The sequence below is a fragment of the Amblyomma maculatum genome, chromosome 10, assembly GCF_055883805.1.
Source record: "Amblyomma maculatum isolate TAMU_Amacu chromosome 10, ASM5588380v1, whole genome shotgun sequence".
NCBI lineage: Eukaryota > Metazoa > Arthropoda > Arachnida > Ixodida > Ixodidae > Amblyomma > Amblyomma maculatum.
In genome coordinates this window covers 80,676,264-80,748,352 of record NC_139353.1, presented here as the reverse complement: position 1 = coordinate 80,748,352, position 72,089 = coordinate 80,676,264, and the positions used below count along the sequence as shown (strand labels likewise).

The 72,089-nt window shown below is 46.8% G+C and overlaps 1 long non-coding RNA gene and 1 other non-coding gene across 2 annotated transcripts; one reads left to right on the top strand and one right to left on the bottom strand.

The window, feature by feature from the left end:
• The first annotated feature begins 18,039 nt into the window (after positions 1-18,039).
• On the top strand, positions 18,040-18,112 carry TRNAT-CGU (transfer RNA threonine (anticodon CGU)). Its single transcript has one exon. It is a non-coding gene; the product is annotated as a tRNA-Thr (tRNA).
• Positions 18,113-34,163: 16,051 nt separating this feature from the next.
• On the bottom strand, positions 34,164-68,953 carry LOC146176854 (uncharacterized). Its single transcript, XR_014701225.1, has 4 exons — positions 68,789-68,953; positions 56,460-56,519; positions 51,452-51,619; positions 34,164-34,244 (listed from the first exon to the last, which is right to left on the bottom strand). It is a non-coding gene; the product is annotated as an uncharacterized LOC146176854 (long non-coding RNA).
• Positions 68,954-72,089: the final 3,136 nt, after the last annotated feature.

The following is a 72,089-nucleotide window of genomic DNA, read 5'->3' as shown; positions in this document are numbered from 1 at the left end:
AGTTTAGGATTCAACTTTCGCTACAGAACCTCTCTTAAACGGAAACGCGCTTTGATCTCCGCGACACCGTTCAGATTGTTCACCCGCAAAAGGCAAGGAATGTGTGCATAATAAAAATTATTCTTGCTTCCGGTAGTATAGCTTCTGTAAAACTTTCTCATTTTTCCAAGCGTGATAAGTCGGAACATGATAGCCACAAATACGCCTCGCATTCGGGAGGTACGGGGTTCGATCCCCAGTACCGCCGGGTACCCACCGGTTTCCAATGGGTACAAAATTTCCCCCGGCCTGATGCTCGGCTCTTCTGGGATGAAATGCTTGGGAAAAGGGGCCATGAACCAAAATGTTGGTTCAAGAAAAAAAAAGGGCCACATAATGGGCTGTTGCCGCGCAAAGCGGACTTATTGTTGTCCGATGGTGGAACGAATCACTGCCACATCGGAGCAACTATTTGGGAGCAACTAGTCACTAGAGAAATAAGCCGAAAGTCAGTAACCTTTCACGAAGTTCTTATACGAAATTAAAGTTGGTCACCGCAGGCGGATAAAATGGTGAAGCGCTACAATGCTTTTAGATACCAGCATCGGAGCACTTCTACATGTTCGAAAGGGTACTGAAAGGAATATTTTAACTAAGCCTCCTTTTCACTAAGTCAGAATCACATTCAAGCCAAATAAATGTTGAAACAATTATGATTCTTTTGGTTTACTAGAGATATTTCTATATTCTCTAGCAATAATGATGTACGTAAAATCATAATTCAGCTGACATTGCTGGAATAAAGGTTTTATTGTAACAGTGAGGCTGAGCAAATATATTTAAATATTCTGTATAGCTGCCTCAGCTTTTAAATAAAATGGTTGCCGATGAAATTGTCCTTATATTTAGCGGGCGTTTATGCTATATGTAACTATGGGTTTGTAAAGAAACGCGACGTGCTCAGCGAAACCAACACCGAGCTGTTCAGACTCTCCTATTCATGTGTGCAGTATTGCTTTGCAATTTTATTTTAGTTACTCGGGACCAATTCGCTTTTTTGTTTTTATGGGCTTCAGGAGTAGTGTGTCAACTCGCAAAGCTACAGAATGTCTCCGGAAATGCTGGCTTCGTTCATTTCATCAAAGTGAAAAATATGGAGCATTCTATATTTGCGTTCAAATGTACTATCACGTAATCCACTAATAAAAGAAATCCCTAGGGAAGTGTGCGCACAAAGCTTCATCTGAAAAAGCGCTGCACAGACTATCAATACTTATATATGACGCGCTTCTTACGATATTGAAGTAACGCTGCTTTCATCTGAAAGCTGTGTGTGCTGCGTGTGTTATGGTTTACGGACAGTTTTCTTATGTTAAAGCTAGTTTAATGGAAGCAGCTTTGCTAGCGAGGTTTCCAGACGCCATACAAGATTTCATTCACAATTTTTCCCTTAATCCAACAAACACTAGATGATTAGGCATAATTATTAACACGTAATAACAATTACTAACGTATTTATTAACTTCGAGAAAAGAAATATACTGCAGTCTATGACAAGAGACATTTAACTGCCCTGAGCTTATTTCTCTTAGCTAGGACATCCCGTATTGTGTAAATATTTCGTCACTTTCTATTTTGAAATTTTGTACATCATGGCACTATGACTCGGCAACTCTAAATAAAAGGGCACTTAGAGCTATCGCGAATGCTTCAGCACGTCTTGTGACTGCGTTCTTGGCATTGTGAGGAATTTGGTACAAGCATCTCTATCATGTGATCACATGACATGGTCGAGATGACACTAGCTGCCAGCTCGAATAGCTCCTTTTAGATTGAACCATTTTTGATCCTGAGTAAGACATGCCGCTACGCCAAATAGGATCTTTCGCTCAGACAGACAAATACTGGGCTTTATATATATAATGGGAAACCTTCACGCAATGTAGCTGACATCTATAGGCTACTGAGCGCATATCCGCAGCTGCCATGCTATTGGTTTCCTATTCCTCACGTAGAGCGGAGGCAACCTGGGTCCATGCGTTAGCGCCTCCCTCGAAGAGGCGCGAACATCTCGAACTCGGCACATGGCTGCGTTGTCTTCTCCATGCGGCCACATGCGTGCTGCTTGTCCGAAGTAATTTTTGTCGAGTCTGATGTAAAAGTACTACGATTTGCAATTGTGGCCATATTTCGGAGTGAGTGATGGCGTCGCGGTACACTTTGAATGGCGGCGCTTGTGTACTCTCCATATTTTAACGTAATAGCCTTGAAAGCCTCGTTTACAGAAAATATGAGGTCGTCGGCCGCCGCCGGCATTGCGAGCGAAAAATCACAAATGTGACGCTCGCAGGTGGTAGCTGGCAACTCGAATGGCGGAGCACTAATTGGAAGTTGAGTTGCCTGACATTGAGTTTAGCAGGAGATCCCAAACGCGGGCCTCTCCTTTTATATCGGTTGGTTATATGGGATTCAGCTTACCAGGACCGTTTTGCATTCTCGTTGCCCCTTGCCACTTTGGCACATTCATACGGCTTGGTTAAAGCAGAGTTTTCTATATGGGCTGATAGCCTAGGCTGTTGTGTCACACAATGAAAGGCGGGTCTGAAGTGTGCGCCATAACCTTTGTATTATTCTTTATGAGGAATACGTTGACACGCAATGCAAAGCGTTGCATGACGGGTTCTAAGTTACGTTGTCATATCGTGTCATTTTGTCTTCTTGCAGATGCCAATACCCTTTCCGTACAGGTTGCAAGGACATGGTGGGATACTCCACAAAGACCCAAATAAAATTACTACCAATACAGTCAATCACTGTGTGGAGTAATGAGTGGCAGAGTGTTTTATTATTTTGTAGACATTCTTGGTATCTTTAGAACAGGATCCGATTCGTATTTTATATCCGCGAGGACACGACGTTTTTATAGAACGGTGCTAACATTTTGGTTTGCTTCCTAGACGAAAATTATTAAAGTAAAGACCGTTTCTGAATGATTTATTCACCGGGGCATTTGCTTTTGGTGACCTAGGTCACGTAGGATGTCTCAGAATTGAGTATATATCATTCAGCTTAAGGTTTTAAACTCAATGGGATGGCCTTCTTGTTAGAGGTAGGGATACTCATAAGCAACCGAGAAGATATTTTCAAGGTTGTTCATAATTTTTGTGGAGTGGCGAGTTTTCAGATGGGGGGTGCAATTGTCCCGTGTTGTGATTTCCACCTCGCTCCACTACATGAAAGCAGGCGCCTGAGACTGATATGCCAGCTCCTTTCACTTAAACATGTCATTTCAATTTGTGACATCACAAATCTCGCCGACCAATGAGAGGCCCGGTGACTTTCATTCACTATAAAGAATCGCCTGTGTAGCCACTACACCTGCAACCCATAATGTTCTGGCCTTTTTGGCTGCCACCTAGCACTTATGAGGTGTACAACGGTCCCTGTGTTTTTCCCCTGTCAACGACCACCTTTTTAACGTGCTTTAACAGAGAAATTAACAAAACTACCGGTTAATAATATTCTGAGAATGTGGAGGAGAATAAACATCGAAAAATTTCTCAATACAAATTGGGGTGTTTATGGTCATGAAACTCGCGGTGAGCTATTTGGTAAGACGTTGTAGAGCGCTCGGAACACTTAATAAAAAAGAAATTTAGAGCAAGGTTAGAAACATATACCGCAAAAAGCTAAGCTGAAATAAACCGTGCTTTCACAAGTCTATCTCGGTTTAACCTTATTCTAAACGCTGGTAAGTTTTATACTTGCTCTGTATAATACATTTCACTCTGGAGCTGCGAACGGCAACTAAGCAAGGTACGGAGAGCGCTCTCTGCGATCTAAATTTCTTTATTGCTTGGCCCCGACGCGGAGTTGTTAGTAGATAGATTGCTGAGCCCAAAGCTTAAGGGTCGAATCCTGCACTACGGCGCCTATCATTACCCCAGTTGATTTGGGTCATAAAACACCAAACCAAACATCTTTTGTTGCAATTGCGAATAGTCAATCCTTCTCTACTCTTTGTCGCCTATTCATTATGGTTTAACCAATTTGCTATTGCTTGCTTTTAAATACTTGCGCTCTGAGCTTATATTGCACACTCCATGATTCGCTTTTTTCTGGTCAAAAGCGTTTAGTGGAAAGAAATCCCAATATAAAAATGAACCTTTAATTTCCCCCTACTTAAGGAGCCTGAAAGTTGTGGCAAAAGGCTGGGAGCACGTATGCTACTCAACAGTGGTTCCATTTAAAAGAAACTGAATAACACATATCGTTCGATGTTTTAAGGAGAGCTGAATAACCTATTAAAGGGTCACTGCACAATGCGCAGTGCTTCTGACTTCGTTGGTTATTTTATTCAAGCTGTAAACAGCACCGTTCAATAATCGATTTTTTTGCAGAAAGACAGCTGTCCCCATCATCACCTTGGAAAGTGCGTCAAAAGAGAGTGCGCCTGTCTTCGACCGGTACCCTCGACTACAAAACCGCCACCTAAAAAAGAGGAAGGGTAGATGACAAAGACCTCTCGAGTTTTCCGCAAGTATTGTGCTTGAGGTACTGGCTGTGTTTTCTCGTATTTGCAGAAGTAGTCTAAGCATACTGAGAATACTGCTAATACATTTTATGATTTCATGCTCACAAGTCCATCTCATATAAGATATGATGCCACAGGTATGAGGGCTATTTCGCAAAATACGGGCAATTATACATGGATTCGATGTACATAAGCGGGCAATAAATATATTCCTTGTATTTTAACAGAGCAAATTGTAATTTACAACTATGCAATGTCATCAATCCTATTTACGGTCTTTTCCCGCATAAAAGTAAGAATTACCTGATATACTTCGAGTGATGTTCTGTATTTATTTTCATAACATTTACATTCATACTGCAGTTGTGAGAGACCAGGTAGCTTAGCAAAAGAAGAAATCAAGATTTATATAATACAAAGCAAGAATTATGGGTAAAGTTTTTAGAAAAACAACACACTGGTCAAATAAAACTGAGCTAAATGGCACATAAAAGAGCCTCAAAACAAATGCAGATTATTCTTCGTAAGAAGGCATGCGATGACAGATTTTATTTTTTGTTCTCGATTAATTTTAAGTGCACGAAATATATTTTGTACCTTCATGCAGGTAATTCGGTTTTAAATTTAGCAACTTTGCATACAATATCGTGTTTTGGTTGGCCCACAACTTTTCAAAATTTATATTGTAATACTAACTACTAGAAGAATCATTGCTTATCTTTTGCAATTCCTTATATGTAGTATATTTCCTATTATTTAAGGCATAACCAATACAGCGTTCATCATCCTTTCTCTTATGCAGTTCTCTATAACACAATATGTAGCTATTCTTAACCACTGTATACAAATGATCCGCCGTTAGGAATACCTATTGGGCTATCCTTGGTCCGCACTATATGCTTTGAGCACTACAACTTGCGTAGTCTGTTGGAAGATAGCAGTAATAAATGAGTGCCAGAAAGGGTAATGCGCTTCAAACAAATTGCGTGGTAGACGCCGGCTGCACCTTTCGCAAGTTTCTCCTTCCAGTATGCAACGAAATTAAACAGATTCATTTCTGCTATAGACGCTATTCACTCTAAGAATAAGCGGCCGAGAGGTGTGGCAACCCTTTGCGCTGCGGCAGCTGTCATGACCTTGCACGTTGCGAAGCTAAAACTTTTTCAAAATAAGGGCTCAGAAACGTCTGAGGCTATCTGCCACATATTTCGATCATTTTGTCTTCAGATACGAGCAAATATTACGGTTACTCTACGGCTAATGTTACAAAGGCAGTCACAGAACAATGTTACTGACCGACCACGTACGGTCATTATCCGATCGCCACACTTGTTCAAGAGTCACCGCAACTGCGAACACCTGCGCTGATTCTGATTACTCTACTGGTTGCAGGAGAAAGCGACCTTACCGCATATTGATCAAACCACATCGACACGTCACACGATTTTTACACGTGTGAGCCTTACAAAACAGCCTACCTTTCCGCGCACAACAATGCACTGATGACAAAATCACACTCGTTCAAGGTAGCACATTCAGCTCCTCCTTGATCACACACATCGCATATTATAAAAACAATTAATTCGGCTGCAGGAGGCGATGAGTGCGATGTAGACATGACTTCAAGCTAATGACGCATACATATCAATAGTACTACCGATAGTATATTTATACTCTACCGATAGAACGAGTCATAGTGCTATCGGTAGTAAATGTTGTAGTCCTATCAATAGGACCGAATTAACAACTCGAACGCATTGCAGCATATACCCTGCTTCCCTGAGTGTGCGGTATTGTGTTGGTGATAACTTTGACAGGACTCTACACTATCGTAGTCAGCGCGTCACCGAGACCTGCAAATGCAAATCCGTGTTGAAAACGTATTAGCTCCAATGACTTGTTTCCGGTAATGGTTGTAAACGCGCAGAAAAAAAAAAGGCGGCTAGCCAGCTCGCAGTCATTTAGAATTACACTTCGGTGGGTATGCCTTATGCGATTAGCCCTCTGCAGTACAGCTGCTCCTTTCAAAACAGCATCAACAACCTGTATTGCCAGGTCAGCTTGCACAGTAAGTTCAGCGTTGTCGAGGGTAGGAAAAGATGTGCTACCTTTTATAATTCTGAAACTTTTGAAAGTGTCCCACAGCGCCGCTTCCTGAAGAGGTTAAAAAGGAATGGCGAACTTCACCAACATCGATACCAGCAACGGTATTATCAGCAGCTAAACAAATAATTCCAGATACGAGAAGGCTGAAGTGGAAGAGTCTTTGTATGCTTCTAATTATTCAGGAGTATGCTTGGCTGCAGAAGACAACAATGTTCCAGTGTTCATTTTAGCAAAACGGAAGCTGCAAAACAAGTGCAGAACTGCATTTCTTCCAATTTATACTATTTTGAGATTTATAAATGAAAATGTCAAGAACCAAATTTGTTGTGAAAGAGTGAAAGGTTACTTTTGAGTAATTATTTATTGATAGACACAATACGCAATTTTTGCGGAAACAAATGATTCATTTATTTCGCCATATAATGTTCCATAAATTACAGAAAAGAATTATAGATAATAACAGATATTTGTTAATATTGTTACGGAGCACAGTATGGAGACGACGACGACAACGTGCTGATGTGAAGTAGGGAAGAAGACGACGCTCAGGCCTAGCTTACTTCGTTTTGTGGTGTGCGGTGTGTCGTGTGCGTCTAACAGTGAACTAGCGTTTGCCACTGTGTACTTTTCCTTAACATTAGGTGGAGGATTGCTGCAAGTACGTAAGTCGCCAAACCTGGATCTCCGTAGTGGCCGCCAGATTGGTGCTATCACTATGCCATCCGACGCGACACCTTCAGCAGCACCATCCGCTCCCACCGTCCTCATGACGCAGCCTCGCGATCTAGGTACATTTTGCGGCACCGACCACGCTCGCCATGTACGAGCGGGTCAGCAAGCACAACCGTTGGGACGCGACCCTCATGCTCGCCAACGTAATCTTCTATCTGGAAGGCACGGCGCGCGTCTGGTTCGAGACGCATGAAGACGATATCACATCGTGGGAGATGTGCAAGGAAAAGCTTCGAGACCTATTTGGCAAGCCGATCGGACGCAAGCTTGGCGCACAAAAAGACCTCGCATCCCGTGCCCAGTCTTCGACGGAATCGTACTTGTCTTATATTCAAGACATTCTAGCCCTATGCCGAAAAATGGACAGCGCCATGTCCGAATTAGACAAGGTGGGCATTGCATACGATGTTTATAATCTGCTGCTTTGCAAATATTGCCCGACGGTCGACTCAGTTATCCAAGTTTGCCGCCAGTTTGAACAACCAAAACACCGCCGTATTACTCACCGATTCGAACGCTTGCCAAACACAGCTGCTACGTCCTCGTGCGAAAATCGTCCAACCTTACAGCAGCCATCTCATCCCTCCAACTTGACCAGGATTGTTCGTCGCGAGATAGAAGCTACGACACCCCTTGTGTTCGCTCCTCAGTCAGCGGATGCTACTATAGCCTTAATTCAATCTGTCGTTCGCCAGGAGTTCGCAAATGTGGGCCTCAACGCGAACGTTGGCCTCAACTCCGGCCAACCTTCCGCACAGCCTTCGCTACAACCTAATGTTGCAGTCGTAGCTGCTGCGGCTCCTACCACGCCCTTTCAGACGCGGTACCGCTACCGCTACCGCAACCCGGACGAATGGCGAACCTCGGATAACCGACCCATCTGCTTCAACTGCTCACGTGTCGGCCACATTTCTCGCCATTGTCGCAGCCGTTGGGTTCCGCCCCCTCGACCTCACTACTATTCTGATCGCAGCGCCGACTATGTTCCACACACAACCTATGTCCGGGATACGCGCACTCGTGACTTTAACACGCCAGCCCCGCGCATGTCCAGCCGCTCACCGTCTCTTCAGACCCGGTGGTGCCGCTCGCCCCAATCTCGCCGTTCCTCATCTCCCCACTTCTCCAGCTCTCATCCGGAAAACTAACCAATGCAGCTCCCAAAGGTGACGCTGCATTGACGACCCGGCCCGAAAATCTGCGGACCCTCGCTCATCGCCGCAACCTTCTAGACATCAATGTGGATGGTGCCCTTGTTACTGCCCACATTGACACTGGTGCCAAAATTTCAGTTCTCAGCTCATCCTTTCGCCGCCGTCTCAAAAAGGTTGTCATACCCGCCGCTTCATCCGCTGTTCGTGTTGCCGATTGAAGCGTCGCTGCCGTCGTGGGACTGTACACTGCGCACGTGAGTATTTCCGGTCGCACTACCCCTGTCTTCTTCACTGTTATCGACCGCTTCCCTAGCGACGTGATCCTCAGCATCGACTTTTTAACGGCCCATTCTGCCCTTATTAATTGCTCAACTGGTTTTCTTCGCTTAGACCTGCCCTACTGCTCCGAAAACACCGTTGTCAAGCCTCGCCTCTGATCCGCCGAATTTGTTCGTCTACCACCCGAAGCTGCTATTTATGTCCCGCTGGCCCCAATCCCCATAGAGTTTCTTACTCTTACATAGAGGGAAAGCAGTGCTGCCGTCTATGGGCGTTTACACGGAGTTTCCAGACGGCCAGTTCAGCCACCATGGGCGCTCAAAGCATCATGGGCCGGTGAGCTACCGAGTGCAGAACTACAACTTTTGGCCAAAACTAATGCAAAGATAAACGTTGTTCTACCGTAAATAATGCCCTAAGATTGAATATTGTGACTATAAATTATAAAAAGAGAGAGAAACAGAATGCCAGTGTGAGATTTATCCAATATAAGCAATGGCCCTTTCTCCTATTGGCTTAGTTTTGAGCAGCACACATACCAATATTTCGCACTTAATAGACAAACTTTGAAATAGAAAAAATGTTATGAAAATATTTATCGTTGTGCCATCACTTAAGGAAGTTTTTAGTGGCATTTCGGGAAACATAAACCATTTATTGGCGACGTCTGCTTTTGCGCCTTCAATACTATGGCTTTCGCGGTCTATGTACGCACCTTCAGATGATGATGATAACAAAAAAAAACATTGCAGTAACGCAACTCCACGTACTCGAGAAAAACCGACTGTCCCGCAACAAGTAGCACACCGGCCCATGATTCTAAGCGCGCCCATGGTGGCTGAAGTGAAGCGCCCTCAGCTTTCCCTCTAGTTAGTGTAAGGAACTGTATGCCAATCCCCGCAGTTCCTTACGGCACATACGTCACTTGTCCAATTACCGATGTTGTTCTCCGTCACAACGTCATACTCGCTCATACCGTCGTGTCTGTCACTGCTAACCGCACCTATCTTCCTGTATTGAACTTCAGCCGTTCGAATCAAGTTTTACCCCATGGTATCGCACTCGCTGATCTGTTTCCTTTGGCGGACTGCGAAGTTGCTGCTCTAACCCCTCAGCATCTGTCGGAGCCGTATATATCGGCTTCTTCTCATTCGAACCTCTTTACAGGCATGATAGCCGCGGATCTGCCAGATGACCAAGCCAGTGCTCTCTCCGACCTTTTGCTGTCGTACAGTGATATATTTGATTTCGGGGACCGACCATTGGGCCAAACATCCGTTGTGACCCATCAATCAATACGGGTGACGCCAATCCCATCCACAGACAGCCTTATCGTGTTTCCCTTACTGAGCGGCATGTTATACAGAAAAAAGCTGACATGATGCTGGCGCAAAACATTATTGAGCCTTCCTGCAGTCCCTGGGCGTCTCCTGTCGTATTGGTCAAACAGAAAGACCAAAGGTGAAGATTTTGTGTCGACTATGGCCACCTTAATCAAATAACAAAGAAGGATATTTACCCTTTTCCGCGAATTGATGAGGCGTTTGACTGCTTGCATGGTGCCAGCTATTTTTCTTCCATCGACATGCGTACAGGCTACTGGCAAACTGCTCTCAACGAACGGGATCGCGAGAAAATCGCATTTGTCACCCCCGACGGATTTTATCAATTCAAGGTGATGCCATTTGGACTCTAACGCTCCTGCGACATTCGAGCGCATGATGGACTCTCTCCTCCGTGGCTTCAAGTGGACATGTTTACGCTACTTAGATGACGTCGTAGTTTTCTCTTCCACGTTCGCAACCCACCTTGATCGACTTTCTACAGTCCTGTCCGTTTTTCCCCGCGCCGGTCTTCAACTGAACGCAAAAAAAATGCAGCTTTGGTAGGCACCAAATCAAAGTCCTGGGTCATTTGGTTGATGCAAATGGTGTGCAGCCCGACCCTGACAAGGTTCGAGCCGTGCGCGAGTTCCCTACCCCGCGTAGCTCGTGACGTGCGAAGCTTCCTTGGCCTTTGCTCCTACTTCCGCCGCTTCATTCGGAACTTCGCAGACATCGCTCGTTCGCTTACCTCTCTTCTGAAGAAAAACGTACCTTTCACATGGGGTTGTGACCAAGCCTATGCCTTCACGACACTTATTTCCGCCCTCATTACACCACCTGTTCTTGCGCACTTCGATCCTTCTGCACCTACCGAACTGCGCACCGACGCTAGCGGCCATGGTATTGGTGCTATCCTTGCCCAGTCACAGCATGGTTCCTCCCGCGTCATTGCTTATGGTAGCCGCCTGCTTTCGACCTCTGAGCGCAATTATTCAATTACAGAGCGAGAATGCCTTGCACTTGTTTGGGCGCTGACCAAATTGCGCCCTTATTTGTTTGGGCGGTCCTTCTGTGTAGTGACTGATCATCATGCTTTGTGTTGGCTGTCCTCACTTAAGGACCCCACTGGCCGCTTAGATCACTGGGCCTTACGAATACAAGAGTATCAATTTACTGTGTTTTACAAGTCCGGCCACTTACACCAAGACGCTGACTGCCTGTCCCGCCATCCAGTAGATCCTCCCGATTTGTCCGAACATACTGCTGACGACAACGTTTCGTCCATCTCGGACTTTATCAATATCGGCTCCGAACAGCATCGTGATCCTGCCCTGCAACCAATTATCGACCAGCTGCGCAACATCCCCGATCCTTCCGCCAGCATGTTTATACACCATAACGCGACATTACACAGACGCAATATGCGTCCAGATGGCGCGGACCTTTTACTGGTCGTTCTGGCTCATCTGCGCTCTAGTGTCCTCGCCAAACTTCACGACGTTCCTACAGCAGGACACTTGGGAGTATCACGCACGTATGACTGTGTGCGACGCAGATTTTTCTGGCCTGGTCTCTACCGCTCTGTCCGTCGCTACGTCGCCGCTTGTGAGCTGTGTCAGCGCCGTAAGACACCCTCGCTTCAACCTAGTGGGCCCCTGCAACCAATACCAGTGCCGACTGAGCCGTTTCCTCGTGTGGGCCTCGATCTTCTTGGGCCTTTTCCGACATTGACTTTTGGAAAGAAATGGACTGCTGTGGCGACTGATTATACCACCCGATATGCTGTAACCAGGGTTATCCATACCAGCTGATCCTCCGACATTGCCGACTTTCTTCTGCATGATGTCATCTTGATTCATGGCGCTCCACGTCAACTGCTCACAGATCGTGGCCGTTGTTTCCTTTCTCAAGGGGTTCATGACCTTCTCCGCTCATGCGCTACTCGTCACCAGTTCACCACGGCCTACCATCCGCAAACGAACGGTCTCACTGAGCGCCTCAATCACATACTGACCGACATGCTGACTATGTATGTGTCCGATCACTATCGTGACTGGGACGTCTCCTTACCTTTCGTCACGTTCGCCTATAACTCTTCATGCCATGATACTGCAGGATACTCTCCCTTTTATCTACTCTTCGGCCGGGACCCTTTACTCCCATTCGACACCTTGCTGCCTCTTGACAACTAGCTCTTCCTGCAGCTACGCTTCAGATGCCATCGCCCGCGCTGATGCCACCCGCCACATTGCTCGAGAGCGTCTTGGAGCGTATCAGCGCTCTAAAAAACGTCGTTATGACCTTCATCACCGACACGTCCACTATCCTCCTGGTTCCCTCGTACTCCTTTGGCACCCGGCTCGCCGTGTAGGTATGTGTGAGAAACTTTTGCCTCGTTACGTGGGCCCTTACTCCGTCTTGCGGCAAGTCACCGATGTCACCTATGAGATCGCCCCTTTACAGCCCAAGAGTCCTTCCACAACCCCTCATCCAGAACTCGCGCATGTCGCCCGTCTAAAACCATATCATTTTAGTTCTCCTGCGTAGGACGCACCGGAACGGTGCCTCTTCGGCGCTGGGAGTAGTGTTACGGAGCACAGTATGGAGACGATGACGACGTGCTGATGTGAAGTAGGGAAGAAGACGACGCTCAGGCCTAGCTGACTTTGTTCTGTGGTGTGCGGTGTGTCGTGTGCGCCTAACAGTGAACTAGCGTTTACCACTGTGTACTTTAACTTAACAATATTATGGCAATATCGGTAGCCGAAAATTGTATAATTATACTCACTATTGTTTGTGATATTACCGACTATACCATCGGTAGTAACATAATCCAAACTATTTTCGATGTGCTTTCGATAGCACTACCGATCGCACTATCAATATTACTATTGATAGCTCCCATAGTAATTTCAATAGTTTATAGATAGTAGTACTATCATTAGTTTTTACACTATCCATATCTTCAAGAAACCTATTCATACTTTTAAGAGTGGAAATCCCGCACCAGTGGGCAAAACCAATCTGGAATCGATGGGAACCGTTTAACCGCACAACTCAACACTCAACGCCGTCTTCGTCCACACAACCAGACATTTCATTCTTCACTTGCGGAATGCCAGCATGGTACACCACATAACATTGCCCCCACTGCAGAAGCACAGTACCGGTGCGTTCTAGGTAAACGAAACAGGGCGTGAATACGGCTTGAGTCGTGTCACATGCACAGTGACAGAAGCTCGTGGTGCAGATGACTTCGGCTTCAGAGGTTCGATTTCGTACGTAACGTCGGCGACTCGGCGCAAGATACGGTAGGGGCCTGTGTAACGTGGTAGTAATTTTTCACACACGACCACCCAGCGGGATGGGAGCCAGAACAAAACGAGAGAGCCTGTGGCACCGTTCACATCGCGGTGGCGACTGTTATAACGAGATTGCTGGGAGCCTTGGGAGGCAAAGAGCTTGTCGCAAGCAATGGGGCATTAGCGCGGGAGATGGAATCACGAGAATAATAGTGGCGGCGTCAGTAGTGGGTAGCGATGTATCAAAGGGGAGTAATGGGTGTCGGCCAAAGAGGAGATAAAAGGGAGAGTAGCCAGCGGTAAAATGATGAGAACAGTTATAGGCGAATGTTGCAAAACATAGATTAATGTTCCAAGCACGGTGGTCGCCGGAGACATTTATTGGTAACATATCTGTGAGCGTACGCTCGAGGGGTTCATTGAAGCCATTGGTCTGAGCATGGTAGGCGATGGTAAATTTGTAGCTGACGGTGTACATACGAAGTAGCTCGTCAACCACTCCGGAGAGGAAGCAGCGACCACAATCCATGAGTATTTCACGATGGGCAGCGTGTTGCATTATCATGTCGTGGAGGAGGAAATCAGCGATATCTGTAGCGTAGCTAGTCGGGATCCCGTGGGTAATTTGGCGTAACGTTTAACATAGTCGCATAGTCGGTAGCTACGGCGATCCATTTGTTGCCCGAGGCACAGACCGGGAATGGTCCAAGCAAATCAACACCAAAACGAAAAAACAGGTAGTTCGGGATGGAGATCGGTTGCAGGTGTGCAGATGGCAATACAGATGGCTTTTTCCGATGCTGGCACAGTCACATGCGGCCACATAATGCTGGAATGAGCGAGAGACCCGCCCAGTAAAAACGTCGGCGCACGCTGTCATACGTGCGAGACGCGCCAAGATTTTCAGCGGTGGGATCATTATGAAATTGTTCCAATATGCAGGAGCGCAGATGTTTCGGAACGAATCAGAAAGTATATTGCGGTGGTATAGTGCGTCGCCTTGGAGTACGAACATGGCGAGGGCAGGATTAGACTGACCCGTAGTCAGACGGTCAATGATATACCGGAGAGAAGAGTCCAAGAGCTGTTCGTCGGATATGTGGAGACAGGCCGATAAAGACAAGACGCATGCATCAATGTCACAGATTTTAGAGCTGAGAGGATAGACAGGGTGTCAAGGGCAAGTAGTCTGCATTTCGGGGAAGTGGACCAGACTTATAATTCACGGAATAGGTGTATTCTTGCAACGTTAACGCCCAGCGTCAAAATCGTGCAGTAGGGTCCTTGAGTGAAAAAAGCCAGCACAAGGCATGGTGGCCCATGATAACAGTAAGGGGTCACCAAAATAAATAAGGATGGATTTTGGCAATAGTCGAATCAAGAGCTAGGCACTCCCTTGCTGTGAGAGTAATTTTTTTTTCTACCCTAGATAGTATGCTGCTGGCATACAATCACTGGTGCGGCCGAGATGTCGCTGAGCGAGGATAGCTCCAATGCCGTGACTACTTGCGTCAGTGTAATTCGATAGGGGCCGAAGGGTTGAAATGGGCCAGGACGGGTGGATTGGTGAGAGCAGCGATAAATTCGGAAAAAGCTGCAGCTTGGTCAGAGCCCCAAGAGAAATGTGCATCTTCTTTCAGTAGGGCGATCAAAGGCTGCGAAGTTCTGGACGAAACGATTAAAATACGAACCCAAGCCGAGAAAACTTCAAACATCACTAGATGAACGTGGCGTGGGAAAAGTACGAACGGCGCTAATCTTATCGGGGTCAGGCTGAACACCGTCAGTATTCCCCAAGTGGCCAAGAACTGATTTCCCGATGGCCGAAACCACATTTTTTGGAGTTGAGTTGAAGGCCGGCGCGGCGGAGTAGTTCGAGAATGGTAGAAAGGGGAGAGATGTGACTGTCAAAAGTGGACGAGAAAACAATGACCCCGTTTAAATAAACACAGAGAAGTCATCCACTTGAAGCGGCGCAGCATCGAGTATATCATCCGTTCTAAAGTTGTAGGGGCGATACATAGGCCAAACCTTATCACTTTAAATTGGCAAAGCCCGTCAGTAGTGATAAATGCTGTTTATTCGCGGTCTCGTTCATTGACGGAGATTTGCCAGTAGCCAGAGCGAAGGTGGATGGCGGAAAAGTAGCTGGCTCCATGTAAGCAATCAAGTGCATTGTCGATGCATCTCCGAGCTTTCTTCTGTACTAGCACGAGACAGATGACGGCCAGGGACTGTTTGAAGGCTCAGTGATGTCATTGACCAACATCCTGTCGACTTCATGTTGAGTCACCTGGCACTCAGAAAGAAAGACACGGTACGGTTGCTTGTGAATAAGAGCAGCATCGCCGTTGTCGATGCGGTGGGCTACAACAGACGTTTGGACAAGAGTTCGGATACCAAAATCAATTATGTCGCTGTATGAAAGCAACAGCTTGTAAATCGGTTCGACAGAATTGGGTTGCAAGTCGGCCGCAGTTATCACTGTTCAAAGAAGACGACACAGGAGCGGTGGGGGCTATGCGGGGTGCATAGGGAGGGTCGAGAGTTACAGCTGAAACTTCACAGTCGTTAAGCGGCGAAAGTTCAGCTAATAAAAATCCGTCGGGGAGGACTTGGGTCGACAAACTGAAGTTGAGGACTGGGAGAGTGGTGTGATTCTGAGATACGTGTACGATGAGATGTGGGAAGATGACGAGACGCTGCAGGGCATCTGTAATGGGGCACGCAAGGTATTCTCCATCGGGCACGGGTGGGAAAGGGCACATGGAATGTGCACTACAGTTTTATGAGGGAGGTGGGAATATTTTGCTGAGCGGAGACGGAGGTGGCGTGGAGAGGTCTTTAGATCAGATGGAAGGTCCAGGCGTAGAATGCCGGTTGAGCAGTCAAGGGCTGTGTGCGCGGTCAAGAAGTCAAGGCCAAGGATCAGGTCATGTCTGCTTATATATATATATATATATGTATAGCAGACAAATGAAAAAGAAATGAGGGTCTCGTTAATAAACCATATAAAGGAACGAACAGTCTGCAATTGCAAGGCAAATGGCTTTTTTATATTTATACTGTTGACATTTACATTAATGTGTCTTATGGTGATTATTAGAATAAGAGCATTAGATGCAAAGCGGAAGGAAACCCAAATATACATATATATATATGTATATATATATATATATATATATATATATATATATATATATATATATATATATATATATATATATATATATGCAGATCAATCAAGGGGAAATGAGGGTGCTCGTTATAATACATGAAGGAAAGAAGCCAACAGTCGGCGAGGCCAAGGAAAGCGTTGGGGATGGTATGTTTATGTCATTTTTTTTTTTTACTGTTTACTTCGATAACCACAGAAATTAGTAATGTAATCTGTTTAGGGGAAAGATAATTAGACACAAAGTAGAAGAAAAAACAACGTGCCGATGGTGGGATCCGAACCCACGACCTCCGAATAACGCGTCCGGTGCTCTACCAACTGAGCTACATCGGCCGCTGTCCCCCCTGCTACTTTCTTGGGTATTTATGTTGTCTGTATACGAACTTTGAGAGTGTTCACCAGCGCCACCCTCAGCCATAGCGGCGGACGTGGGACGTCCTTTGTTACCGCCAGCGTCACGTAGAACGTGATCAAGAGCGAGGGCGAAAGCTGTGCTAGAACCCTCTTACGCTACCTATGGCTTCAAGACTGCCAGAACCGAGACCCCCGTAAGCTACAAGCAGATCAATCAAGGGGAAATGAGGGTGCTCGTTATAATACATGAAGGAAAGAAGCCAACAGTCGGCGAGGCCAAGGAAAGCGTTGGGGATGGTATGTTTATGTCATTTTTTTTTTAATGTTTACTTCGATAACCACAGAAATTAGTAATGTAATCTGTTTAGGGGAAAGATAATTAGACACAAAGTAGAAGAAAAAACAACGTGCCGATGGTGGGATCCGAACCCACGACCTCCGAATAACGCGTCTGATCACGTTCTACGTGACGCTGGCGGTAACAAAGGACGTCCCACGTCCGCCGCTATGGCTGAGGGTGGCGCTGGTGAACACTCTCAAAGTTCGTATACAGACAACATAAATACCCAAGAAAGTAGCAGGGGGGACAGCGGCCGATGTAGCTCAGTTGGTAGAGCACCGGACGCGTTATTCGGAGGTCGTGGGTTCGGATCCCACCATCGGCACGTTGTTTTTTCTTCTACTTTGTGTCTAATTATCTTTCCCCTAAACAGATTACATTACTAATTTCTGTGGTTATCGAAGTAAACATTAAAAAAAAAAAATGACATAAACATACCATCCCCAACGCTTTCCTTGGCCTCGCCGGCTGTTGGCTTCTTTTCTTCATGTATTATAACGAGCACCCTCATTTCCCCTTGATTGATCTGCTTGTAGCTTACGGGGGTCTCGGTTCTGGCAGTCTTGAAGCCATAGGTAGCGTAAGAGGGTTCTAGCACAGCTTTCGCCCTCGCTCTTGATCACGTTCTACGTGACGCTGGCGGTAACAAAGGACGTCCCACGTCCGCCGCTATGGCTGAGGGTGGCGCTGGTGAACACTCTCAAAGTTCGTATACAGACAACATAAATACCCAAGAAAGTAGCAGGGGGGACAGCGGCCGATGTAGCTCAGTTGGTAGAGCACCGGACGCGTTATTCGGAGGTCGTGGGTTCGAATCCCACCATCGGCACGTTGTTTTTTCTTCTACTTTGTGTCTAATTATCTTTCCCCTAAACAGATTACATTACTAATTTCTGTGGTTATCGAAGTAAACATTAAAAAAAAAATGACATAAACATACCATCCCCAACGCTTTCCTTGGCCTCGCCGACTGTTGGCTTCTTTCCTTCATATATATATATATATATATATATATATATATATATATATATATATATATTGTAGTGTGGTAATTTTCGTCTTCATAGCCACTGCCATGGATCGCGTGCTGGCGCGCTCGAGGACGAAGAAGTTGGTCGCTGCCTTGCTGATTCGCCACGCCTGACGCTCCGCTGCGAGTTCCTCCTGAGCGGCTATACCCATCAGAATAAACACACCCCTACAATTGGTGCAGGTGCTGCTGGGTACATTCCCATCCATCCTGGAACTTAGAAGCCGCACATTGATCTCTGCTTCCACCATGCCGGACGAGACCACCTCGACATCGGCGCCCATACCAACTCCGGTACTGTGTTCTGGCGTTCTACGGCAGCGTGATCCATGCCTCTTCAGTGGCACGGCTGACCAAGACGTCGACGACTGGTTGTCGGCGTATGAACGTGTCAGCAGTTATAACAGATGGGACGGCACTATCAAGCTAAGTAGCGTAATCTTTTACCTGACCGACGTGGCGAACCTCTGGTTTCGCAACCATGAGGCAGACCTGCCATCTTGGTCTGCATTTAAAATGAATTTTGCGGAAGTATTTGGCCGGCCTGCATTTCGCAAGCTCCGAGCAGAACAGCGCTTGCGTGAGCGCACTCAGCATGCCGAAGAGTCATTCACAAGTTATATAGAGGACATCGTTGACCTGTGCAAACATGTCGACCCACTAATGTCCGAAGCGGCTAAGATCGGACACATCTTGAAAGGTATCTCCGAGGACGCGTGTCAGATGCTCTGGGTGAAAACTCCTGCCTCCATCAGTGACGTGATTAAGCTTTGCCAGAGCTACGACAAGCTTCGAAAGCAGCGAGCTTCTACCCCGCGGTCCGGTGTTAGAGACGATGCCATCTCTACACTAGCACTGAGTGGTTCTACTTTATCAGAGGACAGCCCTTTGATTCAACAGATCAAAGCCTTAGTTCGCGAAGAGGTAGCCCGCCAGCTATTCCTGGTCCCTCAATTACAAGACACTAGTCGCCTTGTTCCTGACATGGCTCCACCCTTGGCCCCTACCATACGGCGTGTCGTGCAAGACCACATCGCTGATGCCCTTCCGCCTAGCCCCGTGCTCCCGCCCAGCCCCGTGCTGCCGCTCAGCCCCGTGCTGCCGCCCAGCCCTGTGCAGGCGCACGTAATTGCACCATTGACGTACGCCCAAGTTGCAGCCAGGACGCTAATGCCAACCGCACCTGTTTCCTACCAGGCCGCCCCTTCCAACCATCCTTCGCCTTTGCCAGGGTCGGTGTTCCATGTCCCTATTCCAAGGGTACGCCAACGCCCTACGAACCCGTGGCGCACCGCAGATAACCGGCCAATCTGCTACTCTTGCGGGCTGTCGGGCCATGTAGCCCGTCTTTGCCGCCAACGCCTTCCACCTTATCGCTCTGACCCCTGGAACTACTCGGACGACGCCGACCAGCCCTCGCCGAGAACTCAACCCGGTTCCGACTTCGCTTCTCGGGACAATCAAACCTATACCTCTCGCCGATCATCTTCCCCTCGTCGCCGTTCACCATCACCGCTTCCCCGACGTTCTACCGGCGCTGTTGAGGGAAACTAACAGTCGCAGTTCCGGGGCAAGAACTGCGCTTGGTTCGAACTTTTCAAGTCTCCATCTTCTCCCGCTAACGTAATACAAGTGTTCGTCGATGGTCTCGCAATACTCGCTCTTGTTGACACGGGCGCTGCCATATCCGTCATCAGTGAATCTCTTTGCCGTCGTCTTCGCAAGGTGACCACCGCACTACCCCACTTTTCGCTTCGCACCGCTTCATCCCAGCGCATTCATCCCTCAGCAGCGTGCACGGCCCGTGTTCTCATCGAAGACGTCTTTTACACCATCCACTTTATTGTACTGGCCCACTGCTCACACGACATCATCCTGGGCTACGATTTCCTTTCCACTCATCGTGCCGTTATTGACGGCGCCCGCTCGGAAGTTGCCTTTTTTCCTGTGTGTGATACTGTCTTGTGTGACGTCCCTACCCGGTCTGTAAAACTCCTTGTCGCCAATGACACAGGCATTCCTCCATTTTCTGCTGCCCTCGTTCCACTCTTCTGTGAAAGTGTTACTACTTCGACAGTCTTCTTCACACCGTCCGATGCCGCTTCACGCCATGCGTGCCTCCTGCTTCCATTTGCTGTTCTCATGTTCGAAGAAGGTCTTAGTGCAATGTATGTATCGAATCCATTTTCGTGCCCATCCGTCCTGCTACGCGGCGAGTGTCTCGGTCATATTGAAGAACTCTATCCTGCGCGTGTAAGTACTCTTCCTGCCACGCCTACATCATTAGAAGTTAATGTTCTCAGCTCTTGCGATATAGCGACCGCTTCGACACTACCAGATGTTCTTCAACAAGCTATTCAAGCAGATCTTCCACCCGCTCAACGCGATCAAATCTCTGCCCTTCTACGTAGCTTCACTTCTGCCTTCGACCTTCCTCACACTGCTCTGGGTCGCACGTCTCTCGTTACGCACACAATCGACACTGGTACAAACGCACCTTTACGACAGCGTCCTTACCGCGTGTCGGCCTCTGAGCGCCAAGTCATTGCTGATAACGTGGACGATATGCTTCGCCGGGCCGTCATACAGCCATCAAACAGTCCATGGGCTTTTCCGGTTGTTTCGGTCACCAAGAAAGATGGTTCCATCCGGTTTTGCGTCGATTACCGTAGGCTAAACAAGAACCCGCGCAAAGACGTCTATCCTCTGCTACGAATCGACGACGCCTTGGACTGTTTACAGAGAGCCGAGTATTTCTCCTCTTTGGATTTGCGCTCTGGCTTCTGGCAGGTGCTGGTGGCTGACGATGACCGCTCGAAAACTGCCTTTATAACACCCGATGGCTTATACGAGTTCAACGTTATGCCCTTTGGCCTTTGCAATGCCCCGGCTACTTTCGAGCGCCTGATGGACACTGCTCTTCATGGACTCAAGTGGCAGACCTGTCTTTGTTATCTGGACGACATCGTAGTTTTTTCTACCGACTTTTCTTCTTACCTTATCCGCCTAAAGGATGTCCTCACGTGTCTCGCCGAAGCTGGGCTTCAGTTGAATTTGAAGAAGTGCCACTTTGCCGCTAGAAAACTCACAATTTTAGGCCACATAGTTTCTAAGGACGGCATTCTTCCCGACCCCACCAAACTTCGCGCAGTTGCAGAGTTTCCGAAGCCAACCTGCCTGAAGCAGCTCCGGAGCTTTATCAGCCTCTGCTCCTACTTTCGACGTTTCATCTTGAACTTCGCCTCTATCATCGCTCCTCTGACCCAGCTCCTTGAGGGCAGCTCCGACCTTTCAGCCTGGACTCCGGCCTGCGATAAAGCCTTCGACACTTAACGCCGTCTTTTGGTTTCGAATCCCATTCTACACCACTTTGATCCGACTGCGCCTACGAAGATTCACACTGACGCCAGCGGTATTGGGCTTGGTGACGTCCTTACCCAACGTAAGCCTGGTTACAGCGAGTATGTTGTGATATACACCAGCCGAACATTGACGAAAAAAGAGTCCAATTATTCAGCCACAGAAAGGAAATGTTTGGCCATTATTTGGGCCATCGGAAAATTTCGTCTCTATATGTATAGCCGACCGTTTTATGTTGTGACCGATCACCCCGCTTTGTGCTGGCTGGCCTCTCTGAAAGACCAATCCGGTCGCCTTGCTCGCTGGGCTCTCCGTCTCCAGGAGTATGACATCCATGTCATTTATCGATCAGGTCTGAAGCATAGGACGCGGGGTGCTCTTTCCCGCTCGCCATTGCCTAGTGATACCTCGTCTGAGCACGTCTGTGCTTACGATTTGTCGACTCTTTCCACTGTCGACATGGTTGCCGAGCAGTGAAATGACGCGTGGACCAGTGCACTTTTGCATTTTCTTTCAAGTCCTACTCCCCGTCATTCATCCAAAGCGCTCGTCCGGCAAACCCACCACTTCTCCATTCGTGACGTTCTTCTCTATCGCCGCAATTATTTGCTTGATGGACGGAAGTGGCTTCTAGTCATCCCGCGCCATCTCCGCGCTGACATTTGTGCTGCGTACCATGGTGACCCACAGTGTGCCCACGGTGGCGTATTGAAAACCTACACGCGCCTACGTCTGCGATTTTGTTGGCGTGGAATGTACCGCTTTGTACGACATTTCGTGCGCACTTGCGAATCTTGCCAACGCCGAAAAATTCCACAGAATTCCCGTTTCGTTGCAGCCGTTACCCTGCCCTGCTCATCCGTTTCACCGTGTTGGCATAGATCTCTATGGCCCTCTTCCTACTACTTCCACTGGAAACCGGTGGATTATCGTGGCAGTAGACCATCTTACTCGCTACACTTAAACATCACCGTTACCCTCTGCCTCCGTAAGAGACGTTGCTTTGTTCCTTCTCAACAACTTGATTCTTCGCCACGGGACTCCGCAGGAACTGCTCAGTGACCGCAAACGCGTTTTCTTGTCCGAAGCTCTTGAGGCACTACTGAAAGAATGCCGCATCATTCACCGCACCGCAACTTCTTACCATCCTCAGACGAATGGCCTGACAGAGTGCTTCGACCGTACTTTGAGTGACATGCTGGCCATGTACGTCAACGACGCTCATTCCAACTGGGACCAAGTTCTTCCCTTCGTAACCTACGCATACAATACTGCGATACAGATCACCACTGGATTCTCTCCCTTCTTTCTTCTTTACGGACGCGAGCCAACCTGTACAATGGACGCGCTCTTTCCCTACCGCCCTGATGTCTCTGAATTGATGCCACTCTCGGACGCCGCCAGTACGCACAAGAATGCTGTTAACGTCGCCCAAGGGTGGACCACCCCCTTAGCCTATAGAATATTTCAAAATTGCTGTCGGGACACGGACCCCGCGTGCCGATATCTCGTCTGGGCTCCTAGCCACCAGGGTCTTGCAGGGAACGAGGCAGCTGACGCAGCCGTCCGCGCGCTTTCTCTCCGGGCGGTTTCCTCGGGACTCGAATCGGCTGAGGACATCGATTCCAATCCGACACACATTCAAAGATATTGTAATTTTTTATCAAAACGCGCATCGCAAATGCCGTAACCTCTGCAAAGGGTTAGGAAAAGCGAACGAGAGGCTGCTCCTGCGCCTCTTCACTAACACAATGCTGTGCCCGGCAGTACTTAAACATTTTGGCTCACAATTCACTGAACAGTGCCAGTACTGTGGGGAGGTGGCTGACACCTACCACATGGTATGGGCCTGTCAACATAACCCATCCCTTCCCCCATCCCTAACCCTTCCCGGGAGGACTGGGAGGCGACCCTGCTTGGCTGCTGCGAGCTACAGGCCCAAATGGCCTTAACGCGGCGTGCGCGGGCGGCGGCAACCGCCAATGGGGTCCCTTACTATGGTCTCCACCCAGTATTATAAGGCTGAAGCCCTTCTTAAAGCTCCGCGTCAAACCTCCTATTATGAAATAAACGTTTTCACCACCACCACCACCTCGCCCGTTCGCTTACAACGGAAAACCAGTGGCAACAAAAACGCCACCGCGACACCGGCGAGTCTTCTACATATGCACCTAACTGCCTGGTATGGCTCGGGGTCCCTGCCACAACCACCGGCCTTTCAAAGAAGCTTCTTGCTCGATATCATGGTCCATACCGAGTCCTCCAACAAACATCTCCTGTCAACTACGTAGTTGAGCCTGTTACGCCCTCTGTGGACTTGCGTCGCCGTGGACGCAACAGTTCATGTCAACCGAATCAAGCCATACTACGATCCGTCTGTTCTGTCGGCTCCATAAGTCGCCAGGATGGCTCCTTCTCCACCCGGGCTGGGGGGGGAAATGTAGTGTGATAATTTTCGTCTTCCTAGCCACTGCCATGCATCGCGTGCTGGTGCGCTCGAGGACGAAGAAGTTGGTCGCTGCCTTGCTGATTCGCCACGCCTAACGCTCCACTGTGAGTTCCTCCTGAGTGGCTATATCCATAAGAATAAACACACCCCTACAATATATATATATATATATATATATATATATATATATATATATATATATATATATATATATATATATTGTGAGCACAACGTCAGAACTTTCACCTCTGTCACCTGTACATAACCGTGGTTCGCAAGGTCACGCGCAGCATTCACGATTGTGGTTGGAATAAAGGCCTTTGTTCGAGCGGTGGCTCACACAATATATACAGTCATATTGTGATTCAATTCACTGTTGCTCTGTTCTCGTGAAATATGACGGCTTTGAAGACTCGGCAAAAATTAAGACGGTCATGCAGAACGCATGTGCCCGAATGAAAACGACAACGCACCTATGGGCCACGTGCGAGGTGTTCGTGCCTCTTCGGGGAAGGGGGTGACGCATGGACCCAGGTTGCCTACCCTCTACGTGATGGTGGTGGTGGTGAAAAACTTTATTTAGTGGAGCCGCGAAATACTCGTTACAAGGGCTGGGCCGGCTCCTGATCACGGGTGATGGCCAGCAGGCAGTGCCTGACGGCGACCGCTTCAGCCTAGTCGACCAGTCTCCTTTGTGGAGCCGGTTCTGAGCTGGAGACCGCGATCTCCCAAGCCTCGTTGTCCGTAAGGTGCCATTCGGCCGGTGGTTGAAACTCCGGGCATCTGAACATATGTTCGAATGTAGCTCTCGGGGCCTCGCAGAGGGAACATTCGGACTGATGAGTAGAGGGGGAGAAGAGTGCCAGCAGTGCTGGGGAGGGAAAGTTGCGGGCTTGAAGGTGTCTCCATGTTATTTGTTGTGGTTTAGTTAAGGAGGGGTGTGGGGGAGGGTAGTGAAGTCTTTCAGACCGGTAGTGTAGTGTAATGTCGTTGTAGGTGATCAGCCGATCTCTGGCACTGCCTAGGTCCTCGGTGTCTGTTGCTCGGTCGACGTATGCTCGAGCAGCAGAATTGGCCGCTTCGTTACCGGGGTTGCCCGAAAGGGCTGGTACCCAGACAAGGTCTATGGGTCGGAATGTTTGAACGTTGGTAGTTAATATTTTGTGAGAGGCAGCATGTAGCTGGCCTCGGGCGAAATTTTGTATGGCAGTTTTAGAATCGCTGAGGATAAGGGTGGCAGTGAAAGAGACTATCGCGATGGCTATAGCTGATTCTTCCGCTTCTACGGACGTTCGGGTAATGATAGATGCTGATGTGATGTGTTCGAAGCGGCTGGATACCGCGCATATCGCATAAGCTGAGCGGTGTGAATATTCTGCGGCGTCCACGTAGACCGTGTCGGGTTCGTTCGCATGTGCTCTGTGTAGGGCACGTGCTCTCGCTTTCCGTCTGGCCTGGTTATGAAGGGGATGCATGTTTTTCGGAAGTGGGTGGACAGTGAGGTGACCGCGGACTGTCTTTGGAACTGCATAAGTTTCTACTGGAGGGGCACCTAACGGTCTAAGTTGGAGAAAGGAAAGAATGTGGCGGCCAGTTGGGGTAGTGGAGAGCCGTCCTAGTTGGGCGATGCGGTGGGCTTCCACCAGTTCGCTGAAGGTGTTATGAACACCCATGCCTAAGAGTCGATAGGTTGGGGTGCGCTTAGGTAAGCCGAGAGCTGCCTTATAAGCGTGTCTGATGAGAGCATCCACCTTGTCTGTCTCTGTTTTTGTTAGATATAAATACGGAATCGAGCAAAGAATGCGGCTTATAATAAATGCCTGTACTAAGCGCCTGAGGACATGCTCGCGCATTCCACAGTGCTTGTTGGCTATACGTTTGATTAGGCGGGTGATCTGATGTGTTGTGTTAGTCTGGGGAGTGTATCCGTGTTAAGGCCGTTGTCTTGTATAAACATACCTAGTATTCGAAGTTTGTGAACTTGTGGTGTTGGCTGACCATCTACGGTGATGAGCATAGGGGGTTGGTGGTGTTTCAGCGGGCTTGGGTGGAGTATCAGGAGCTCGGATTTGGTGGAGGAACATGCAAGGCCTATTGAAGCTGCGCATCTTGACACCATGTCTGCCCCCTCCTGAAGAGTTTCTTCCATGCTACCTACATTGCCAGTGGTGGTCCACAGGGTGATATCATCTGCATATAGAGAATGGGAGAGGTTTGGGATCTGTGACAGCTTTTTAGCCATGGGGATGAGTGTGATGTTAAATAAAAAAGGGGAAAGGACTGATCCCTGCGGGGTGCCTCTATTACCGAGGGTAAAAGTGGGGGATTTTAGGGGACCGAACCGAATTTCTGCTGTGCGATTCCGGAGAAATGGTGAAATGTAAGCAGGTGTTCGGTTTCCCACATTCAGAGTGGATAGTGCATCCAATATAGAGGAGTGATAGACATTGTCAAATGCCTTTTGCAAGTCTAGAGCCAGTAATGCTCTTGTGCGTTTGCAGTGTCGGGGATGGAGAATTTCTTCTGATATCTGTAGCATGACATCTTGGGTGCATAGGTGGCTGCCGAAACCCAGCATTGTGTGAGGAAAAAGGTCGCGGGTTTGCATGTGTGTATGTAGCCGATTCAAGACAACGTGTTCAAAAAGTTTACCAAGACATGAAGTTAGCGAAATGGGCCTAAGGTTTGAAAGAGTGAGCGGTTTGCCGGGTTTAGGTATAAAGGTAACCTGAGCGTGCGTCCACTCTGAGGGAAGCGTTCCCTCTTGCCAGTGTTGGTTAAAGAGTTCCGTTATTGTCTGGATGGAGTTTTCATCGAGGTTTCTAAGTGTTTTGTTCGTGACCTGATCGGCTCCTGGAGCAGACGTAGTGCGGAGTTGGAGCATGGCTGCTCTGACTTCATACTTTGTGATGTCTTCGTCTAGCTCATGGTTTTGGGTTCCAAGGTACTGTGGTAAGGGTGTCTTCGGTGTGGTTGTGAGGTATGTATCTTTTAAGGATTGAATAATGTTTCGTTGTCCATGTTTATGCCATGGATAAGACGCGTCACATTTTTCTGCTGTACATTTTTGGCGTGATCGGGTTCAAGAAGGCATCGTAGCAACCGCCACGTGTCCTTAAGTCCTAGGTTTCCAGCAAGGCGGTCGCATACTTGACCCCATTGCTGGTGGCTGAGCTGTGCCGCGTGCGTCTCCATTTCCCTTATGAGAGCGGAGATGCGTAGCTTCAGGGCGCGATTGTGTTTGTTTTTAAGCCATCGCTTCTGTAAGCTCGAGTGAGCTTCCCACATGTGGAGTAATCGGCTGTCAGTCACCTCCGAGGTTTGTGTGCACGGCATTTCCCATGTGGCCGTGTTCACGCCCTTGTTGAGGTTAGCCAGCCAATTCGTAAGGTGGTCTATCTGCTTCGGGGCCTCGGTACGAAGATCGCGAAAGCGATCCCAGTTGGTGATTTTGAGTTTCCTCTTTACACGGGGGGTTATGGAGGATAGTGAGAAAGAGGTCTCAATTATATAGTGATCGCTACCAAGAGAGGTTTGCGTGTTTGTCCAATAGCATTGTGTTATGTTTTTCGTGAGTGTAAGATCGGGGGTGGTGTCGTTCTGTACACTGTTGCCGATGCGCGTGTACTGTTGTGTATCATTGACAAGGGTTATGCCCTCATTTTGGAGAAGTGTCCAGAGTAGGGCGCCTTTACTGCAAGTCATTTTGTATCCCCATGTGATATGGCGGGCATTAAAGTCTCCTGCAACTATCAATGGTTGGTTAGCGCTGATTTGAAGGGCTTTTTTCATGGCCGCCCTCTACGTGAGGAATTGCTTGCGTTGGTTGGTTCACAGGAAGGGAAAGGCGCAGTATCTGTCACAATTGCTCTGTGAACACCTGAATCGCGCCGTAAGGAAAGGGAGGAAGGTGGGAGTGAAGTGGAAAGAGAGAAAGGGTAGCCGTAGTGGAGGGCTACGGACTAATTTCGACCACCTGGGGATCTTTAAGGTGCGCTGACATCGCACAGCACACGGACGCCACTTCGTTTCGCCTCCATCGAAACGCAGCAGCCGTGGTCGGGTTCGAACCCGGGAACTCCGGCACAGTAGTCGGGCGTCTTACCACTGCGCCACCCCGGCGGGTCGGAATTGCTTGCGTAGGACACGGAAATGGGAAGATACTGCCGCTGATGGACTAACGGCTATAATGCCGAGTTATGAAGCTTTCCTCTGGAGCCTTCGCGGCCTTCAGTGTCCTCATGGTTTTCACCGTAGGTAGAAATAAGTTCCTACGTTAGCAGGGTCCAGCACCCCACCACTAATTATGAATGTGCTCCTAAAATAAACTTGCGGTTCCTCAGTAGAGACTCTGATATATTATTCAGTCAGAGTCGCTCAGCTGCTTTGGATCACGCATTGTCGTTATCTGTTTGATGGGTAAATAAGGGCAAAGTTTGCAACATTTCATAACAAAATGGCCTTGAGCTGCGCTTTCTAGCGTGCATTATAAGGTTAGGTGGTTAAAATATTCCGAGCGCGCTACAACGCCTTCCTAAAGAGCTCTCCGCCAACTTCATGACTATAAAAAAAAAGCCCCGCCGGGGTGGTGCAGTGGTAAGACGTCCGACTACTGTGCCGGAGTAGCCGGGTTCGAACCCGACCTCGGCGCCTGCGTTTCGATGGAGGCGAAACGCAGAAACGCAGAGGCGTTCGTGTGCTGTGCGATGTCAGCGCACCTTAAAGATCCCCAGGTGGTCGAAATTTTTCCGTAGCCCTCCACTACGGCTCCTCTTTCTCTCTTTCTACTTTCACTCCCATCTTCCTCCCTTCCCTTACGGCGCGGTTGCGGTGTCCACAGAAAACAAGTGAGACTGTTACCGCGCCTTTCCCTTCCTATAAATAAATCATTTTTTATGACTATAAGTTAAGTTAAATTGGTTCACAGGAAGGGAAAGCCGCAGTAACTGTCACACTTGCTCTGTCGACACCCGAACCGCGCTGTAAGGGAAGGGAGGAAGGTGGGAATGAAAGTGGAAAGAGAAAAAGAATAGCCGTAGTGGAGGGCTACGGAGTAATTTCGACCACCTGGGGATCTTTAACGTGCGCTGACATCGCACAGCACACGGACGCCACTTCGTTTCGCCTCCATCGAAACGCAGCCGCCGCGGTCGGGTTCGAACCCGGGAACTCCGACACAGTAGTCGGGCGTCTTACCACTGCACCACCCCGGCGGGGCTGACTATAACCACCGCAATTTGTATTTTAGAGCGCAGCTCTTTGGAGTCCGTTCCTGGGTTTCGCGTCGGCGTCGGCGTCGTCGTCGGCCTCGTAACCAGCTCCGCCCCCCTTTCATCCCCCCAGACCTAGCAGCGACCGACTGATACCGCTGGATGCCGCTGACGCCGCCAGAGAGTCAAGATAACGTGACTGCATAGAACACCGTCGCCGCCATGCAGAAAGAGGAGGGGAGGGTCCCCCCCCCCTGTTCCTGTGTGGCGGATAGGGTGCTCTTCAGTTGCCGACGCGCCGGTTATTTCACGTAGGCCCCGGCACGTCGACGAATACGGGACCACCTTCCCACGGCTAGACCTGGTTCTTGGCGCTGCGGAAGCGAGGGTATCATATTGTTTGCGTCGGCATCGGCGGCGTTGTCCCTGAAACCAACTCCGCAGCTGGGGTTGACTCACTATCTGCGTCAGCAGCATCAGTCAGTAGCTGCTATCTCTTTCCTCCTCCCTTTATCGCGTTGTCCGCTTGCTGCGCGCGCTTCTGCCCCCATCGTTTGCCGCTGGGTGTTCACGCCGCCCCCCTCCCCCCTCTTCCTGCGAGTCTCCGGTTGTCAAAGCGCCGGCTCGAACTTTATTCTTTTCTTCGCTCCTCCTCCAATGCAACCCCTGTGCGGTGGCAATCAGAGAGCCAGATCGGTGGCGGCGGACATGTATAGAGAGAGAGAGAACAACTTTTATTTAAAATGCCTGCAGAATCGGTTAGGCTCCCTCCACGCAGGGAGGACAAGCTTTTACCGCGACGCGGCCACTACGTCAGTCTCGTGCGTTGTGCTCCTTGAGGTCTTGTTACGTCCCTCGCTACTTCCGCGGGTTCGAGAGGGCCGCCGCCCCCTTCTTGGGGGTGCTGCCCCCCCTCTCCTCGGTTTCGCTCGGTCGCTGCCTCTCTAGAGCTGCCGAGACCTGCTGGACGGCCTTGAGTTGTGTCTCTTGATCACAGCTCCTCGTTGCAGCCTCTAGCTGCGGCGGGATCGTCGTCTTCTCGCTGGCTTCGCGCGGATTTACTCTACAGTCCCAAAGGATGTGAGCCGCGGTGGCTCTCTCCTTCGCGCATAGTCTACACATGTCGCTCGCGTGCACACTCGGACACATGTGCTTAGCTAGCACCGGGGTAAGCAGGGACCCTGTCTGTAACTGTCTGTATAACACTGCCTCCTTCCGGGTAAGCCCCGGGTGAGGTGGCGGCATAGTCTGTCTGTTCAGTCTGTACCATTTCACTATTTCGTTGAAGGTGGTCATCTTGTCCTTGGCACTGCGCCGCGACCAAGACTCCGAGTCGGCCGTGCTTGCAGCCGCGCGGTTGGTTAGTCCTCGCGCGGCCGAGTTGGCCGTCTCGTTGTGGTTCACGTTTCCGCGTTTCGACACGTCACTGCCCATGTGGGCCGGAAACCACTTGATCACCACAGGACTTTTGCGTTCGATGTCTTCGGCCTTGCGCAGTATGCGCGCGGCCTCACTACATACCCTACCCTTGGCGTAGTTCTTCACTGCCGTTCTAGAGTCACACAACACTGTAGTGCATCCGGGGTCGGAAACGGCCAAGGCGATGGCCACCTCCTCCGCCCGGTGCGCTTCTCGAGTCCGGACGCTCACCGCGGTCTTCGTTGCACCCGTCGATGCCCCGACAACCACCGCCGCGTATGCGTCGGTGTTCCCTCGATACTCCGCCGCGTCCACGTAGGCGGCGCCTTCTTCTCTGGCGTGGAGGTCTACGAGAGCCCTGGCCCTCGCCAACCTCCGCTCCCTGTTGTGCTCGGGGTTCACGTTCTTCGGGATCGGGAAGACCCTGAGCTTTCTGTTGATGCTATCTGGTATAGGTACGTCTTTCTGCTGCTTGCCTTCCCTCGGTTCGAGGCCAAGGTCCCGCAGTATCTGTCTTCCGGTTCTCGTTTCAGAGAGACGCTCGAGTTGCGCCGTTCTCTGTGCTTCGGCTATTTCGTCCAGCGTGTTGTGGACTCCCAGCGCCATGAATTTTTCGGTGCTCGTGCTCCCGAGGAGACCGAGTGCCGCCTTATATGCCTTGCGTATGGTGGCGTCTATCTTGTTACGTTCACTCGGCCTCCAGTTGTGGAAGGCGGCCACGTACGTTATGTGGCTAACTGCGAAGGATTGAACGAGCCTAGTCAGGCTCTCCTCCTTCATCCCCGCTTTTCTGTTGGACACCCTCTTGATGAGTCTCATTGCCGCAGCCGCTTTGCCCGCGAGCTTGTTGACCGTTTCACCGTTGGCTCGGTTTCGCTGGATGAGCAGCCCGAGTACTCGAATCTTCTCGACCTCCGGTATTACTTGTCCTCCTGCCGTCTTGACCGTGATCTTGGGACGCTCGTACTTGACTTCCATATTTTTTCTTTTCCTGCCCGATCCTTTCGGGGGAATCACCAGCAGTTCTGACTTGGCCGGAGAGCAAACGAGTCCAGACCCGTCCAGCTGCTCCTCGATGGCGTTGACCGCTTCTTGCAGCGTTGTCTCGATGTGTCCGTCGCTTCCTCCCGGTACCCATAGCGTAACGTCGTCGGCGTAGATGGTGTGCCGGACTCCCGCTACTCTTTCTAGCCGGGTGGCCACCCCGATCATCACGAGGTTGAAGAGTAGCGGGGAGATTACCGACCCCTGCGGAGTTCCGACGCTGCCCAGCTTCTTCTCTTCGAGCTGCAGGTCTCCCGCACAGATTTCGGTGGTCCGTTCCGTCAGGAAGTCTTTTATGTACTGGTATGTCCTCCTGCCCATGTTTAGCCTGGATACTTGGGCCAGGATAGCCGAGTGCCTCACTTTATCAAAGGCGCTCTGCAAGTCCAGCCCGAGTACGGCTCTGTTGTCCTTGGTGCCCGTCGTATCGTCGATGATCTCGTTCTTCAGTAAGATCATGGCGTCTTGCGTCCCGAGTTTGTTCCGAAACCCGATGATGGAATTTGGGTAAAACTCCGATTCTTCCAGGTAACGCTGCCACCTGTTCATGAGAACGTGCTCGAGGACCTTTCCCACGCACGAAGTGAGCGAGATCGGCCTGAGGTTCTCTATGTTGGGTGGCCTGCCAGGCTTGGGGATGAGGATCGTCTTGGCTGCTTTCCATTGCTTGGGTAGCCTTCCTTCTTGCCAGCACTTGTTGTAGAAGTTCGTGAGCGTTTCGATGGCCGCTTCGTTGAGGTTCTTGAGCGCTCTGTTGGTCACTCGATCGGGACCCGCGGCAGACCTTCCATTGAGATTCTGCAGGGCAACTCTGACTTCCCAGGTCTGGATGTCGCGATCTAGCGTCTCGTTCTCTTTGCCTTGGTAATCCGGGTGTCTTTCCGTGGGGGTGGTCGGCAGGTACTTGGCGTCCAAGCGCCGCTTGACCTCGTCTTCCCCGTGTTCGCAGATTGCCTTGTGTAGGATCCTGGCCAGGTTGTTGTGTTGGTGGCCCTTGGTCTTGGTTTCGTCGAGGAGGTTCCGCAGCATGTTCCACGTCTTGCCCTTGTGCATCTGTCCGTCGGCTTCGTTGCAGGCCTCGTTCCACTGTTGGGTGCATAGCACCCTGCAGTGGACCTCGATCTGCCTGTTGAGCTCGGCGATCTTCTTCCTTAGACTTCGGTTGGTTCGTCGCTTCTGCCACCTCGCCTTTATGGACTGCTTGGCTTCTATCAGGTGGGCCAGCCGACTGTCCATCTTGTCTATCCGTTCGTCCGTCTCTAGCTCTTTGGTGGCTCCTTCCGTCGTCTCAACGACGTTGGCCGCCCATTGCTCGATGTCCGTAATGTCCTCTTGCACCGCGGATAGCGCCTTTCGAAAGGCGTCCCAGTCCGTAATGCGATGCTTCCTTATGCCGGTGTTGCCTTGGCCTTCGAGCGGTACGACGACCTCCACGATGTAGTGATCGCTGCCTAGCTCTTGGCCCGTGTTTCTCCATTTCGCTTCTCTTGATCCTCCGTCAGTTTTGACGAAGGTAAGGTCCGGAGTTGTGTCTCTCGTAACAGAAGTGCCAATCCTGGTGGGAAAGGCCGGATCCGTGATTAGGTTCAGTCCGACGTCGGTGGCGTCTTGCATCAGCTCTCTCCCCTTGACTGTCGTTCTGTGGTAGCCCCAGTCTTGGCTCGGAGCGTTAAAGTCTCCGCACACTACGAGCGTATTGCTCCCCGCGACTGAAGTTGCCTTGTGGAGCAGTGCCTTGAATTTCTGTTGTCCGTGGGACGGATTGCTGTAGACGTTCACCAGGAAAGTGCTCTCCTTCCTCTTCTTGCCCGTGATTACTTCCACCGTGCAGTGTTCGATGGCGCTTCTTCCGATCATTTCGTGTTCCACGGACATGTATACGTGCACCGCCCGAGCCGAAATTGCCGCTGCCGTTCTTTGTTAAAGAAATACGAGTGAAAAATAAAAAAAAAATCTGTGCTAGCGCATACATGTGTTGCTCGATTTCTTTGCCTCAATCTATCGAAAAGGGCAAACAGCTTATTTGCTGCGCTCAAATTTCGCATTAGGAAGTAACGTAATCGTCGGTAGTTTATTTGCATTCTGTTTTTTTTTTATCCCAGTTTTAAAAGTTGTATTATCACTAGTAAACTAAAAAGAAACTGAAGTTCAAGGAAGATTTTTCACTAAAATATAATGTCTATCAGCCTGACTCACCTTTCGCTTGTGTCTTTAACTCAAGAGCTTTACTGCGCACTTGGCGATAGGCATTATTCCTCGTGAAAAAGAGAGGCAGTGAGAAGAGGCACAGCACCTGTCTTCTGAAGATATCAGGAATGCTTACGAAAAAACAACACGCTGCCACTCGTTACTCAGCACAGTGATCGACTGAATTCACAGCAATTTTATTTGGGTCTTTGTGGAGTATCCCACCATGTCCTTGCAACTTGTACACACACGGTATTGGCATCTGTAAGAAGATAAAATATGGCACGAAATCGCATCTTCACTTAGAACTCCGACATTCTAGAGAAAATGGGGTTGCATAATGAGTGGAAAGAGCTAGCTGCGGCGGTCAGGCTGTCCCAGAGAGAGCGACTCGCAGGAACGGTGGCGGATAGGCAAATCCTCGACTGGGTAAACCTACTAGCGCTAGGGAAGGCGAAAGTATCAGAGAAAGCATAGATCGAGAAATCAGAAAGCATCTATACGTCTCGCTCATGCCGAAGAACATGCACCCCGTACACGACGAGGGGAGGAGGAAAAGCAGAGCTAAGCACCTCGCTAACAAATTGGACAAGCTCCCGCAGGGATCGGTCGCCTACACCGATGCAGCGATCGGGAAAGAAGGCGACGTAAGCTCGGTCGCTCTATTAGACACCGGGATCGCCATAGGAATCGAAAGAAACCAAGATCTACCGCCGGTAGAGGCGGAGGTGATTGCAATAGCCATCGCCATTGCACGATCAGGCGTGAAACATGTCATCAGCGATAGCAAAGCGGTGGCTAGGAATTTTAGCAAGGGTAGAGTCAGCAATCGTGCTGCAAAAATTCTGAACGAGTCGTCTCTCACCGAAAGTATAGTGCCTACCGAAAGCGTCACCATAATCTGGACCCCAGCACACGCCGGTCTCGCCGGCAACGAGACTGCCCACATGCTCGCCCGCTCTTCGCTACCTCGAGGTGCTGCGGACGCCTCTACAATAACATCTAAAAGCAAAGAATGTATTGGTACGTTTAGGGATGTAACCGACAACCTGAAGAAAGACCGGAGGATATATCCGCCCCCGGATAGATCCCTGAGTAAAAAGGAATCATACGACTGGAGAAGTCTCCAAGCTCGAAATTTTTTTTCGCCCCTGTGTAGGAGTTGGACGGGTGCCAGAGGGTGGAAGAGGGACGGTGCAGAAACAGAAATTTGTAAATTTTGCGGCCACGTGGCAACATTAGATCACATAATATGGAGATGCGTTTGTGCCCCAGGGTGCAAAGCGATTAAAACTATCGATAAATGGGAGACCACGCTAAGAAGCTCCGACGGAAAAACTCAGCGATTCGCTGTCCGCCTGGCAGCCGAGGCTGAAGACCTCTTCTTCTAGACGGAGCTGGATGTCCTCCGGCCGCGGTGCGACAGACTGCCTCCCCGGACGCCTGCGTACGGACCCGGAGGTGGGTGCCGCACCATATTCGGCGGAAATAAATGTTCTTCCTCCTCCTCGTCGTCATGCAGGACCGGTACACCTCTTCATGCTGAACTCCTCGTGATTTGGGGAGCATTGTCAGGAGTGCCTTGCACCGGAACTGGTTCAGTACGTATTCTTACTGATTCCTATGAAGCTTACAAGGAAATCGCTACTCCGGGTTCACAAGGTGCAACAGCTACGGCCATATAGCGCCTCCTTAAACGCCACGAACTCGCGACCAGAACTGTCACTATTCACTGGACCCCAGGTCACTCGGACGAATCAGGGGACAACGAGGCGGCACACGCCGAGGCTGCCTTGGCAGGTGGGATGTCCACATTTACTTCCCCACCCCTCTTGATTAATCCTTATTCGGCTTTGGGCGGGCAACTCATCCCTTCTCTTGCCCTTATGCACTATACTCGGACCAGTCTTCGTAGCCTCAGTCAACATCGCATGCAGGTGGCCATACCAGACCAACATTTTACAAGAAAAACCCACCTCACCCGAAGTCAAGAAATCTTTTTGAATAAGCTCATTGCTATGCGGCTTACACGCCACGTAGTGTGGCCCGCTGGCGTCAGTATACAGAGAAAATGATTACGTGCCCCCACTGTACTACTCGCGGTGGCATATCTCATCTATTCTGGGATTGCCCTGCTTTTTCTACTCGACGCTCCGAGATCAAACCCTACCGCCTGAACTACCGTTCCCTTCTAGAAACTGATGCTAACACACAGATGATATTTGCAAAGTATGGCTCGCTTAGTGGCCTGGTTAGAGCAATGTGATTCAAGTGACGACCTAAACATTGAAGATTTTGTCTATGCCCCTTTATCCCCATCCATGGCCATGAGCCTTCCCATTCAATAAAGGACATTCAATCAATCATCATGCAACACTTTGCATTGCGCCTCAACACGTTGCTCAGAAAGCATAATGAAAAGAAATATGCCGGACACTTAAGCACCGCCTTTAGGTGTATGACACGGTAGCGTACAAGCACATATATAATGCCCAGCTTTATTTAAGCCGTAAAAATGTGCCGGCGTGGTAAGGAGCAATGTGAATGCAATGCTCCTGATAAGGTTATTTCGAAATCACTCTCCGATATGAAATAAGAGGCCTGTGTTGCCAGTTCTATCTCTACACGCAATGTCAAGCAACTCAATGCCATATTAGTGCTCGGCCATCCCAGTTGCGAGCAAATGTATGTCAGTGCCATGCTTGAGATTTTTCGCTAACAACGGCAACGCCGGCGGCGGCCACCGCTTCTGTAAACCAGACATCTAACTTTATAATGCGGAAGTATTACTTCGCTATGTTCGCAGATTTCTGTCAGCAGAGCGTGTCCGCAGGCCGTGTCCGCAGAACGTGTCCGCAAAATCGTGTCCGCAGCAGTTGTGAGTAATTGAGGAGTGGTAGAGGTTAATGAGTCGTGTCAATCGATAGAGGGTGACGTAATGTTGCTGCCGGGAAAATAAGTAGGTCAAAGGGTAATTAGGTAAATAATTAGAATAACTGGTTCTCAGGAAAAGGAAGGCGCAGTATCTGCCAGGCCTTATGTGGACACCGCGGTGTGTTCACCTAAACCGCGCCGTAAGGGAAGGGAGGGAGGTGGGAGTGAAAGCGGTAAGAGAAAAAGGGGGACGCAGTGAATATGCCGTCAAGAATGTGACGTCACACAACCGGAAGTAGAGCGGAAAAAATCATAGGAAGGGGTTGGCGAACAATTTGAAAGTACCAAAGACTAAAAAAGGCAAGCAAGAAATAAATGAAGCATTTAGAAGCAACCAGAAGCAACCATCTGCAGCATTCGTGCTTTCGCATTACTTCCAATGCAGATTCTGCAGTGCTCTTAAATTAGTTCAGTCAAATTCTGAATGACACATGTGATCCGCCTTTGGAGCTTGGCGTGACACAATCAATGGCCGCGGAACACGGCCACGCTTGCAAATTGTAGTTCGTCAACAAGCACTCTTCTATACCGCTATATCACAAACTCCTAGCATGGCCTCTGCTGACATGCACTCAGAGGCATACTATTGTAAGCTACACTGCATGCAGGATTCCCCAATGTATATATTGCCACCTGACGGTTCGAGGTAGCGCTTGAATGACGAAGAAGTTGGAGATTCTCGCGCGCTTCGGCTAGCTAGGACTGTGGACTCTTGAGCTCGTGTCTTCGTGTTACCGTTTCCCGGGAACCTCTGTCTTGACTGTTTGTATCTGCCCCTGTTGCCGATACCCATATCGTGACAGTTTTGGTGGAGCCGCTGGGTAATTGTCCTCTCAATGTCGCACACCCCTCTGCGAACCAACGACACCGAGCTTTTGCCTGTGGACACGCCAGTTCATCGCGTCAGCCGGAGGAACCTGGGCCTTCCTCCCGAACACGGGCCCTTGGAGTCCACTTCAACAACGAGCCTCCGGCCAGCCACGCAAAGCACTACGTCGGTCATGCAAGGTACTCCTGTTTACTTTCAAAACCCCCGAGTGCCGAAATCGTTCCATGGCACTGCGCATGAAGACGTTGAGGATTGGCTAACTCAGTTCGAACGAGTCGCATCCTTTAATCAGTGGGACGACAACTTAAAGCTACGGAACGCCATTTTCTGCCTGGAAGACCATGCTTTGACATGGTATGACAACCGAGAAGGCACAAAACACCATGGCCTCAGTTCCGCCGTCTTATTGTAGAGGCGTATGTGAGCCTGGATAGGCGCAAACGAGCAGAACGTGCTCTACAATCTCGGAAACAGATGCCAAACGAGTCCGTCATGATGTATGTTGAGGACATGACGAAACTATTTCGACGTGCGGATCCCAACATGTCTGAAGAAAGAAAGCTGCGCCACCTGATGCATGGGGTTAAAGAACAGCTTTTTGCTGGTCTTGTACGTAGCCCACCAACTACAGTTACTTCATATTTAACAGAGGCGGTCACCATGAAAAAAATCCTACACCAGCGCCTCTCGGCGGTCTACGACAGCCCAATCCTCGCTACGACTGCTGCCGAGCCTCTTACAGCTGCTGTAAGCAATACTGAAAACCTCCGAGATCTTAATCGCGCAATTGTACGCGAGGAACTGCAGATGATTTGTGGCACGTTCCAAACCAGGGGTGATTCTCTCGCACATATGATCCGCGAAGAGATTCAGCAAGTCACGACGCCATCTCTGCATGTTGCTGAAGCTCAAAGTACCCCTGTTCCTGAATATTCTCGTCCGACTTACGCTGACATTCTCCGATGCGCAGTTCCCGTCCAAGCTCCGTTGTCTACGTTACCACCAACCCAGTGCATGCCCGTCCAGCAGCCAACTCAATACATTCCTGCACAGCAGCCAGCGCGGTACGTGCGGCCACCGCGGTCAAACATTCGACGAACGGACGTCTGGCGGGCCCCTCGGAGCCGCCGCCTTTGCTATCACTGTGGGAAACCTGGTCACATTTTCCCGTACGTGGTGCCCTTATCGGGAACTCGGACCGGGGGGTTTTTACACCAATGCACCTAGACGCACGTTTGGACAACTACCTCGTGACATTGGAGACAACCTCGCACAAGAGAGCCTCCGGATGGCGCGCCGACAATCCAGGTCTCCATCCCCACGTCGGCAAACCCCTTCAACAACTGGTGACTTTGCGCGAGCACCGCCTGGTCGTCGCCAAGCCCCCACCGGGAAAACTGGGTAGAGCGACCTCCGGGGGCGGGGCCGCTAATTGTCAGCACAAAGAAGTCCCCCCAATGAGAACAGATATGGATTTTGGAGCAGAAACGACAGCACTTGGTTCACGAGACCGGCTATCGCTGGACATCCCTGTGTGCATCGATGGTCATAATGTCAGCGCTTTAGTGGATACCGGAGCAGACGTTTCGATTTTGAGCGGGAAACTGGCAGCTGGGGGCATGTAATTACTCCTATTGGAATGTGCCCGGCGAGAATCCAGATTCGTACGTCAACGTTCGTTGTCAGCTGCGTCGTTCTCCGGGAATGTTCACGTGATTTGATTCAGAGTGTGGATTTCCTGCGAAAATATGGCGCCATCATCAATCTCCGACAGCGAACGGTCTCGTTCTCAACGGAGAAAGCGGCTGACAGCCCCACCGATGGCCAACGTACGTGCGCCCTACGGGTTTCAGCCGAGTGTGTTTCAGTGCCTCCCCGCTCCAGCGTGTTTGTGAGTGTTGTGTGCGACGCGCTTCGTGACGGGCCGATAATAGCTGAAGGCAACCGTTCGCCTTTATTTTCTCATGGCATCTGTGCAGCTCGAAGCTTAATTATTCTCAGCAATGGTCACTCTGAGCTCCTCGTCACGAACTTCACGAATGAATCTCGCCACCTCTATCGCTCTACTGCTATCGCTTTCGGCGAACTGTTAAAGGAAGTTTCTGAATGTTTTGCATCTGACATTATTGATACTCCCAGTGTTCTAGACCACATCGATGTTAGCAGTGACCTTTCTTTCAGTCAACAACGCGCCCTGCGTGCCTTACTGCTGGAGTACGCCCCGTGCTTTGCCTCATCATCGAAAGTCCGGCAAACTTCTATCCCCAAGTATCGCATCTTAACGTCTGACGATGCCCGAGGTATTCGACAACAGCCTTACCGTGTTTCGGCCAAAGAACGGGAGGCAATTCGGACACAAGCCCAGGAAATGCTTAATGATGATGTTCCGATGCAGTCCGACGTTTCTTGGGCCTGTGCGCGTACTATCGCCGTTTCATTGCCGATTTTTCCAAGATTGCAGAACCTTTGACGCGCCTGACACGGGATGACGTCCCGTATTGCCTGGTCTTCCGAGCAGCAGGAGGCATCCATCGAGCTGCGCCAACGGCTGTACAACCCTCCCGTTCTTGGACACTATGATGAGGACGCTCCCACCGAAATTCACACCGACACCAGCAATGTCGGTCTGGGTGCTGTTCTGGTCCAGCACCAGCAAGGCGAGGAAAAAGTGATTGCTTATGCTAGCCGCACCCTTTCTCGGGCAGAATCAAACTATTCAAATTCTGAAAAGGAGTGTCTCGCCGTCGTTTGGGCCACAATGAAATTCCGACCTTACCTCTACGGCCGTAAATTTAAAGTTGCGACAGACCATCATGCTTTGTGTTGGCTAGCTAGTCTTCGAGATCCATCAGGACGTCTTGCACGGTGGAGCCTTCGTATGCAGGAGTTTGATTACTCTATCGTTTATAAATCCGGACGTCAACATGAAGATGCTGACACACTGTCTCGATCCCCCGTGGAGTTGGCCCATGACAGTACGGTTGAAGACGCCCATTTTCTTGGCATTATCAGTTCCTCTGATTTAAAGGCCCGGCAACGGGCTGACCCAGACCTCAAAACTGTGATCGATCATCTGGAGGGTTTCGATTCTACAGTATCTCGACTGTTTGGTAAGAACTTGTCATCCTTCTGTACGCGCGACGGAATCCTCTGCAAGAAAAGCGCAGGCAACAGTGACCGATCCTATCTTCTAGTCATCCCTGAAAATCTCCGCGATGAAATCCTTCATGCTTGCCATAATGAACCCACCGCTGGACACTTGGGCTTTGCACGCACTCTTACCAGAGTGCGCCAGGCATACTACTGGCCCAAACTTACCGCCACCGTTCATCGATATATTAGAGGTTGCCGCGAGTGCCAGCGACGCAAGACACCGCCATTGAAGCCAGCGGGTTTCCTGCAGCCTATTCCCCCACCGCTAGTACCATTCGACCAAATTGGTATGGACTTTCTTGGCCCTTTTCCTCTATCGTCAGCTGGCAATAAGTGGATTATCGTGGCTACAGATTATCTGACACGTTACGCGGAAACTATGGCGGTGCCACGTGCAACCTCCTCCAAAGTGGCACAATTTTTCATGACGCAGATTGTCCTCCGCCATGGTGCCCCTTCATACGTCATCACTGATCGTGGCAAAACATTTACAGCGCGTTTTCCTCAAGAAGTTTTCCAACTAAGCCAGACACATCACCGAAAAAAAATTGCTTACCATCCTCAGTCTAATGGCCTTACTGAGCGACTAAACAAAACAATAGCGGACATGCTCGCCATGTATGTCGATGTCCGGCATAAAACATGGGACGAGATATTTCCTTATGTCACATTTGCATATAACACGGCCGTCCAAGAAACAACTCGATTCACTCCGTTTCGCCTAGTATACGGACGCGATGTACAGACCATGCTCGACGCTATGCTGCCATGTGAGGCTGACGACCAGCTGCTTACCGCTGACGCAGAAGAATTCACCAACTACGCTGAGGAACCTCGCCAACTCGCCCGTAATCACATTACAAAACAGCAAGCAACAGATGCACGCCGATATAACGACCCCCATCGCTATGTCGTGTTCCAGCCTGGTGACAAAGTCTGGGTGTGGACACCTGTCCGGCGCCCAGGCCTGTCAGAAAAACTTCTCAATCGTTACTTCGGACCTTACAGAGTGTTGCGTCGCCTTTCAGAAGTCTGACCTGGTGCATGTGCTTCGCATGAAGCCGTATTTTACCCGCTGAAATTGTTTTTTGCCATCCGGATCAGTTTTTTTTTTTCTGTGAGCTTGCGGTATTTTTTTGAGGGAGAGGAATAATGCCACCTGACGGTTCGAGGTAGCGCTTGAACGACGAAGTTGGAGAGTCTCGCGCGCTTCGGCTAGCTAGGACTGTGGACTCTTGAGCTTGTGTCTTCGTGTTACCGATTCCCGGGAACCTCTGTCTTGACTGTGTGTATCTGCCCCTGTTGCCGATACCCATAAATCCCTGTCTTCGCGACAATATAAAGCGCAATTTTTACCTATCTGCGCGAAAGCGCCTACCTGCATGGAAGAATGTCTCACTCGGAATCAAACGGTTCGATCTCAAAACATTTATCCCAGTTAGGAGCGACTGCCATCTCCACCATGTAATGTGCCCACGTGATAGAGGCATGTTCATGCTAAAATCTTCGATATGCGGATAACAAAGTCGCAAGATTTGCTAAAGGTCCGCTTCCAGCAAATAGCTCTAAAAACGCGATAGTTCTTAAGACGCCTTTATTTAGAGTTGTACCATTAAATAATATTATATACTAAGTGTAATAACGAAATATTAAAAAAATATATACTGTCCCAGCATAGAAAAAACAACTGTGGCCAGTTATATGTATCCTGTCAAACAATGATGCATTTTTAATTTGTGAATGTTAATTTGTGAATGTGAATGTTAACAGCTTAATTACCTAATTTCGTTTCCTATTAAGTGACAGATTGTCAACGGAAATCTTCTAGGCCGTCTAGAAAACTCACTACCACAGCTGCTTTCATTAAGCTAGCGTTTACGTAAAATATCTTGCCGTAAACTATAACTCATGCAACGCACACATAGATATTACATGTATTTCTCTCTACTTAGCGCTAAACAGACTGGGACATAGCGAGACACACGGGACGGGAGCAAACTTACAACTGAACTTTTATTGCATGAAAAAAGGCAAGGAACTTTTATTGCATGAAAAAGAATAAAGTGCTTATATTGCCTTCTTTCATGCAACAAAAGTTCAGTTGTAAGTTAACGCCCGTCCCGTGTTTCTCGCAGTGTCCCTGTCTGTTAAGCGCAATGTGGAAAGAAAACTGTCACCAACTCGCCCAAGTTTCCATCCAGGCAAAATTTACATGAAGGCAGCGTTAACTCAAATGTCTCGAAACAAGCATCAGATACCAAAGTCGGGTGTCTGTGCAGCACATGCAGTGCTGCAGCACTTCTACCCGCATTATCGCAAAAGCCCGATGTACAGAAGCCGATTTGACCTTTAACCTTTTCAAGGGTTTCAGGTGTCCACCGAAGCAAGTTCGTAAAGCGCTAGGCTGGGGTTCCAAGAAATGTAGGTTCGATTCCCGGTGCAGACAAGATTTATTTTATTTCTTTTTATTTCTCACCTTCGAAGCTGTGACACCTTCTGCGGACAGCCTCCGCAGACAGCTTCTGCTGACGACGATGAAGCAGTAAAGGCTTTCGACTTAATATGCTATCACATATAATCATTCATATAGCAAAATAGTCAGGTGCTAGCCCTATAACAAAATGTTCCAGCGTTTTAATGTATTGTAATGCTTGACCATTCTCTCTGCCTGTGTGCCTACTTCGATTTCATATGAGTTGCTTCGCGAATCGTAATGCACTCTTGTCCTATTTTACTAGAGACCTGTGTGAGGTCATGTTGCGACGTTTAAAATGACAAAGATACCCAGAAGCTATACTAGCGGAAGCAAGCTTACTTTATATTCTGCAAAAACTCGTGGTCTTCTGACGGTGGACCAAATGAGCAGAGATGTGAGGGTGTGGAGGGTGAAGCGAAGTTTTCCAGAGACAGTTCATGCGCACGATTCGACAAACCTATTATGTCTAATCCATCCACGCTTTCGGACTACATCCGAGTCCTGTTGTAGCCCCCATGATATTGAGGACTCTTGAATGTATAGTCAGTTTTATACAGATAAACTGGCTTCCAACTGCGTCGCTATAGGGTCACCCGCACCCTTTGCAGAGGGGCGGCGCAGACCCCCCCCCCCCCCCCCCCATTCCTACCGCGTTTAAGCAGTTTAAGCACCGAATCTCAACTTCCTTTCTACCTCCTCTGTCCTCATAGTTCGCATTGAAGTCAAGTTCGCTCTGCATCCTATCACGCAGTGTGAGTGAAGTGGCATTTTTTTTAATACTTTAGCGCAACGTTCGTTCCTGACGGCTGATAATTAGGGTAAACATCACGTCAAAAGCAGAAGCATATTGGGAGTTCAAAGAAAAACAATTTTTCAGTTCACTCTGTAACCGAACCCTTTGCTCAAAACTTAGATTGCCACGGCTTGTCCTTTTTACCCACAGGATGCAAACAATTCCTGATCGTCATTCAACTCCAGATTGCATTGTTTTAGATTTCGCTAAGGCGTTTGATAAGGTTTTCCACCGGCTTCTGCTACTAAAACTGCGAAAATAGGACTTGATACTAATGTACTGAAATGGCTTGAATGCTTTCTAACAGAACGTCAGCAGTTCGTTGCAGCTAATGGCACTGACGCAAGCTTACACCCCGTCCTTTCGGTGTTCCGCAAGGTACCGTGCTTGGGCCCTTACCCTTCTTAATATTCATTAAGGACCTGCCTGGTTCCTTCAACTCATCAGTTCATCGTTTTGCCTACGATTGTGTCTTTTTCCGCGAAATAATAACTGTGTTCACGTAAGAGCAATACAAAGTGATATTAACAATATCTCCTCTTGGTGCAATACATGAAAAATGACTCTTACTATAACAAATGTCAATTCTTACGAGTGTCAAGGTCGGCTGACAACTTACTTGCATATCATCTTAACAGCACTGCTCTCGAATCAGTAACGTCATACAAGTTCCTAGGCATTCACATCACATCTAACCTTAGCTGGAAATCTCACGTCGTATTTATTGTCAAGAAAATTACCCGCCTGATAGGCAACCTAAAACGGAACTTTCACTTAGCCCTTGCTAACACTAAGCTTATCTGCTACAAAACCATTCTTCGTTCGCAACTGGAATACGCATCGCCAATATGGGATCCATGCACTAATGAGCTTACCAACCAGCTAGAAATGACTCGGAACAATGCAGCTCGCTTCATCTTCTCTATCACCGGACTGCCAGCGCATCCACGATGAAATCTAGTCTTGACCTGTTAACTCTCGGAACTCGTAGAAAGCTCGCACGTATATGCCTCTTTCATAAGATATTTTGTCATAATGACCTACGCAATAAACTGCTCCTTCCGCCTTCTTATATATCATCTCGCATAGATCACTGCGGGCCCATCTTTATGTGTTTCCTCTTCCTACCCTCAAGTAATTTAGATGTCTGAAGTACTGCATCAACTAGGCCGACAACACATCTTACTGAAGCACCACATTCACAAAGTTGGTATAACTGCATGCAATAGTAGAAGTCTTCTTGACTCATTTATACCCCGCACATCGAAAGAATGGAATCGCCTTCCCGCTCTTATTGTAACCATCACTTATTTTTCATTATTCCAGCCTGCAGTGCGCAACGTTGACCATGCGAAGTTTCGTTAGTACTGTATAACGTTTGCTTTAATTTGTCTGTGTTCACCTCGGACTACCGTGTATTTAAACATTTAAGCAAAAATAGTGTTTACATATCGTTTAATGATAGCTTGTAATGCATTTTTTGAGTCCGAAGTAATACTAGTGGAATAATACGCAATTCGTAAATATGCTGACCTCTTTCATTACGTATATATTGCTTATATGCTTTTTTATGGTATGCATATTTTGTATTCTTGTAGGTCACCCACTCACCTCTGTATTGTTCCTACCCTGAGGGTAACAATCAATAAATATAATAAATAAAAGTCCTAAGCAGAATGTTTCACATGCCACATGAGTAGGCGAAAGCCTTTACTTAGGATTCACTATAATTAACTTTTCGTCTCCCCGTTCTTCTAAAAGGTGCAAGTTGACCTCCTCATCCACATTGCAATGTTAACAACCTGCATTGATGCCATTAAATAAGAAAATATTAAGCGCGAACCGTCTTTTTGAAGCTGGGAGAGGGTGGACGTCACTAGGTTCATTTGTAATGAATTTGCTAGCTCATTTTAACAATGACTTCGCTTTTTCAGGGAAAAAGGTGAGAACCGCCTTATATACTGCGTGAGCACTCTTCAGTAAATTGACTCAGTTCCGTTCAGTTCAGTCGTTCAGTCGTGTCCGACTCTTCGTGACCCTATGGACCATGTCACGCCACGCTTTCCGGTCCTCAGTATCTTCCTAACATCACATAACTTCATCTGCAGTGCCTCGAGGATGCCATCTAACCATCGCGTTCGCTGCCTACCCCTTCTCCGGCGACCCTCAACCTTTCCCAACATCAAATCTTTCTCCAGCGACTCCTCTCTTCTCATCAGATGACCAAAGTAGCTGAGCTTTAACTTTAGAATTTGACCCTCCAATGAGCAGTCAGGGTTTATGGTCGACAATATTCACTGATTTGATCTTCTGGCAGTCCAAGGAAATCTCAAGAGTCTTCGCGAGCACCACAATTCAAACGCGTCAATTTTTCGGCGGTCAGCCTTTTTCACAGTCCAACTCTCGCATCCATACATCACAACTGGAAAGACCATAGCACGAGTTATACGGATCTTGGTTGGCAGACTAATGTCTCTGCTCTTTACTAGGCGGTCAAGGCTAACCATTGCTCTCTTCCCCAGAAGCAGGCGTCTCCTAGTTTCATGGCTACAGTCTCCTTCCGAGGTAATCTTGGAGCCCAAGAAGAGAAAATCTGTCACAGCTTCCACTTCTTGTCCCTTGATGCTCCAGGACTTGATAGGGCAAGACGCCGTGATCTTTGTCTTTTTATTGTTCAGTTTAAGACCAAACTTCTCACTCTCTTCTTTACGCGCATCAGAAGTCTCTTGAGTTCCGCTTCACTTTCTGCCATTGAAGTGGTATCATCCGCATATCTCAGGTTGTTGATTATTTTCCAGCAATCTTCACTCCAGCTGAAGACTCGTCCAGACCGGCCTTCCTCATGATGCACTCTGCATATAGGTTAAATAGGCAGGGCAACAGTATACAGACTTGCCTCACTTCTTTCTCAATCGGAAACCAATCAGTAAGACCATGCCCAGTTCTTACTGTGGCCTCTTGCCCTTCATACAGGTTCCTGAGGAAACAGATGAGGTGAATTGGAACTCCCATCTCTTGGAGAGCTTGCCACATTCTGCTGTGATCTACGCAGTCAAACGCTTTTGCATAATCAATAAAGCAGAAGTAGATGGGTTTCGGGAACTCTTGCTTTTTCCATAATCCAGCGAAGGTTGGCAACTTGGTCTCTAGTTCCTCTGCCCTTGCGAAACCCAGCTTGCACGTCCGGAAGCTCCCGATCCACATACTGCTGCAGCCTACCTTGGAGGATTTTCAACATCACCTTGCTAGCATGCGAAATAAGCGCGATCGTGCGGTAGTTGGAACAATCTTTGGCACTGACTTTCTTTGGAATGGGGATGTAAACTGACCTCCTCCAATCCTGTGGCCACTGCAGGATTGTCCAATTCTTCTGACATAATGTATGCAGAATGTTAACAGCGTCATGGTTTAGGTTTTGAAGCAACTCAGCTGGAATGCTATCAATTCCGCCAGCTTTGTTCTTAGCAAGGCTGGCTAAGGCCCATTCAACTTCACTCTTGAGGATGCCCGGCTCGAGATCAGTTATCACAACCGTCTTATGTTGGGTTTGCACATTCGGGTCCTTCTTGTACAGCTATTCTGTGTATTCCTGCCACCTCTTCTTTATCTCTGCGGCTTCAGTGAGGTCCTTGCCTGGTTTGTCCTTTATCACGCCCAGCTTAGCACAGAAGCTTCCTTTGATATCTTTGATTGTCTTATACAGAGCTCTTGTGTTCCTTAATTGGCTGTTGTCCTCATCTGCTTGGCACTGTATGTTCAGGAAGGTATCATTATCTCTCCTTGCTATTTTCTGCAAATCCGCATTGAGAACCTTGTATCATTTCTCTGTCCCCCATAATTTTGCCATCCTCCTTTCCTCAGCTATTTGCAAAGCCTCTTCAGATAACCAGTTTGCTTTCTGCATTTCTTTTGCTTTGAAACTACCTTAGAAGCAACTTCTTGTATTATATCACGTACATCAGTCCACATCTCTTCAGGCTCTTTGTCTTCTAGATCTAATTCTTGAAATTGATTCCTCACTTCCACAGCATATTCTAATGGAACTTGATCCAGATTATACCTGAAAGGCCTTCTAGTTTTCTGCGTTTTCCTCAATCGAAGCTTAATCTTGGCAATAAGAAGCTGATGATCGGTGCCACAATCGGCCCCAGGCCTTGTTTTTACTGCTTGTATAGCACTTCTCTATCTCTGCCGGAAAAGAATATAATCGATCTGATTCCTGTAGAGATCGTCCGGTGAAGTCCATGTGTACAGGCGCCTCTTGTGCTGTCGAAAATGAGTATTCGCTATGGTCAGGTTGTTTTCTCGACAAAACTCTACAAGCCTCTGCCCAGCTTCATTTGGTTCACCAAGACCGAACTTTCCTGTAATTCCGGATATTTCTTCACTCCCTACCTTAGCATTCCAGTATCCTACGAGAAAAACGACGTCTGATGATGGGGTGCGGTCTGAAAGGCATTGTAGGTCCGCATAAAATCTCTCATCATCAGCTTCTTCAGCAGTAGTGGTCGGTGCATAGACTTGGATAACTGTTATGTTTAAAGGGTTACTTTGGATCCGACGCGAAATCATTTGGTCGTTTTTGGGGTTGTACCCTAGCACTGCTTTGCCCATTCTTCTGTTTACTATGAGAGCGACCCCATTCCTTCTCTTGGATTCGTGCCCACAATAAGACATAATGGTTGCCGGAGTTAAATTCTCCCATTCCGGTCCACTTGAGCTCGCTGATACCCAAGATATCAATGTTTAATCTGTCCATTTCTCGCTTGACGATATCCAGTTTACCTTGCGTCATAGATCTTACATTCCATGTTGCTATGTGATATATCTCCTTGCAATATGGGACTTTCTGGTCGCTTCCCGACACATACACAACTGAGCGTCCTTTTGGCTTTAGCCCAGCCGCTTCATTCGTCCTGGAGCTACTAGGAACCCCCCTTTGTTCCTCCCCAGTAACATGTGGGACGCCTTCCAATCTGGGGGGCTCATCTTCCGGCGCCATATCATTAATGGTATTGTGACTGGCCATAGGGTTTTCTTGGCAGGAAATACTGGAGTGGGTTGCCATTACCTTCTCCAGTGTATCACAATTTGTCAGAACTCTCTGCCGTGACCTGTCTATCTTGGGTGGCCCTACACAGCAGAGCTCACGACTTCATCTAGTTTCGAAGCCCCTCCGCCACGACAAGGCAGTGATCAATGAAGGGGACCACTCAATTTCCCTCTTAAAACACTTGGCCTCCGAACGGTACCTTCCTTCTCATTATTATAGTTTTTGTTTTGTATTCAGTAACTATGGTGATCACACATCCCATTCCAATGAGCAACAGGCATTCGACGCCTTTCGGCGTTTTGGAAATATTAGGCGGACATGTGACTGAGCAGAGGAGCGAGAGAGGCACAGAAGATAAATGAACAAGGCAGAACACTACCGTAATGATGCCAGCGGTTCTCTGTATAGGAAAAAGGCGAGTGAACTGCATATGCACAAAATGAGGCGATGGGGCGGTGCGGCCGCCAACGGAACCATCTCTCCCGCAGGGGTTTCTGATGGGTATCGGGTTAGTGCTGCTGTTCCCTTGGTACACAGCACATAAACAGGGCCGGTCCAACGTTAAAATGGAGTTGAGTCTGACATAAACTAAGGAAAGGTTTTGAAGCACTCTTCATACGAGAATAATTCGTTTTACAAGATAACATTTGCTGGTCAGCATCTCAGCGGCCCTTATGCGTGCCTTTTTGGATTTTTACACAATAATTCATTTCGACACCCCCCCCCCTTCCTGCCTCCCTCCCACAGCAAAACTAGCTGCACCCCCTGAGCGCCGCACCCGGTGTTGACCGCATCGCCTACTCTCCCTCGTGATGCGACTGACGGCGTCCAAAAATATTTCCTATACGTGGAGCAGTACAACGTATATACGAAACGATATTAGTGAAGCCCAGCTATTTGAAAATTAGAAATTTATAAGACGAAAGCATTGCCCCTTTTAGGAGTCATCGCCATGGAAACGATGTATTGCGCATATTGCTTTGAACGCATGCATTAGCAATGAACATAAAAGGCTAACCAGAGTGGCAGCAGCCACCTGGACCAGACATACAGTCAGATATTTAATTTATAAGTCTTTATGCCTGTGCAAATTATTTTTTTCTGCCGCTCGTTTTACGTCATCTGCTATGGATTAAAATTTGGCTCCCGCTTGTCTCTTAATATATGACAAAATGAGGCTGAAACCTCAGCTCAACCACTGCTTATAAAAAAAACATGTAGCCATTGATTTGTGAAAATGCTCAGCGGAGAAGTAGGATACACATTCTCAGACACCAAAACTAGGAAGATAATTTTGATCAAACGTATACTGGAGTGTGCCCGAAAACAATAATGAGGCTTGGGGCTGTGCTTGAATAATAAATAGTCATTATTGTACCGCGAATGAAATAAAAGGCTTTAATCGTTCCAGGAGCCATCATCAGACTAAATTGCTCTTATTACAACTTTAGTTCTGTAACTATTCTGAAATAGAGAAATTTCGAGAGGCTTTTGTCTTACTATCATCAGTGAATTACTGCCGGAGGTAAACGTTCTCTCTGTTAGTGAAAGATACACTTTTTTCCACACCTAAATAGGACAACAAAATATAAGCATTCATGCATACATGTCTGAGATGCCCAACGAAAAGACCAGACTTACATCGGATCAAAGCCGTGAGAGATCTTGCGATTTCAATATTAGTGATGCAGCTTGTGACTTTCTCACACCCTCTCCTCTTCTACCCTCCCTCTTTAATCCCCCATTCTCCTTCCCCAGTGTAGGGTAGCCAACCGGAATTCATTCTTTCTGCTTAACATCTCTGCATCCCGCCCTCCTTTTCTCCTCCTCCTCCTCCTAAAGGTTCTCAGTGCGTAAACATTGACGTGGAGAAAAACGCACAAAAATGTACCGAAAACAAAGGGCGGACGGCTCTTTCCTAAAGATATGCACGCCTTTAGTGCTATATGTAATATTAGTGCATGTATTTCTTCTGCTTTACGCGAGCAACGCACACAATATAGTATAAACATTTCTATGTTTTTTTGGCGTAAAGGAAACCACCGAAGGGTAATTTTTTACGATCTGCAAGGATGGAAATACAACATAATTTAAAATATTAAGTTTGGATTATGCCAGGTCAATTTGAACAGTGCCATAAAACAGTATACATGGACATCTAGTTTCATGCTCTTGAAGCCGCTTGAAAACAAAAGCTACGAGTTTCTATCAAAATGAGAATCTCAACTTACCCCCACACCGTTTGTAGCAATCCACGCAGGTAGGAAAGGTGTCTCCAACATAGCATATTTTGAACTCTGAATACTCGCACATATTTCTTGTAGAATTGTAGAACCAAATAACAGATTTCTTTGCACAGGATTCTCGCATTTCCCCGTAGCATGGCCTAGGAACGAATGCTACATAGCAAGGCATCCATTAGTAAGTTAAAAATCACTATTTCACTAACACGTAATTGAAAGCATTAATGCATTTTCTGCAGCCACAGACAAAACCGTGTGCACTGACTGTTATCGAGCAACAGCGAACATTATTATACAAACATAAATTATGGCTTCCGTTAGCAAACAATCACAAAGGCATACATTATTTCGGCAATATCTTTATTCAGAGGTAAGTTTCGCAAAGTATAGAATTTTTCTACCTATCGACGTTCTTTGCAGAACTGTGCTCTCAGGATTCATTAAGATCGCTGTAAGTTATCGAACGCCAAAATTTCAATTCCGAAGACTTGAGCATTGACCAATATTTCGAAAGCAAAGGCCTTTTAAGCTTTCAGAATTGTGTGTTGAAACTGTAGGGTGTCTTAGAAAGAGCACTACAGACTGCACAATTTCATAAACGGCGCGCCCTTGCGTAGCTCCATTTGCTTCTTAAAGGTTGCAAGTTCCATTTTCTAGAAAATTGGCGTATTACTCCATCATGGACGCTAATGTGATCACACCTTTGCGTGTCAAAAGAGCTTTATAATTCACAGAGAAACCATGTATTGTTGATAGAGAAGTAACGTTAATGACGTTACTGCACCCACATATGTGCCGAAGAACTGCTATGCACATTGCAAGCCAAACCAGAAAGGGGACGTTAAAGCGCCGCCTTATCGGTACAAGATATCGGCCTGAGGACCTATATAATGTTTCCGCATTGAGAAATTTATATAGAGGTGCGCTTTGCATTCAGAAAGCCACTGTCAAATTTGGAACGCGAAGGAACAATCTGTGCTGGCAATGTGATATCAGGACTCGATTAGGTTCGGTGGTGCCCGCATGCCTGAGCCAATTTTCCTATACGTTTTCGTAAAGCAGGGGAACGGCGATGGCGTTTAAGTCGAACGAGCCTAATAGGTTATTGCTTATTATACTCGCATTGATTCATTCAAGTATGGAAGCCTCATTAACATTGCTAGTTCAATACGAACAATAAGAATATTTTAGGCTTTGCCAGTTCTTAAAGCGGTGATCCAGAGTCACACGGCGCCGTTATTTCTTTTTCTTGATGTTATCTTTCTTGGCGTTTTCACCATTAGCACCCCCATTAGCACCCAAGAAAATTTGTGACCAGAAATGATGCCGCTCATAATCTTGTTGACATAACCGCGCGAACAGCAAGTTATTAGACAATGCAGGAATAACTACCATTGATTTCGCGATTTCTTCATTCATTCGTACATGTCGACTGAATAAAGCATTTTGCGATTTGTATTTGAAAGAAACTAATAAGTAAAAAATATGGCCTTGAATAAATATGCAATTGGTTTGGCTTGGTTGAGGGTGCTTAAAGTAGCAAATAGGCTCAGGCCATGAGAGAAGCCCTAGTTGAGTACTCCACAAATTTCCACAAGTAAGGTTCTGTAAAACGCACTGACACTGCGGAGTACATGGGTGCCTTATTTTCTGCCCTAATTATGAAAGCCATCATTCCTACAGTCCTTAAACTGTGAGTGAACCGTCATAAGGGAAGTGAAGACTGATTAACAAAGGCAGCCTAATTTGGACGCTTTTTTACGAAGTAAGCATTAAAACGCAAGTCGATAAAAACTACTGAGCAAGAACCTTGCGGAAATAGCGACGCGCAAGCCTTGTCGAAACCAGGTTCGGCTACTGGTTGGATTCCGCAATAATGGTTGCATACTGGTTAGGTTCGATTAAAAGTGCATGATACTGTCCTCCTTTCCAACTGCAAAATCAACAGTACAAGGTTGGCTCCAGAGCTGGTCGACAACCTCATGTGTCTCTTCTTGTGCAGATCGTAATTATATTACCGCACCTCTACCACGGAATTCGCGGGTGTATACACACGGAGGTGTGAAAGCAATCCTACAGAAGGTCTGATCCTAAAAATGTGTAATGCAAGGGCCGCCGCTTTTATTGGCTATACTGTTTCGTTAGGACGCAACAACGCGGCCTCGCGTGAGAAATTTAAATTAAGTCCGGTACATTGCTTGCCCAACACGCGAGTCTTCCTTATAGGTATTTCAATTTCCCCAGCAAGCAGAGAGGGTGATGGGGTCTATCACTGTGAGGTAATTGGTGGGTGGCCATTAACTTTTATAGTGCTTTTATGCAATTTCTTACAGCGAACTCGAACCAATCAGGTACACACCTGGGTACAGGATCAGTAGGCGAGCCTTTTCCCATTCATCAACCGTGGCCTGCGCTTTCGCACGTCTAACTAGCTTTGTTAGGGTTAAACCTCGCCCTTTTACGCGGCAAATCCAAGATGGGTGACAGAAGGAGGGTAAACCGCGTGTCTTCACGATCATACTAGCCGCTACACAGGGGCTAATTGCAGACGCCACGATTAACCTTCTCTAATGTGACGCGGGGACTGCCAAATGGGACCACATGTGCCATTAAAACTGTAGCGCATCATTCCCTTTTTCGTATAATGTTTGCACAAGCCTGCTTTGGCGCATTATCTAACATCTAGTTAAAACCTTTTGATATTCCACAAAGAAAAAAGGCGAAGGAAACAAACTCATTGCCTTAATTGCTATTACTCGGCATTTGGGATGACTGCTCTATTTCATAAATGTTAAACACCTATCATATATAATATTTAGCACACGCTACATTTTTCCATATTTCCTATTTGCGAATGCTGAAAGCAAGGTTCCTGAATATCATCAGTTTCGCAGCATGGCGTTTAAGTTTTGCGTCATACTTATTCGAGGATATATCATCTGTAATATAAAAAATATTATGGTGATACTGCTGGGCAAAAATAATGCGCAGGAGACAAAAGCACTACTATTAGTTAACAAACGGCTTTCATCAGTGGCTTTTCTGTTTAAATGTGTTTAGCACGTGTGATACATACCGGGTGTCCCAGCTGACCTGAAGCAAGGGTTAAAAATAAAATATTTGAGGTAGGCCAACGAAACCGGGTGTCTCAGCTAACCTGAAGCACAGAACCGGTTAATTGGAGAAATATGGGAGAGGCCTTCGCCCTGCAGTGGGTATATTCAGGCTGATGATGATGATGCTGAACGAAACCGGTTTCATACAACTGCAAGCCGCTTTGTGCACCACAGGCAAGTTTATTTTGTTGCGCAATCACTTACCTATCAAATGGTAATTTTTATAATTTCTGAAATGTGGACTTCCGTCCCATAAATATCAATTGGAAAGTTGGAGAGCGCCTTCAAAAATCCCCATTCCATTATTACGGTAAAGAAAGCATCATGTGTATCTTTTTGTCCAAGCAGGAGAGAAATACCGTGAAATAGAAATAAAATCACATGACTAGCGCTTTCGCGCGCCACCACTGTGGTGCTCTCAGTCATGGTTTTATGCCCGAGGTCAGCTGCGGCCGTGTCGCTTCGGCCCCGCGATAGCGGCAAGCCGGTATGCATGTGATGGTTTCTTCGCCTATGTCAGACAACCGGCACACCAGGCGGTGCAAGTAGCAGCGAGCGCGGCGAGCTTGTTCAAACCATCGTCAACATGTCAGCCTGCCGTTATAATGGAACCGTCCAGCCACACAGATCATTACCGGCTGGCTCGACCATAATGACATCCCATAAAAATGAACAAGAAAGAAGCTGGAAACTTTCTTTCGTGGTGTCACTCACTGCACATACCCCTCGCGCCCGAAAATATGAGAATTCTTGGTTTTGCTAGCAGATTTTAACTTTCCTAAAGAACTGAGACTATGAGAACGCAGTAGTTGAAGGCTGCGGAAATTTGAGAACGATGGAGTTATTACTTCTTGCAGTGGCATCACACAGTACACGGACCTTTGCTTTTCGGCTGCCTGTGTTCAGAATTGCTCCACCATAACCACTGCTCGACAATGGCGACCATTAAAACGTATCTGGTCTAGGTAAAACGGAATTTTGGCGGCACGTGAGGTATCTGTTCGAAAGTGACTTCTAATACAAAGTATATTCGTTATCTACTACAGGTTTTTTTATTTGCAAATAAGGGAAGAATTTTATAGAGAATGTATATTTCTTCCTGGATCACAGTTTCGGGACTGCCGGATTTCTGGAGTTGACAAGACTCGTACGGTGAACATTTTCAATTAGTAAATCAAGCAGAATTACTGTTTTTTTTCAGGTTTTATTAATTACTCTTTTACGGAAAGGAGTCTTATGAACGCATAAAGACTCGAGCGTAAGTGTATGTAAGTGAGCTATAGGCAAGCGAGTCAGCCTGACACGATGGTATAAAAATTTATTCAACGAAAATCATAGCTTGTGAAAAGAGTACAGTCATTTTGAGCATGAAAATTCAGGAACAGGTTGCTAGCGAATATTGGCGCTAAATATTTAAGGCTAGGGACCTTATTCCATAACGATTAACTTAGGTGACATTCCTGCTTCGCACTCCATAAAACGATTTGAGCCTCCAGATTTTTAGTCGCAAAGCGCATGACCAAGCTTCAAAATGTTTTTCAGTTAATAATGACCTTCCTCGAAGAGAAATCAAATTTGATTTTTATATTCCCGTTCACACTGTCAACCCCAGAATCGAGCTAGAAAGATAGACGTTAAGGTCTGAGCTCAAAATGGGAATCCTAACAAAAAATACTGCCGCACAATACAGACAGGTCATATGTGAGCATTTCAACCAAGTGGAAGCACACTAGTGTGAAAAAGTAACTGAAACTTGGGCGCCTGAGACAAGGTGCTCATCAGAATGCACAAACTAATAAAGTAACGCACTTTTTCTTCATAAGTTACCAAGTGTCGAAATGAAATGACCAATTTGAGTTATAAAACTGATATTTACGTACGTGGTTGGGAGGGTACTTCAGGTTCAACTAATTCTGGTTTATCACGGATAACGCTGCAACCTGGAAGGAGAAAAATATATCAAAATGCGGCCCAAAATTCCTAACGGCACATTTGTTTCAATCGAAGACAGTTTTGTTTACTGGCGAGTCCAAGAGAGGTGCATTAAATAAAATTTTTTGTTTTCGTATTTTTTGTATACTGTGGAAATGTAAACGAGTACGGTAGTAGAGTATTTCTCTATCTTAACGCCTAATAGGTTTTATGGAAAATGAAACGGATCTTGGCAAAGGAGTCGTTTTCACGCACAAATTAATAAAACCTTCCATAGCTTCTCCACATGCGCATGTCTAACCGGAACTCCATTACGCACCTAGTAATAAAGTTATTACTACTACTACGTCCGCTACCCCGTGCACTTGTGCTTGTCGCGCCTTGTACCTTGGACCTGGCCAAAGCGAACAGCCGCACACCATGTCGTTTGCGCAATATATATAGCAGTCGATGTATATATTCTACTCTTTCTCTCTCTCCGCTCGTCGACGGCACGTGGAGCGCCAGGTGTTTTTTGTGTGCGTAACCGGGACTCGTATTGCCGAGCAAGGTTCTCTGACTAGCGCCTCTTGCGCGGCAGTGCTGTCGGTCTGGCGGTACAGTAATGCTACAATAAGCAGTTTTATTTTGATCAGTACTTTCATCTTTCGAGACACATCCGCCTCAGAACGCTATTTCACGAATTTGCAATAAATCACAGAGTGGTATAGTTGCAATGACGAATATTACGCAATAAAGGTTAAGGGAAGGACAAGTATGTCAGACTTATCTCCGCCGTCGTGATAATCTGAAAGGGAATATGATTCTACAAGAACGCAACAAACATTTATTGGACCCGCCTTCAAAGTATTTTTCTTCGCGAACGTGAAATACACTTAGTTGAAATTTCTTGATCCCTTTCTTTAGAGTAAGCTAAATAAAAACTGTGTCCGAATTTCACTTTCAGATAGGAAACATCGTCCCGACCTGCCATTCCATGGAAAATTAAAAAAAAAGCTATACACTTTATTTTGTAAAAAGAATTAGTAAGGTCTTTAAAGCTAGAAAGGAAAATTACAAAACAGAGTGGTACAATAATAACGCGATAAGGCGTGAACAACGCTCAACGCAAATTGCGATACCTGGAGATGAAAATCTGGAGAGGGTGTAACGTATCAGCCACACTGACTAGGGCGAGTAGTTTAACAAACCCTGTAACGATCACAAAGTACGAGCGTAATGACGTCACTTGACAATTCGTATTGGTCTACGTGGTCATGAAATCTGAAATAGCGACGATAAATTGAAAACGATATCAGAGTATTAAACACGGATTCACGGCGAGTAACTATGCTAGAAATAAAGCTAAGGGTATGTGTGAATTGAGCCTCCTAGTAACTTTTGAATGCGAAGCGGAAGCGTTACGGAGAGACCATCGATGTACGTTTGCTGAGCTTGATTGAAAGCGGCGGTTAGTGTGCTGCTGTAAATAAATACAACATAAACATAGATGCAAGGTGTTTGTCCGAGAAGGGAAAAGCAAAGGACACCAGCAGGAAGGGACTCTTTAGCGCTGTAACATCGCATAATTAGGGCGGAGCAAATATTCCTTAGGAATATCTGTTTCCCAGAACCTCACCAAATCTAAAACCCTTAGCAGCTCGAGTAATTTTAGGCGAGGGAGCACCAAATCCGGTATGTGCTGCTCTGGAGTTTCTAAATTTAAAGCTGGTACCGTTCCTAGCGGGGATGGCCTAATCAAAACAATATTATGACCCGACACTTACCTCTCACATAACCGCACTGAGCCCTTCTTGATCCGATTAGCGAATAATAGCCTAGAATACTGCCCGCAAATGCATGCAAACAATTGTTTGGCTGTATCTTTTTAATATGCACTGTCACCGCACAGCACACTGGCACCTTGCTTTTCGCATCCATGGAAAAGCACCTCCCGCAGACAGGATTCCATCCCGCATCCTTGGGAAAAGCAGTCGAGTGCCCTGACCAGTCTGCCACGACGACCGGAGGTGCAAGCAATATACTATTTTGAAAGTAACAGCTTGGAGTGGGACACAAAATGGATGCAAATAAATACTGTGCGATTTACCCTATATTAACCATATACTATCCCCAATATATAGATGCATGCGCTCTGGTGAATGTTCTGTCAAGCGCACACAGAAAGAGTATCACAACTAATTCTGCAACTAAAGAAAACTTTGTACATTAGTTTCACGTACTTTTAAGTCCCCACGTGTCAGAAGTGATAGCTTAGCGTAATCGACTGAAAATATTCGCCTATTGTTAGGGTCTAACGTGAGTATTTATGTTTTATTTCTTTGCTACAGGATTTCTTCACCTGTTTCAGCTCGGATAGGTCTGGCTTACGTACACAATGAGGAGGCTATAGCGTTCCCACCGATATATGTGCATTGTGAACACTCCGCGTGCCAACCGTACCCATATCTAGTTAAACTAACTCAAAGAAACAAACGGAGCTATACTGCAAGTAGATGCAAGAGCGATAGAATTAATCAGATGTGTGATAGAGCCGACACACGTGTACTCAGACTCAACACAAAGTATCGCGATGACAGAAACGTGCGTTTTTAAACAATATAAGCAACGTTTGCCATTTGTTTCTCTGTATATTATCTTTCGGGATGACCATGCCTTCATAAAAGAATAAATCATGTCCTCTATGTTTTTTATAAACATTTATGCAAAATGAAAACGCAGTTGAGTTCCACCCTTTGCACCATTTTCTGTTGAATGGTTGTTCCTATGCTCCATTGGGACATTCCACAGAATCCGTTTCTAATGTTCTGTAAGTCACGGCACCTCATGCTCATCCATTATTGTACAAAATTGACTTTTGTTGGAAATACAGACGAAGTCATGTGGATCCAAAAAGGAAGTCTGCAGGATGTATGTATTTTCTCTCCGCTAAAACTTTTAAAACGGCGAACAATCCCCTGAATTTTCACTGTTTCTTTAGCAGTCGATGAGAGTGCCTTGCTTCATACAATTACCCATCGCAGACTGCTCACAAACCGCCAGCGTATGAGCTCTTGCTCTTCGATAACAGTTTCCTCTAATTATATTACAGAAAACCAAACCTAGGCCCGCATTCCGAGTTTGCATTGTTATCGAAGTGTCGCTATCTCACGTGACCTCGAGTCCTTTGATTGGTTGAAACGCCGGAACCGAGCGTTGCCACTACGAAACCGGTAGAGGTGGCAACATCATTTCCCAGCGTTTCCACCAATGATGTGACTCGAGGTCGGTGAGATAGCGACACTCACGATAACGACGCAAACTCGGAATACGGGCCGTGATGCCAAATTTGAAGGCTTAGTATTATGCTGATGATCTGTAGGGACTTTGACCGGCTTTTATTTCTCACATGAAGTGTACTTTGCTCATGCAGTGCAATTATTCTCTTCCTTACAGTGTTTTAAAATAAATGTGCTCGTTTAACTTGCTAATCTAGCCTTTTGAAGCAAGACGTAAATAGCTTTTTATTCTAGTCTTTCTGGTCCAGGACTCATAATCGCACAGTCTGGTCAGTTTGTGACCTGTTTGTTGGAGCCATAACTCTGAGAACTGCTAGCTGTCTGTAAGTAAAGACCGTGTAGGTTAGAAAGAGGTTTCTGATTCTGGCTCAATGACAACAGTGTGTATATGGCTGTTGGCTTATAGCATCGAGCCACATACATACAACAGAAATAGGGTCACAATCAGAAGCACCCGTTTGGCCTTCCCTTGTGTAACTCTCTTCAGTAATTTTGATATACTTTGTAATTCGGTTGTTTTGTTTTTAGTAGATGTATAAGAAATATGGAGGTCCTTCGCTCAGCTCTTTGAGAACTACGCCCATCGTGATGGATCTGTGAACAAAGGAAAACACCACATTTCGCAGGGCAAACAAAGCTACGCCTCGAGTAAAAAATGAAATTTGGATGCAGCATTTTACTGCGGTATTCACTCTGTGAGAATACTATGATGTATGTGGGAAGCAAACACGCATCGACCGTGCATTTAATATACTTTTTACTCAGGGCGAATGCTTACCAAACTCATTGACAGTTATCACAGGTAAACACGTCGCCCAATATAGAGCAGTTATTTCTGGTGCTGAATTTCTACAAACCATTGCTGGACGTTTACGCTAAAAATACTGTACAGTATATGCTATTTGTTATGTGCAAATAAAGAGGAGCCGACTGCATGGTAAAGAATTGTATGGCAGAACATTTTTTGCCAGATCGAATGCAAACACACTGAAACGTGTTTTTTATTTTCATGTTATTTCAACCGACACACGCCGGTGCTGCTCCAGTTTGCACTACAGCCGCAAGGAACACGTTTCACTAATATACTGGCCAATCGTACCCACGTGCTCCGGCTACAAACTCGATTCGTCATGCCTTAGGCTTTTACCTCACTGATAGTCAACCTCCCTTGCACCACCCAGGTATCAATGTACGCCGATGACATGCCCACTTTGGCATCCTCTGCGATGCGTCTCCAGGTGCATGCAAGACTTCAACGGGCAGCAACAATAACTACGTCTTACCTTCAGTACCAAGGTATCTGCGTATCACCGGCAAAATGCGCGCTAGTGAAATATACACGCAAATCTATGAATCCATTTCCGGTGTGCATCCATGGTCATAACATTTCTTACTACAAACCTTATTGTTTCTTAGAGATTCTGATAGACCGCAATCTAATATGGAGCCCGCTTCGCACATTATTCAAAAAATCTAACCTCCATCGCTCATTAATTCGCTATCATGGCGAAAAATCATGGAGATCTTCGGTACAGCCAATGCTGCAGTTGTACAGAGCAGTATTTTTAGAATTACTGCAGTATAGTAAAGCTGTACGTAGCACATGGAAGACTTATCTGCATGCCCTCCAGGCAGTTCAAGGTTAGACCCTTAGCACATGCTTGGGCCTCCCTCAGAGCGCTTCAACATTGTGAAGTATTATACTCGCCAAAGACCAAGGACTTTCGACATAAATTGCTCTAGACTCCTTGCGAATGCATACGTGACATGTGCCAAGGGTTCCACAGCATCACGTTGCACAAATGCCTCTTCAGAGATCACATTTCGCATTTACAGAGATCGTAGCAATACACCAGTCAACAATTACAAAACAGTGCACTCCGTCGGCAGGACCTCCGTCACCACTGTGGAGTCCACGGCTCCCATGTGTACGTCTTGCTGTTCCGGGGATATCGCAGAAATCGAATTTATCAACGGAAGCCCTTCTAAGAACTCACACAATTCATTCTACACAATGGCTACTGGGACCGTACTCACATCCATACGGATGGCTCGGTAATCTCTACCAGTTCTGCCTGCGCCATCGTCACAACTGCGAGGCCAGCAAACATATACCATCTCATTTCTCACAAAAATACCTCTACCTGATGAGAACTGGCTGCTCTTTGTGCTGCTGTAAAGTATATCTCGGAACAAACTTCCCAAAGATGCACTGTATTCTATTATTTTAAACATGTCCTTACAAGAGGCTCACGAAATCATCTACAATTGGCTACCAGGCCAGAGTTGAATTGTTGACAGCAAATTAGCTGAAAACGCTGCTCGATCGGGTCACGAAACAACCACCATTGTCCAGATACTGTTGACAATAGGTGACGTAGTAAGACACCTTCGACTACTCGCCCAAAACGTGACTAGCCAATCAAGGTCTACGCCTGCAGGCTGGATATCCCGCTCGCGCCACTTTGACCTAATTACTGCAACTGCAAATAACATCCGGTCTCTACTGCTGTGAAACTGCAATGTTGTGCGGCCTGTAGCTAGAAGTGGCGTTTAGAAACGCCTATTCTCATCTCATCCGAATCGCATACTCTTCGAAGTGTGAGCAGTGCGGGTGTGAAGAAACGATTACACACATACTTTGTGACTTTGAGTGTGAGCTGCCTTTTTTATTATTACAGTCTGCCGCTTAGACAATCGCCCTCTTAAAAAAGCGAAGATTGTGGTCCTTGGACGACTCCGTTTTCAGATAGGAAAGCGGTGAAGGCGCTCCTGGAGTGTTTAAAGGAGCCGGCGTCAAGTTCTACACTTTAAGTTTGTGCTCTCTACCCTTTTTCACTCACAATCTTTGTACATGTGACAAACTCCTTTCCTCGGCTCTCTTCATTTCCTTTTTCTCCCTCTGTACCCCTGCCCACATGTAGGCTAGATTCGTGGGCATCGCCTAGTTAAGCTCTCTCACTTTCTATTCGGCTATTTTTCTTCTCTCTTCATAACCACGCGCTGAATGACGCTTTGTTTGCTACGTGTTCAGTGCAAAAAAAAAACACCTGATGCGCGGCGTTTCATTTTTTTTTCGTGGCTTGTGCAAACGCGATTCCCTGGGTTCAAGTTCGTTCAAAAAGTCGCTAAATAGTTATTTTGTCCTTCCGGACACCAGAAATGCGTGTCAAATTATGAAAGCATGCCGAAAAAGCTTTACGCTATTTAATTTATTGATTTTGTGTCTAGACGTGACGACTTGCTTCCCAAGAAATCCTATCCCGTTTTCAGAACCCTGTAGTCAATATATTAAATGTAAGTAGCCACAAAGTCATGCAGATTTCACCAGCACACACTGCAACCCTGAGAGCAGAGCAACAGCCTTATGCTAATTTACCGACCGCACTTTTCATTGTATTAAGGAAGGTCGCTACCATAACAAGCGAAATAATGGTGCATAAACTATTGTAAATAGTATCCAGTTTTCCTAGAATTAAGGTAAAGACCACAAACAAACGCATTAAAACCGCCGGTCTCCGTAGATGTCACGGTGAAAAAGCCGAAGTGCATTTCAGGTTGTACTGAAGAGGATATTGGCATATCTAGATGATCGAGGTTCCCGAACAATAGTACTGTAGTTCACGCGGTGCCACACAAAAAAAGTGAGTATTACCACAAAGGTTGCTTCCGCCAACAGGGGTCCAAGCAGCGTAAAATAACCGCTCCCTACCGTACCCAGAATGTTGGTCTACTTGAGTAAAAAAAGTGACAATGATGCGCGATGACTGAACCAGTGTCTAAACGCGCGCATTAAAAAGGCTACGAGACGGAGTTAGATATTTCTACACACACATTGTGTCGATTGCTGCATTCGTCAAACCGCAACTTCAAGCAAAAAAGAAACGCTGTAGAAAGCGTGCTGACGCTCATTAAAGGGGGAGAAGGGAGCTCCAATCGGCGAATTGCTAGTAGAAACAGCACTGAGGCTAAAACGTGACTTAAAATTCCTATCAAAATATTCGTGGCAGTTTCCCGGTATTAAGAAAGCATGCAAAGCTGACGACATGCGGACGATGCAATAAAATTCCTATCAAAATATTCGTGGCAGTTTCCCGGTATTAAGAAAGCATGCAAAGCTGACGACATGCGGACGATGCAATCAACGTGGCCTCTAGACCGAGCCAAGATGGCGAACTGAAATTGTTGCCGCGGTGTTGCCGGCCACCAAGCAGTTTCTAATACCGTCTTTTAAACAAAATTTCTACAAGCGTTCATTGCGTTTCTCATGGAGGCGTAAAGCTGAGTGTTCGATTTGCTATCGTAGTCGTTTTTACTCTGTTCGGCTTTGGATAACGGGATGAAATGTATATTTTTTCTTTATGTTTCAATTACAGTACTAACCTGTTGTGAAACAGGAGTTGTCGAAGTGAGATTTCTCGTCAGCTTTCATCTTCATAAATCTTCATATTCGAGGTTTTGTTCTTTCAATGCCCTAGCATTTCTTTCCTCTTAATTGAAATCAATGGGCGAATAAGCCGGACAAATCCCAAGCAATTCTAGTCATAAACTGATCTAAAGTATCCATATTGATTCAAGGAATTGAACCACCGTTCATTCACGTCCCAGTCAAACTCGCTAGCCACTACACCACGGCGAGCCTGGGCGGACTGTCCATAATTCTTCGTGCCTCCCATAAAGATGATCGAAGTAAATAAAGAAATAAGAATACTATGAAAAGAAGGAACAAAAAGTTATTCGAAAATAAAACATATACTGTCTGAAGAAAACTGCAAAAAGAAACGTTGGTGCACTTATTGCCACCAGAACAGCAGTAACATCGCCCACTCTTCCGCATTTCTCCAATTGTGGTTCAGCAGCGATCTCATTTTTTTTTAATTGGAGAACTCCTACATTATCAGCTCATATTTCACACAGCTTTGCAGTTCGTTAGACGTCCTTTATTGCTTAGCCTGTTCACTAGACGCTAACAATTTTCCGAAAATGGCGTTCTCACAAGATGTGTCCCATGCATATCCTTGGTTCTTTTATGCAGTCAAGACACTAGAATATATGTGTTGGTTATGTGTTCTAGCTGTTGTTTGGTATATTTAAGTCAGTGTGCCTTTTATGTATCCGACTTGGTTTTCTTATTTGCCTTTATAGTACGCCCAATTTCTGGTTGGTCAATTTTTGGGGGGTATAAGCGCAACCCAACAGCATTATCAGATTTGTAATTTTTACCAAACGCCAGAGACACTTTCATTAAAAATAATTTTTATGCGAACGAATAAGCGATGTAATAATTTACATGCTGCAGCAAGTAGGCTAGTAATAATAAAGGCTGTATACTTTTTTATACTCCTCATTACTAATATAACTTGTAACACATATAAAATAAAAAAATATTTTAACTGCGGTGTCTTGAATTAGGCTGGCCAGTGCAATTGTCAAAATTATAAATGGTTTACTTCTTGCGGCACAAACGTTTGAAATTGCGCACAATTGTGAAGGTTCCTATGCTATGAGGGCATCATGTATTCTCTGGGGATCACAGTTACGTATTGGGCTTTAATAGGCACAATGCGCAGGTACTCAGGGGTAATGCAAATTCGGGTAGTGGACAAGAATATTTAGAAAGTTTTCGAGGAAACATAGAACTGTTTTTGGACTTGACAGGACGCACCTGAAACAATCGCTATAAACTTGAAATTGGATAAGTTATCCATAAACTGACAACCTCTGTAAGTACACATAGAGCATTTCATTTGGGCCAGGCTAGCAGAATTTACTTAGTTCAATCCCCGGCATCCTAGTTGGACAGTCAAATACTATGGTAGGGCCTAAATATTTTTAGTGTTTGCCGGGCTCCCTTTGTAATTTGTGACGGCTCCTGACCGATTCGCCGAGCAAGTCGTCATAGTGATAGTTCGCAAATTTCATATTTCTGGGGACCATTTTCCTTGATGCAGGCGTCGTCATAGTTACATATACAAAATGCGTTGGCATCAAATTAATTTAGTTTAAGTTTTTCTTGACGGAGACGGTCACAGTCTCGGCACTGGCGCAACATTTTATGCATAGAGCTATGTTCGCTCCTTGCAAGCTTTGGCTTTGCTTCGTCCACTTAAAATTTAAGAGATACGATCGTATATTTCTATCGGTCCTCAAACAGCTAGGTTTCAGTTTCGATAACGGAGTTTGAGATATTTCATTTCCACATTTTTGCCGCTACCTTTTCTTGCCTCAATGCTGAAAATTACTTCACCTTGGAAGATGTTGCTCTATCACGGGCATGTGTCGCATCTACTTCTTACGTATTTGATGAGCAAGTTCAAGGCCATGTGCGTTTTACACGTCTAATAAACTCAAGGCGAAAAACGCTGCATGAGCGGCAGCCTTGGGATAATGCGTCGTTCTCAGACACACGTTTTGCAATGGTGATAAAAAAGTACAGAGATATCGCCGGAACAATCAAAGCACACTGGATTTATGTTAGTGCTTTTCTGTGAGCTTGATATAACAAAGGAATTATGTACACCATGGAAAATGATGAGGCCACGGGGCCGCAGCTTTGAACACAAACTTTAAAAGGAGTGGTAGAGATGTTGCACATATTTGAAATCAGCATCATAAAGGGAGTGTAAACTCGCGCGGGATAAATCAGATAAAACTAAGGACGCGAAACAATATAATGCGGCAAAATGTTCGTGAACATCAAGTTAAAATTTAGAATTACAGCTTTATTAGGCAATATTGTTTATAACAACCACGACACCAGTCGAACACAGAATCTGCACTGCTTAAAGTGTACTGAGTTTTATTTTGCACCAGTATACCAGAGTGCCGCTATACTAGCATAGTACTTCCTGATGTTAACACACGTTTAGTGTTTGTCACAGCACTGCACAAGCAAAATTCGCTTATAGAACCCGTCTTCTGTATGGGTCATCCCATTTTAATAAAATGGCAGCGCTTTCAGCCACCGGGACAGAAATGGGAATATGAGCAAAAGATCAGGCGAAAATAGCGTGCTGCAATCAGCTTTGTCTTGGGATGCATGTTTTTCTTATCAATTGTTCATAGTGCTTACTGGCTTTAGGTTAATCCTCTGGTGTCCAGCTTCGATGTTTTTGAGGGACTGATGATTTTGGAACAAGCTCTAAATTAGAGCTTGTGTCCGTTTCAATGCTTTTTTTTTCATCGTTTTTAATCAACTCACCGAACTGAAAGTACGAATACATTTCTCTAATTTAAAATACAGGCTACTGCGCTCTGCTTTCTGCACTGCGCTTTTATGTAAAGTACTGATGAAAGATTAACGATATATTGCCGTCTTGGGCATAAATATCTTGCCGATAGTGTAAAAGTTGCTTTCTTCAAACCTTTTGTTCTTCTGTAATGGCTTGATGACGTGAGAGAAACATGTGGTCATGCATTTGAATTTTAGCAACAATATAAGGTTGTACATTTTGTAATTTATATGCTGTCTCCTACAATTTTACCATTTCGATTATGCACCCTCCATATATTAAGAGCTGATTGAATATGCCATTCGGACATGTTGATCGCGACTACTGTCTCCTAGTAACAGCTCATCTTTATCCGCAATAAGCATATAAATGTTAAGCGCGTGTTTCCAAGAAGCTTATTGTCATAAATGTCATCTATATGACCTTTAGAGCTTAATACGTGACGCTTCAGTGGAAGCTGTATTAAGCTCCTTGAAGTCTTCTTGGGAATGTTTCATTTCAACGAAAAAACTTGGCGACCTTTCTGGAAGCTTTGAATCCAACTGAACTTCTTGCATACACTTGCAGCACGTTTCATATGTGCTTTCTCTAACATCTTCGATGACCAAATGGTCCACCTATAGGTACATGGCACTCATTAATACAACTCGCGCGGAATGGAAGCGAAATTTGATGAGAGCAACGGAATGGTCTCATACAGAACGACGCGCACTCAAAGTGGAACATTGGTGTGTATCTCATATACGTGCGGTCAAATAGGTAGGGTATTTTGCTGTCAATTCAACGACTTCGCAGTCGACATCACCAGCAGAAGCATTCTTCGCATTGAGGGCACAACCATATTATATGTACACTTAGCGTATATATGTGTTAAAACCACATTAATTTAATTTTGTATATTTACTTTACACTTCAGGGCCAAAGGCTCTACAGAGGAGGAGTAGCAAAACACAAAAATAGCTATTCAAAAATGTTCAGTGACACAGATGTAAATAACCCCTCAGTATGCAATATATAGCAATACCTTCTCTACCATCTGGTAATAAGTTTAGTTTGGGGATTTAAAGTTACAAATTAAGTTAGGGTATGTGAGACGATGGAGTGGAAGGCTCCGGAAATTTCGACCCCTGCATGGTGTTCTTAAACTTGCACTGACATCGCACTGTACATTGGCACCTTTGCGAATCCCGGCAGCGGCGGTTGCTACCGGCATCCGATCCCACATCCTTCGGTGCAGTAGTTGAGCGCCCGAATCACTACACCACCACGACGAGGTCCATCTGGTAATTGTCACTGTCGACAGTATCAGCGGAAAGGTGATTCCAGTCGTGGGAGGGACACGGCAATATTTACTGCTAAATATATTTATTGACACATGAACCGAAATCGATATTTGGGATGGTCAGAACGTTGGGATGCATAAAATGTGTGAGGAATAAGGTGATCGCACGAACGGGATGATGGTATAACTTACGAAAGAAATAAATACTAGCCGCCTTTTGACGCCGTGATAGTGACGAGAGAGAAAGACTACATTTAATGCAGTTATGTTTGCAGTGCCGTAACTTTTGCGTCCGACAGTTGTCTGCCCAAGGTAACATTAATAGCTCATGAAAACATGAACCTTTATGTCCGATAAAGGCAATAAAGTTCCATCTGATTACCTTCGGGGTTTACAATATAGCTCGCGGTAAGTATGCGAAAGAATTTTTAAAATGTCAAAAGAAGGGAATTTTTGTATCGTGCACTTTACAAATAACTACTTACAGCACCTGTTGATGAAAAATAAAAAGAAATGAGAGCAGATAAATATCCTAGTCGCCAACATCTTCGCATTCAACGTTGCTTATAAAAATGGCTCAGTTTCAGCAGCACTATAATTTTGCATGAATGCAGACTAACCTGTGATCTACGCTAAATTTCGCGGATTTCATATTTTATTTATTAGGAACCTTGCTTTCTCTTATAATAATTGCACATGACGTCTCTCATGCTGTCATATAATAATGTGAAAAGCGCGGCGGCGAGCATATTTTCGAACATATGCCAATTAACATTACTTATCTTTGCAGAAACAACTGCACTCCAACATTTAGTGATCTGTGCTTTCAGATCTTCCAGCACGTAATATAAAATGGGAGAAATAAAGCAAAATATGGGTCTGCCTCATCCTTTTATGAAAGATTTAAATTGCCCGTAGCCACCGTTTTAGTGAGGGGGTTGCCTACCATGCCTGGCTGAGGAAATGAAATGTGCATACAAATGCTCTCACTACATTTCCGCTGAATCACAGACAACAGCTCGTGTTCCAAGTAAATTTTTGCAAGCTTGCACCTTTACAAACCCACACGATGAGAGAGAATGAGTTGAGGGCCACCTCCACGTTTATTGGCGCTGAAAATGAAAATAAATCTAAGGCTTGTTTTGGAATTGTAAGATTTCCTTGAAAACTTTCCTCTTGCTAATGAACGAGGTGAACACAGTACATTTGAGGCTAGGACACATATATATATAGGAGAAAGACATCAGCATCTAAGTGTTTATGGTCGCTTCTATGCACCACAGTAAAATTAAACTCTTGTAGGCGTAAAGCCCATCGAGCGAGCCGCCCACAGGGTTCACGAAGACTCACGAGCCAGCAAAGGGAATGGTGGTCGGTCACAATCGTGAAAGCATTCCCGTACAGATAGGAACGAAAGCGCTGTACAGCGAAAACAACGGCTAGACATTCTTGCTCCGTAACCGTGTAATTTCACATTTACTCAACGAGCGGCTGGCATACGCTATCACGTGCTGATTGCGTCCATGGCTTTGTATAAGTACAGCGCCGATACCGATACCACTTGCGTCAGTATGTACTTAAATTGGAGCTGATGGGCAGAAGTGGTGGAGGATTGGGCCCGAGGTCAAAAGAAACTTCAGATGACGGAAAGCTGAGTCACATTCGCTGGTTAAATTGAATGGTGTATCTTTATGCAGTAGCCTCGTAAGTGGGTAAGCGATGTCTGCAAACCTTGGTATAAAGCGCCGAAAATACGAGCATAGCCCCAAAAAGCTCTGCAGCTCTTTTACTGATTTGGGCACGCAAAACTTTTAACAGCTTCAATTTTTGGGGGATCTGGTTGAACACCCTCTTTATCAACTAAGTGACCGAGGACAATTGTTTCACGATCACCAAAATGACATTCTTTGCATTCAGTGCAACACCCGCTCGTTCCATGCAATCAAGTGTGCTATCCAGACGGCTGTTGTGGTCATTAAATGTTTTGCCAAAAATTACAACGTCGTCCAAATAACATAAACAGATTTGACACTTTAGTCCACGAAGGATTGTATCATGAAGCGGTCGAATGTGAAAAGCGCATTGCATAATTTAAAAGGCATGACGTTGAATTCATAAAGCCCGTCTGGTGTTACGAATGCCGTTTTTTCTTTATCTGCAATGTGCATGGGGATTTGACAGTAGCCAGATCTCAAGTCAATAGAAGAAGAGTATGGAGCTGAGTGCAGACAGTCAATTGCGTCATCTATTTGTGGACGCGGGTAGACATCTTTCTTCGCGACTGTATTTAAGCGGCGGTAGTCAACACAAAACCTCCATGTGCCATCTTTCTAACAAGAATAACTGGAGCTGCCTAAGGACTACAGGACTCTCGAATAATGCCACGCTTTAGTATGTCTTGAATTTGCTCATCTGCTGAGACTCGATAGGGCTTCTGATGTATTGGACGGGCGGACCCGGTGTTGATCGTGTAATGAATACGACTGGTAGGCAGTGGCGCTGAGTCGTCCTTGGCAAAGTCAAACACTGTCTTGTGTTTATGAAGTAGTTCCACTAGAATGCGGTGCTCGGTTGTAGAAAGAGGCTCATTAATCGTAGCCGTAACTTGGGTCTCCATACCTGGTTGCACCTGCTGCACAATTTTTCATGACGCAGATTGTCCTCCGCCATGGCGCCCCTTCATACGTCATCACTGATCGTGGCAAAGCATTTACAGCGTGTTTTCCTCAAGAAGTTTTCCAACTAAGCCAGACACATCACCGAAAAACTACTGCTTACCATCCTCAGTCTAATAGCCTTACTGAGCGACTAAACAAAACAATAGCGGACATGCTCGCCATGTATGTCGATGTCCGGCATAAAACATGGGACGAGATATTGCCTTATGTCACATTTGCATATAACACGGCCGCCCAAGAAACAACTCGATTCACTCCATTTCGCCTAGTATACGGACGCGATGTACAGACCATGCTCGACGCTATGCTGCCATGTGAGGCTGACGACAAGCTGCTTACCGCTGACGCAGAAGAATTCACCAACTACGCTGAGGAACCTCGCCAACTCGCCCGTAATCACATTACAAAACAGCAAGCAACAGATGCACGCCGATATAACGACCCCCATCGCTATGTCGTATTTCAGCCTGGTGACAAAGTCTGGGTATGGACACCTGTCCGGCGCCCAGGCCTGTCAGAAAAACTTCTCAATCGTTACTTCGGACCTTACAGAGTGTTGCGTCGCCTTTCAGAAGTCTGACCTGGTGCATGTGCTTCGCATGAAGCCGTATTTTACCCGCTGAAAGTGTTTTTTGCCATCCGGATCAGTCTTTTTTTTTTGAGCTTGCGGTATTTTTTTGAGGGAGAGGAATAATGCCACCTGACGGTTCGAGGTAGCGCTTGAACGACGAAGTTGGAGACTCTCGCGCGCTTCGGCTAGCTAGGACTGTGGACTCTTGAGCTTGTGTCTTCGTGTTACCGTTTCCCGGGAACCTCTGTCTTGACTGTGGGTATCTGCCCCTGTTGCCGATACCCATAAATCCCTGTCTTCGTGACAATATAAAGCGCAATTTTTACCTATCTGCGCGAAAGCGCCTACCTGCATGGAAGAATGTCTCACTCGGAATCAAACGGTTCGATCTCAAAACATTTATCCCAGTTAGGAGCGACTGCCATCTCCACCATGTAATGTGCCCACGTGATAGAGGCATGTTCATGCTAAAATCTTCGATATAATTGAACCACTGTCCATTCACGTCCCAGTCAAACTCGCAAGCCACTACACCAC